This window comes from Anopheles cruzii, chromosome X, assembly GCF_943734635.1.
Source record: "Anopheles cruzii chromosome X, idAnoCruzAS_RS32_06, whole genome shotgun sequence".
NCBI classification, from domain to species: Eukaryota; Metazoa; Arthropoda; class Insecta; order Diptera; family Culicidae; genus Anopheles; species Anopheles cruzii.
Window position 1 is genome coordinate 358,075 of NC_069143.1, and position 68,409 is coordinate 426,483.

Below are 68,409 nucleotides of genomic sequence, written 5' to 3' on the forward strand. Positions count from 1 at the left end.
CTGAGAATAGGATAGAAACTGCTCCAAAAGAATTGGAAATAGATAGTACCAGTTCGTGTTTCTGCTTGGTGTGTGTTCCTCGCCGCCTACACATATGTTCCTTCCCTTTTAGGTATCATGATAGTCAGTTCTTGGTTTATGCATTAGGACACTCGCTGGGACACGGTTTCACTTCGCCAAAAGTTCTAAACAGGAACCCCGAGCCACCTTCATAGAATTCTTCTATAGATTCGTTATTGTACTTGACACACCATGCGCTTACAAAATCGAACAGCAATTACAGTAGACAGACAGGCGATGTAAAGAATATTCTATAAAGTTGAAACGATGACCTCACTACGATTTTTTGTTGACAGAGCCTTCTCACTTTTAGATTTGGCTCTGAACGTTCCCAAAAAACTTGCCTAAGGTGCACGTTAGACAAAGGCTTTGATTGAATGGTGTCCACGCATACCACTGATTGAGATATCCTAAGGGGGCGTCAGAGTTTAGGAAAAGGACGAGGCAGAAAATGGAGAAGAGGAGGTGTTGATTCGGTATGTATTAAAAATTCATGTTCAACTCATGTTTGTGGCATTCGAGCAGGATTCTTTTCAGGGACGATGATGCACCCTTTCGTCAATGGACTGTGGAACGAGCGATTTTCTTGCTTGCGAACTCGATAAAACTCGTCAAACATGTAGCTCTTTTCATGGGAAAAAGCTCCAAAAACCCATAAAGATATAACACGATCAAACAATTTCACAAACAGTATAAACATGACTATCTTTATAATAATTGTAATAGATATCAGCAAGCAAACAATGTAAAAGAGGAAATATCTTTCCGTATCGTCTTTGCTTTATGCTGCTTCGGGGCTTAAACACAATTTGCTTTGACTAGGAATATTTGAATTTGTTTTTAGAGAGTATTGCTTTGAAAACGTTACATATAGGGGCCGACAGTGAGAGAGAGAGAGAGATTTAAAAGAATAAAAAAAACATAACATGGTGTTTTTCATTTGTAAGAACGAGCAGTGCTCCCGTAAAATAAACACATAAAATCAATGTTACAGTATTAAAAAAATGCAATGATTATGCGCATCATTGCTCGGTATGAACATTTGAATAAATTGCGAACAAACGAAAGAGATCAAGTTATTGGTTTATTAGTTTAGTAGGGCCGGAGATTGTGGTTACTGGGTGGAGAGGGGAGGAAGGTACATGGGAGAGGATGAAGGTGATACGCTTTCGTTTAAGTTACTCAGAAGAAACCCTTATGGGTACAAATGAACGGTACATCATTTGTATGTTAGATCAAACCGTATTAAAATCGAGTTTTAATTTTTTCATATTTAGCAAATGCACAAAAGAGTCGCGAAAGCTTCAAACCTATCTACAAACAGAAGAAAGTAATTACACGGAGAGCATACATCACAAAAGCACTGCAACTTGCCTCTCCCTTTGACGTTTTACATTCAAAAAGCACTCGAGGGCGATCTAGGGATTCTGCCCAGCTCGCCATTTGTTCATTCTAGGAGTGAAATGAAATGATATTTCACATTCTGAAAATTAAAATTATTGCTTCACAGCTGGTAGACGCAGCGCCACGCGCGCTTATTTACCAGCAAGTGCAGCTAGTCCACGCAAGGCTACAAACGTTATAGATTAGTAGCAAGAAGAGGAAAAGAACATTTCTTCTAAGTATGGTGCAATAACAGGTTTCCCGATGTCGTCAACCAATCCAAGAAGCTCCAAATACGGAGTCCTTGAAAGTAGTGTTGGCATCGATCGTGTTGTTTTCGCAGGGTCACATGCTACGATGAACAGCTACATGGTGTTGTATGCATTGGCTGTCACATTTCCGGAAACGGGCGGGGCTGTGGCCTCGATTGAAGTACTACCCGTATCATTCCGTTGTTGGCCTTGTGCTCCGGCATCCTGTTGATGATGACGTGGCATCGTTTGCTGCTGCTGCTGCTGCTGCTGCTGCTGAAGGAAGCTGTGATGATACGGCTGGACGTGGTTATGCTTCGTGTTCGTTGGGTTGATTTTCGCCAGCGGATGCGTCCGCCCGTGCTGCTGTGTGCGTTTTCCCCCTCCTCCTCCGCCGCCGCCGGCGGTGTTGTTGTTATTGTTGTTCACGTAATTATTGCTACTCGCGGCGACAGACTGCTGGTAGCCGATGTGATTGTTGTTGTGATGTTGCACCAACGTGTTACCGGTGACCGAGGTAACGGTGGTCGTTGTGGTGGTGATGGCGGTGGTGATGGGTGGTAGAAGCAGTCCCCGAACGAGTGGGACGGACGGTGGGACGGGTGGACGGGAGAAATCTTCCGAGCGAATCAGTGTCGTCGAGTGCGAAAGCATAAGCGGTCCCACGGCGAAACCACTTTTACTACTTTCGGTTTGTGCGCTGCTTTTGAGTGGTTCGAACACGGATCGCGGCCGTTGGCGGGGCATGGTGGTGCGAAAGCGCGGAACGTGCACCTCGTAGCGATCCACCAGATCGCGCACCAGTCCGTCCTCCGACTGATGCTGCTGCCGGCGGCCGGCTGCTACCGCAGTCAACGTAGCGGCGGGCGCGGATGATGAGTTTAAAGCGAAGGGTCCGGTAGAAGAAGAGGACGATGATGATGAAGAAGAGGAGGAAGAAGCCGAGGATGGTTGGCGGAATAGGGACGGTTGTTGTGCACGAGAATTCGTTGATACGAACCCGACGGACGGGGTAGCCGCGAGTTGGGTGGTGGTGCCGGTGCCGGATGTTGGAAGCTTCGGTTGCCCAATGTCGACATGCACGGCGACTGGGGACGAGGGGAGTGAGCGGATCTTTTTCTGCTCGCCGCGCCGTCGGTCCTTTGACTTCGCCTCGAAGCTCATCTTCAAGTTGTGTACCTTGCCCACGGCGCTCCACGCCGCTTCATACGTTGCTTCTTCGATCTCCGACTCTTCGTCATTCTTCCTCTCCACATGCCCCCCTTTGGGCACGCCCAACTCGCCCTGGCTTGGTAGCCTGTTGCGGTCGTTAAGCGCGAGTGATCCCACTGCACCCGGCGTCACTTCTACACTGTCTCTGGTTCCCTTGGAATAAGACGGGCGAGGTGCGTACAGGTTGTAGGAGTCCGGCGCCGACGCAGAAAGACGTGCGTAGCTTGCGGAACCGAGTCGGTCGGGCGGACTTCGGGCACACTTCCTGTTGCTGCTGGACGCAGCCAGCCCCATCTCTTCAACGTTAGTGCCGGTGTAAGAGTCTGTTGGGATTTCGGTGTCCAGTTTGTGAGGGGCGAATGAGAGAGACGAGTGCGCCGGTTGAACCGTGGTGACGGCATCTCCTCCCGAGGTCAACGAACCTTTGGATAGGTTGATGGCGGATTGCAACCGTTCGCTGCAAACGCGCTTAATGGCGGCGGAAGAGGAAGACGCCGAAATGTTCGCTGCTTGGCCAGACCCAGAGCTCGACGCACCGGAGGAACGTTCCTCGATCTTCTCTTTCGTGCGCTTCACCGTTCCTGGATACCACGGAATCTCTCCGTCCTTATCGATTGCATGCGGGAGCCACTCGGTATCGGGCTCGCGCACCCCAGCCCTGTACCCAGGCCTGTCGGGTGCTTCGCCCATAGCTAGAGGTGGCGCGTCGCAAGGGCCCCAGGAACTGTTTCGTGTTAGGAGGGTACCGGGTACTCCTGCGTCATAGCTACTCCATGAACCCTGCCGCGCCACAGAGGGCACCGGTTGTGGTTCCTCCGAGGCTGGCAATGTGCAAGACTGTTGAATGATCTGGGTTGAGGAAGTCCAGCAGATGGTAGGCGGCGGCAGCAAACCCTCGCCCGGATCGTCCGCGAGAACCCATGCATCCGGACTGGTCCCTACGGCCGGCTGTTCTTTGGTTTTAGCACCGGCGGCAGCCGCTGCGGCTGCGACCGCTGCTGCTTCTGCCGCCATCGAACCAATCGGTATCGCCGAATTGCCTCCGCTGCCGGCGCCGCTACCTTCTGCTTGCCGTAGTGATGGCGGTGCAGTCGGAATACTGCCACTGGCGGTTGCGCTGGCTGGAAGAGTGGTAGCGGAATCGTCACTGTTCAGCTCCAGATCACTGACTATCGACCTGACGGAGGCCACGGGCTGCTCGTCTATATACGCCGCTGATGGCACTGTTGTGGATGACTCTGGCGATAACGTTAACGTTGCAGTTGCGTCGGAAGCTGTGTTGGACAAGGTGGTGGTGGAAGTGCAGACTGCCGGTGGTCGGTGGTCGTCAACGTTAGAAATGTAAGCAAACTCAGCGTCCAGTTGCAGCGGTTGCATGCCGTCGCTCGCCGAAGACGGTTCGAAGAGCCAGCGAAACGGACCGGCGCGATCCGCCTCGTTGCGCCGCCCGCCGATTGAAAGCTTATCCTGCAGGTGCACGATTTGGTTGGGCGAGACGCTATAGTTTTGGCCATTGCCACACGGCATCCGGATCGTTTTAGGTTCGGCGTTTTGGGTGGCCGACGCCATCGATCGCATCTCAGGGGCAGCGCCGTGCAGATGCTCGAGCGAGTAACTTTGTTGCTTCCGACGACCACCCGAACCAGTGCCGCTGTCGAGCACCGATCGACACCCGAGGGGTGTCGTGGCGCCGGTCTCGAAGACGGACTGCCAGCGAGGTTGGAGCGTGTCCGGGGAAAGGCTCTTGTGGCGCTTGGTGCCTGCCAGGCGCGGCGCCGTGGCTTTATTCAGCGTGGACGCCCCGGTTATGGTGGAACGCATGCAACATTGCTGTGGCGCACTGCCCGATGCATCTGCAAGTTGCAAAACGATCGCTTCCGGGTGATTACTTTGTTGCACGTTCCGAAAGCGGGACGTTCGATTGCGGCTCCGCTCCTGTGGCTCAATACCCTCTCTATGCCTCCGTTGTCCCCTAGTTCCAGAAAGCGTGGCCGCTGGTAACGAAGCTTGTGCGTCCCGCAGACAATCAGCTGCAACACTTTCGTCATGTGCGGCTCGTTCCGCCTTTGCCTCGCCGATAAGTTGTGGCTGAGAAACCACCGTCTGCTTTCGGGATCCAGTCCCACCGTTACCACCGTTCAGTGCTTGAATGAGGGGTGTCGGTTCACTGCCGGGCAACGAGCGACCCTCCTTGGCACCGGCTAGCTTGAGGTTCGTTTCGCTTTTGCTGCGTTGCAACTTCTCCTTATTTTTCATAGCGTCCAGCATGCCCTGGTATGTCTCAAGCTGGGCCATGAAGTTCTTGTTCGGCTTGATGCAGTTACGGCGGCCCTTCACGTGACGCAGCGCTCGCTCAAAGTCCCAACCGTTCGCCTTCATCGCATACGCGATTACGACCGATGCCGAGCGGCTGATACCCATCTTGCAATGCACGAGCACCTTCGAGCCCTCGATCTTGGCACGCGTGATGTACTTGAACGTATTGTCCCAGTGGCGCAGCAGGTCCGTCTTTTCATCATCGTACACCCGCACGTTGCAGTAGTTGAAGAGCCCTGGAAAGAAGTTGTCGATCTCGCGCGTCACGTTCAATATGTGGCGAACACTGCTCGAAAGAAAGTGAGAGCCCAATGAGATCGACATTCGATAACTATCCACATTTGCCCAGTTCACTTACCCGTTCCGCTGCAGCTCCTCCAAGTTACTGGCGTTCCACTCGGAGCCGAGGTACACGTGTTCGAAGATCTCGGTTGGGGCATCCATCTGGCCGAGAATGACGAGCATCTCGGCGTCAATGAATGGCTTGTACTCGCCCAGGTCCATATCGAGCAATTCCTCAAGCCGCCCGCGAATGAATTTGGACGTCACATCGTCCAAATCGACGGACATCATGACCTCCTTCAACTTCGACCTTATCACGCTCTCTGTCTCTTCGCGCTTCGTGGGTCTTCGATTCGAAAAGAGAGAGAGAGAGAGAGAGAGACAGAGAGAGAGAGAGAGAGAGAGAACGAGAGGAAAGGAGAGATGTAAATAGGAGATCGCAAGAAATGTTACTGCTGGCGGGGAGAAGGATCACTCGGTGACTCACTTGCTGCGGATCGAGTCGGGTGAAGGTGGCCGACGACTTTCGAGCGAATCCATAGCGTTCCATTCATTCAAGCACGAACGGTCCGAGTCGATGTGTTCCTCGTAGTGGGCTACCCAGTCGTGTGATGGGCCTCCCGCGAAAAAGTTGTGCTCCCGCGCCTTAGACGACACTTTGTGTAGCGACTGCAGCGCAGACCACATCGCCTGTACCGACACCGGTTTGAATATGTGCTGCTTGCCACAGGAGCTTACACTGAAACCGCTGAGGCGGCGAAGAGGGAGAGCGATCGAGATCGATTCATTTGAATGTAATGTAATTTAATATTTAGATGGACGAAGAGGCTTACCCGTCACCATCCAGTCGTATAGAGGTATCCGCGAGAACCTTCAACACTAACCCGACCGTTGTACGCTCGGTGCAGTCTATACCCAGCAAGCAGGACTCGACAGTGTCCTTGTTGGCTGGAGCGGAAGTGCCGGCGGGACTCGGATGTCCAGCGACTGGGGCACAGTTGCTGGATGCAGTGCCAGCAGGCATTGTGCTTGCAACGTTGGCAGACCGCGAGGCAGGGCTCATGTCGATGTAATCGCTGCTGGCGGCAGCGGACATCAGTGCTGGTAGTCCAACCGGAACCGGGGCTACCACCTCTACCGATGGCCCCGCCGCTATCGGGTTACTACTTAGGCTAGTACTAGTGTTATTATCACATTGAACGTTGCCGCACGAAGCTTCTCCGGCGGTCAGAGCTACACCGAAACCGGACAATGCCGAACTGGGGTGACTGGATAGATGCTGCGAAGGTGACGAAGGAGAAGTAGATTGCCATGCAGGTGGTACAGTACTAGAGGGAAAAACAGTAAAGGTTGCGGCTCCTCCCAAGCCCGTCAGCCGTTTGCTAGAAACCGTGCGTGAAACGACGACCAGATATCTCGTGCGTCCCGGTCGCAGAGACTCCAACTTCACAGCCTGGAAGAATCGATGTAGGAAAGGTAAGCTCCTCCGCCAAAAAGGCTTTGACTAGGCATACTTACCATCTTGAGCGTTTCCTCCTTCCGGAGCAGGTTAAACATTGACTGCAGGTGTTGCTGGATGTCGGAGGAGGAAGAGGACGAGCTGCTACAGGACGAGGCTGGGCGGCTAACAGAAGAGGAATCTTCGGCACCAGGACCGATTCCATCGTCAGCATCGATGGCCCCTTCTTCCAAGCTTTCTCCATGTTCTTGTAGCGAGGAAAGACCGCACTGGCTAGATTCGCGCGCCTGGAGGCTGATAATGCTATTGGCCCTGTTGCGGCTGCTGCTGCTGCTGCTGCCGGTGATACCGTCGACGACTGCTGTGATGCTGCTGAGCGGGTCCTCGGCCGCAGCACCAACACAATCGCTGGACGCTAGCATTAAGGCAGGCGAGCCACAGTCGACGGGTTGACATCCACTGCCACAAAATGTGCGGAAATAATAGGTTGTAGTTGTCGCTTTCCGCTTTGCATGTACGATTAGTAATATACTGCTTTCTTCTCACCTGTTATCCACATTTGCCACCGTAGTTTCATATTCAACGCTACTGCTCGGCTATGTTGCGAGTAACATGTAAAGAAAACCAGAAATCAGGGATGAATGGAAAGTAGCATAAGCGTAAAAATATCAACGAATTAGAATCGAGCCATTCAGCAGCTAGCCTGCTTTTAAAATATTATTCGTATAACTTTTTCGAAACCTTCTTCCGCAATCCGATATACGCATCTTAGCAATGCCTTGCTAGAGCCAGCGTTTAGTAAACCGACAGACGGCCACCTCTGGCCCATTGCCTTATATAGAAATTGATGGCGTGCAGGTGTGCATGTAACGACATGCTCGTCGAATGTCTCATTCTTTTCATTTCTCTTGATTTTCTTGATTTCGTCGATATTTTAATCAAATTTCTGGATCTTTGAAGATCTCTGGTTACGAAAATTTGGCAATGCAAAATGCAAAAATGTGTTTGAGAATGAAGTTTTGTGAAACTGAAACACTTGATTGTATTAAGAAATACACTGCTTTTCATAATGATAGGCTCACCAGTTTTGTAAGACTGAGGCTAAGATAAAACGCTGAACTTATTGCTCATAGGTGAGGAATCAATTAGTTTTGTAAAAGAAATAATATCCATTGTTTGGTTTTCCGAAAAAAAAAATTAATTATGGAGCCAAAAAACGATAAAACGGTGGTTTCAAAATGATAGCCTCATTATGTATTATTCAAGAAAATAGGGCCACCCAGTAAAAATGAATGAAAATTTTGATGTTTTAATAATCGGTGGCCTCTCCACTACGATTTATTACTTGAAATATACGTTTTGGCATACTTCCGGATAGGCTCTTTAGCACGTTCATCGACAGAGAACGCCAAGCATTTCTAATCACCACTTCAAGCGTCTGTATGTTTTCGTACTGCTTGCCATCCGCATAGATCTCTCGAACTAGAATTCCCCAAACATTCTCAATAGGGTTCAGATCTGGAGAAAAAGCCGGCCAGGTCATTAAATTTACTCCCAAATGTTCCAAGTAAGCTTTTGTTGCTCTCCTTGCATGGACAGTTGCATTATCCTGCTGGAAAATTAGCTGGTGGTAGTTGAAACGATGCAGGTATGGCATTAAATTAATCTCCAGAATGGCCATATACCCTTCACTGTTCATTCGTGAAGGAACTATTGCTAAATTACATTTAGCTTGGTTGCTAAACGCACCCCATACCATTGTGGAACCTCCGCCATAATTCCGTCGTCTAAAAAAACGAAGTTCCCGTCTCAAATCTCGCCAGTAGTGGCAAAAACCATCCGGCCCATCGAGATTTAATTTTTTTTTGTCACTCCAAATGACCTGAATTTAAAAAAAATTCAAATATTGGCAAACTCAATGTATCGATAGCTCACATAATTCAATCCATCTTTCCATGACATATTCCCATATTCCTTCCATGACGAGTCCCATATTCCGATGGATCTTTCAAGTAATTTTTGACAACCTTTGGAGATCGTTTCAGTAATGAGGCTATTTCATGATTTGACTTCCCAACACTATGATACGCTTCAATTTTCCCTTTTCGCCTTCTCCTTATTGAGTTCTACAACCCATTTTTGATCAAAACGGCCAATTGACTACAGGAAATGTGCGAGACTACTGAAATTTAAAAAAAACTCAGTTGCTTGATAATTCAACTACTGTTAGTAGGACTGGACTAGGACTAACTTTTACAATTGAGGCTATCATTTTGAAACCGCCGTTTTTTCGATTTTTGGCTCCCTAAGTCAAAATAATGTTTATTTCGGAAAACCAAACAATGGATATTATTTCTTTTGCAAAACTAATTGATTCCTTATCTACGAAAAATAGGGTCAGCGTTTTATCTTAGCCTCAGTCTTACAAAACTGGTGAGACTATCATTATGAAAAGCAGTGTAGTTAAACTTGGTGCTCGGATGATGCTTTTTCGGGCCATCTACTAGTAAACCAACGGTCAGGTTTTAGTTTATAGACTCCACTAGAGATGGTAATACCTAGAGACTGATTGACTGTCGCCTCATGTGAGGTTGAAAGAAATGGGATGCGTTCGAGGTTCGTCCGTAGATCATTTGGACCAACCAGCGAGGATGCCCAAAACATTAATTAGGTGGCCATACGTCATACCCGATGAATTTATAAGACAAAAAAATATAAATGATAAGAGTGTCGTGAAGCTTTAACTATGACTGCTTGTTTCAGCCAACACCCTCCAACAGCCTCCAGTGCGGAAGTAGAGACGAGACTGGACAGCATCAGGCTTACCTGGAGCATCCGAAAGTACCGCGAAGTTGGGCCCCCAAAAAGCGGCGGACGACTACTGCGTCGTTGTTCACTTTTTGGCACACTATGCGATCCGCGGAACATTATGCGATCAAAATACCGCGAAGTCGGGCCTCCAAAAAGCGGCGGACGACCACCGCGTTGTTGCCCACTTTTTTGGACACCGTGTGATCCGCGGAACATTATGCGATCAAGATATTCGTAGGTACCACACACAATCACACACGATCAGAGAACACACACGTAAGTTAGGCGCGATCCAAGTTTCAACCTATGATTTGCTTGTTAACTCTGGATGATGGATTCGACAACTGACTTTGATGCGTTCGTCACCGTATCACGCCGTGGTGCAACTGCAGTGAACTGCACAGGCACCCATGTTCTTAAAGTTTTCCCCAAAACACCTCCTCCTTCCCAGCCAGACCCAGTAGGGCGTTTCGAGCAACGGGTAGTAATATAGCAATGCACACAGGCGGCAAGCAAAAACAGCCGGCAATGTTTTCGTCAATCTAATGTTTTTCAATATTCTTTGACTTTGGCGGCAGCCGCCATTCGCACCCTGCTAGAGTCCCTTCACTGCAAACAGTTGTATGTTTAGCACAGGTTTTGTCCATCTCCCTACAGTCGCCGGGGTGTGGAGAGGGGCAGCAGATCGCCCAGCGAAATTGTTTGTCAAATTTTCTGAAACACAATCAAAACATATGCGCCCACAGCACGTGGCGTGGGTGCCTGCAAGACCGATTTTACAATACTTCATAGCACCTCGGTCGCAAAATAAGTGGGGGTATTAAAAACATGTGCACTCGAATATCAAAATAAAGCACCCTCAAAGGCACCGACATTTCCAGATGAATTTGGAAACAAAATACTACAAGACATTAAGTCGCAGAGCTATACGACTATTACTAAAACAATATTAGGACTTTGAATTCATACGGTTTTGATTCGACAATTGTGGCCTAACTACAACAACAAAACATATGACTACTTTAACGAAAGTATTATCCGTCGTTGGTCGTCGTTTTTCTCCCATCTTTCAGGTAATTCCCGGATTCCGTGCGAATTAATTCGAAGTTCTAATAAAACATGACTAAAATAAATAGTCATCAAAAACGCCGCGCAACAAGACGATCGCCTCAACCGTCATTTCGGTCAGTCCGGGGCGGCTCGCTGCGGTCAAAGAAATTTCCATCCTCCATACACCGAGACTGTGTAGCGCTAGTCAAGGGTTCAGGGGCAACCCCAGCAGGCAACGTTGAGAGGGTCAGGGGGCAGGGCTCAACATGTGCTGGCGCAGCCAACAAACACGCCGCCCAAACCGTATAGCATTTTCCCCATCGAGTCCGTTGAATTGAATCTTTTTCTAACACTTTGCAACAGGTCGCACAACCAACTAGAAAGCACCAACGCCCCAACAACTGATTTCTACTGTTCCTCGATATACTACTGTGGCCAAAAATAACGAGAATTGGCTTGTAAGTCAGAAACTTTTATTCTTCTAAATTAATTTCATTCCCCTCAATAAACTAGTGTTAACATTTGTCGCAGCTTTCAAAACATGCTGCAAAGTCCGCTTCCGCTACATTCTTAAATGCGTTCTTCGTTCGGTTTTCTATCGCCTCTATAGATTCAAAACGGTATCCACGGAGGGACCTGTTGAGTTACACGAATAGCCAGAAGTCCCTTGGTGCTAAATCAGATGACTATGGTGGTTGTAGAACGATATGGGTCGAGTTTGTGACAAAACGATCACGAATTGCGCCTCCAGTGTGAGACGGTGCATTATCGTGATGCAAAAACCTAGAATTGTCCATCCACAAATCTGGTCGTTTTTGGCGCACAGAATTACGCAAACGACGCATAACACCCTGTTGACAGTTTGGCCATTTGGAAGGAATTCATGATTCACCACACCACGATAGTCAAAGAAACCCGTTTCCCATTATTTTCTGGCCACAGTAGGATTACACATGCAGGATTGCACTTCCCGCTGTCATAGCGATGATCGGCACTATCATAAAAGTGGAATTGCAATCCCCATTGACGTTGACCCTGAGCGAGCGCAGGTTTTGATACCAAACAGTAAACTAAAAGTATAAAGTCCAACGCTGCAGCCGAAGACGAAGCACAGGCGAAGGAAATTTTTCTTGTAGGTTACTTGTGGCGGACGAGGGTGTGTTGCAATCTTCCGCTTTGGTTTGACGTTGGCTAGTGAGCGTGAAAACGAAACACGGATTTGAAACGTTTTTTGTCTAGTTTCCAAACCGAAATGGCCCATTGGCAAAGGTCAGGAACGCGCGTGTCCTTGACTAACTGCCGCGATGGGTCACTATATGTAAAGCGACTTATTTTTTTATCTGCTACCAACGATTCCAAAGCACAACCGAGTAAGCCCGGGATAAAGCTATACTGAAGTGAAAAAAATGCCACATAGTGATTAAGATAATCTTGTTAAGTTCTAACTTAATCTATCAAGTTAACTATTAAGTGAATTTAATAAATATGGTCTGGTTAGTTTTTCTGAGGATAACAAAATACGATTCCAAAGTTCAAAAAAAAAGACAGCTAGGAAACATATTTCAATTTTCGTGTAATGTAAAAATCCTTCTCCTCGTTTCATCGACGATGTTCGTTGTCAATGAATCGTAATTCTTTTCTCAACAATTTACTGAAGTTTTGAAATCGATGAGTAGAATGCTCAAGATGATTCATTCATTGCATTGTTTTTCCAATTTTCGCATCGTGTTTGTTGTTCGACCTTTGACTGTGGGTGAATCAATTAACTTTTTTATTGCACCTTCGTACCGACGCTTAACAGTTTCATCAGCTTCCAACAATTTGCCGGTGAGACAGACACATGAGCAAACACGAAGCGAAACCAAAGGAGAATGGCACGAAATGTGTGGCAATAAAAAGGTGGCCCGGACCCACAACGAGACTTGCGATGTTCAATGTCGCTTTCAATAAATGCCGGACGACGTGATTGGTCAGCCTGTTGCAGAGGCTTAGAGTTGTTAATGTAGAACCTACTGAAAACTCATTACTGCCAAACACTACAGCAACCGAGAGAGCTTGAATCACCACACACACACGATTAAAAAATATTGGTAATTAATGTTTTTCAAACAATAATATCTTTTAGACTACTATTGTAACCTGTGTCAAATTGTTGAGTGTAGCACAAGCGACCAAACACATGTGCAACTCAGTTAATTAAAAACACAATACTCAAAATGGAGTTCAAACGAAGCCGTGAGATTGCATTTGCTTAGGTTGAAAAATTACAACCGGCGACGATTGAATTAGTCACCTAAACACGTGTGGACCACTGGTGTGTCGTACCATAAAACACTATATTGATATTGGCAGTATCGCTAAACGCTTTGGAAGCGGACGAAACTAAAACTGCAATATCACGAGAAATGATTCGGAAAGTGAAACTGCGGTTCAAATGAAATCCTCGACATAGCGTAAATCAATTGCGCAACGAACTGCAAATCTCCAATTAAGCATTCGGCGCGTGCTGAAAAAGGAACTTAAGGTCAAGCTTACATGATTTTCAAAAGCATATAATCTACTCAACAGCAAAGAGTACGACTTGCAAAGTGTAAAGGAGTTGTTGCATTTGTATGAAAGTGCTCATTTTACACTGTGTACTCTGATGATAAATATTTCTCAGTTAAACAATTCATAAACTCACAAAATGATCATGATTGTTCGACCCACCGAAAATACGAAATTTTAGCTTTCGAATGAGCCAGTAACAATTTTTCATCACAGGATATTTTTCGATGGGGCTTTGAGTGGGACTTTTTCGGTGGACGCGCTACAATCGTTTTCATCGCGTCTGGCGTTTAAAAACAAAGCGATTCATCAGCGGGAAAATGCCTTGGAAGCTGTCTTGGAAACGTGTGCACGTAAATATTTCGCTACAAAAACTCAAGTGAAGCCAGAAATGCATAGAAAACCTTGTGCATCACTTCATTTCGACCATACAATTGATTTTCAATTCCTGAAATGGATTTTTCTATCAGACACATGGATTTTGCTATTAGATCCATTATTAAGATCAAAGTTGGGCCCCGAAAATAGCAGAACACTATGCGAGTATGGACGTGCTGAGAAAAGCAGTGCAACTTTCGGTATGTGCCGAAATTGCGAAAGATCACATTCGTCCAACTCGTGTTTTGATAGTTTGAAGGCCATATTTAAGGCAAAAGGTGGCTACATCGAACCACATTTTTTTTCCCTAGGTCTTGGATATTTCTTATAGTTATTTTTCATCAGAATCAATAAAAAATTATTGTAAACAAAAAAGCTTTGTTTTTGATGTCTCAAAGCTATTCTGACGAACCCTGTAGAGGCTGTAAATTGTGAATCATCAACGCGCCCACTCCGGATCCGGAGAGAGAAGTTACAGTCACAAATGGCATAATAGCCAACCAATAATTGATGAAAAACTGCTTATGTTATGTATCTACAAGGTATGTTGCTAAACAGTAAGACGTTAGCTAGAAGCTAAATCATGCTACTAATGTTAGCAACAACGCACAATGTTCTATCACAGCAATGTGATCATTGTGAACAATTGGCGCTTACTACCGCCTCTGCATTTTCCGTGTTTGCTTACTTCTCAAAAAACCATTAAGAATGATTTTTGAACACCTAACCTAATTGTTTCATTCATTGGTGTCAATCTATTCATGTTCGAAGGTCGTCCAGGCCACAAATGCATTGACGATCTCATGTCGCTTAGTGAAACTTTTGTGTCTTTATATTTAAATCGGACATTGAATTCACTGATTCGTGAGGTGGAACAGCTCGGTGTTCTAACCACGAAGCTTCTCCTGTTGCCTTAGGCAAATAACAGGGTGTGCTAGGGTGTGCAAAGTGTGGTGTGACAGGATAACTGAACATTGGGTAATGAAAGCAAGCATTTGATATGGCTTATGGACTTTATGGCTTGAGGCTTGAGGCAAAGTTTTATCCACTTGCATAGTGGCCAAGAAGGAAATATTTAGGTGTATCCACCAGAAGCCAACGGCCAGGAATGGTGGAGTTCTATTGGAATATGCGAATCTTACTCTAGATCGTGTTGTTTATGGGGAAGATAGTTCTAATATTAACTGCGCCATGAGTTCTAATTTTAGCTCCAAGGTGCACCATTTCAACCGGACTGCGATTGACGTTCTGGCCCTGACTGATTTTTCCTCAATATGCCAGAGTCCAAGCTTTTGGAGTGTGTTGCGCTGAGCTGGCGCATAGTAATGCTGCTCGGTAGGCTTGCCGCTCCTGGCACATATCAATTGTCCCCAGGCCGGCTGCCAATACCGGTGCCTCGGTTCCATCGATAGGGCACGGTTCTGGTCGCATGGTGCATTGGGTAGCATCCGTCCAAAGCACCCGAACGAAGCGTTTTTCTTCACCTGCCTCAACGTCGGGCCGCCGTTTACGGACGGCAAAGAAAACGCCGAACGCAGAAAACGAGATTAAAAAACCAGAAGAATGCCGCAAGAAGAAAGTGAACCGTGGGCCGTGCGGGTCAGCGTGATGTGTTCAACTTTCTCCTCGCGGCTCAGCGGGATAGGTCCGCCGTTTACCGTCACCCTGCCTTGTCAGTGACGGCCTGTGCGGCCCCGTTCCATGCTGTGGACTTACCGTGTTGGTCGGTTGCTGGATCGTCTCCAACGACATCCGACCTTTCGTTTGCGTTTCCAGCTGCTGCTGCTGCTGCTGCTGCTGCCGCTGCTGCTGCCGCCGCTGCCGCTGCCGCTGCTCCGGTGCAACCGGGGGCCGTGGCCCCCGTCTGCGATGCACAACTTTACAACTTTACCACCAAGTGAAGCTGTGAGGTATGCTCCTTCGAGGTTCGAGATGGCTCGCCGCCGCCGGTTGACGGCGCGTCAACTGTCAACAACAACCGTGTTGGGGACGACCCAAACGGAAAATCAGGACAGAGTGGGGCTGGGCGGGGAAATCGTTATGATTCAACCAGATTTGACGATGGCTAGTTTGGATAGTTAACCGTATCGTTCCAATTTTACTATATGTCCAGCCGAAGCTAGTACATTTGGATACTTTACATTACTAACTTTTGTCTCATTTCTTCGAACCTCGGAGTGTAACGTCGTACGATGGGTGAGAGGGCTGGGAGTTGGGGGAAAGGGGATGGCGGGGATGAGTTTTCCGTTACAATATGTTTGCTGTGCTTGTGACAAGGCTTGTTACACGCACAAATGGACCCAAAACACACACACGCACACACACACACACGCCCTGCCAATAGTAAATAGGGCAAGGGCGGGGAGGGAAGCACAAATGATTACGAAGCGTCGAGAAAATGGATAACGAATAGCTCCCTCTCTCTCTCTCTCTCCGGCCTCCCTGCCTCTCTGTCCCTCTTGTTCTTTCTTCGGTCGGCTTCGGTCGCGATATCTTTCCGTGTGACTTTCTCGTTCGCTCCACTTAGGGATCCTTTTTTCTCATTCGCAATAGTACTATCCCCACAATACTATACACTCGCGCGCACACACACACACACGGGGGGCAAGTTTCGGCGATTGTCGATCCTCGATGAAACGAAGAGCCCGCGCGGGCTAGCGGGAAGCAATGGGATGGCAGGCGAAGGACTCTACGGAAGCTTCTCCTCCTTCGCCTGATTACGAACTCGACGTACACACCGAACCACCGTCTCTCGGGGAGCGTGAGGCTAGTATTGGGGCGAGCGGTCTGGACGGTGGTTGCCTACAAGCATCGCGCACTGCTTCGCTTCTCCTGCGCCCTAGGGCGATGGCCAATGGAGTCTTCCCACTATCCTACCATCACCAACACAGCACAACAACGGACAACTTTGGCAAGGACGAAGCAGCTAGGGCAGCAGCGCCGTGACACATATTTTGCGTTTCACGTTTGTTTGCCTCTGCGTTTGCGCCCGGTCTTGCTGCTCTTCCCTCTCTACTCCATGCGGGCCCGTGTGGCGCGTGGAGTAGTGCTGGTAGGGCTGGTAGTGGTGAACTATGTTTTTGTTGTTTGCTGCGCTTTCTGCTGCAATTGATGCGTTGAGATTGATACTGAAGCTGATGGTGATGGTTGTGGCGTTGACGATGATATCGCTGTGTTTAGCTACTTGGCGGACCTCTGACATTGAACACGGTGCAGCTTCACGTTCACTATGCAAACATAAAGTTCGCTCACGACAATTCACTAACGAAGCGTTGGGGATCACGGATGCACAACACGGACCTCGTCACACACATAAGGCGAAGCCAGGGCGCCCAGAAACAGGACCAGTTGGAACGGGCCAGCGCGTCGTGGCGCTGTCCGGGAACAGGTTGGCGGCTGGCCGACTCGTAGGCTCCTCCGTACGGTCGGATGGTGGGGCAGCTTCTGCGCCGCAGCTCGGTTTCGCCTCTGCCCCGCTAACGGGTGCCACAGCTGCAGCTGGTCATTGGCAGGCCCCTTCTAACAAGCACTGGCCAAGCAGTCCTTCGGGGACCTCTTGGTTCACGTACGCAAACACAGGCACTAGGTAACAGAGCAATCGCAGGACCGCGCACCGTGTGAAACGACCGACCGACGGGTCGGTCGTTGCTCGGGAGGCCGTTCTGTGACAAATACGTGTATGCGACCAGGTTTATGTGTCAGGGTTTTTTTTATTTCGCTTCTGCGAGCGAGCGTTCCGTTGCTAGTAATTTCGTACGCTTTTTGTAGTCCGGTGTTGCCGTATTCTACCCCTTTGCCTTGTCTTGACGGATGCGGGGCTCGTGCTGGGCATCGGCGGGTACCGGGCAAACGGCACTGTAGAGAGTGGCAGCAGGTTTATGTTGCAGGAATCGTGCGTGCCGTGCCTTCACTTCCAAAGGGTTAACACTGGGCTTGCGACCTCTTTTCCGCGCTCCGTCGCCTGAGCACACACACAAACTGTTTGCAAGAATGCACTGTCAATGCCCAATTGGTGCTGCTGCTGCTGCTGCTGGCGACTTCGTCTGGCTCTCACTCTCAGCCTCGGGCCTCACAAAACGGGGCAATTGACAGCGGACGACAGCGAACGACAGTCCAGGGGCAGCCAGCATCTACTGCCAGGTAGACGGCCATTTTGACAGCTCGGTGCGTACACGGTTGCTTCAACCGCTCTCGCTCACGGTCACGCACTCGCTCGGTCGCTCACGCACTGTTCGCGTCTGTTGGCCACTCTCTGCATCTCGCGCTCTCACGGCGAGGCCATGGCCTGCTGGGATGAAGTTTGCTGTTGCTTCATCTGTCAACCCGTACAGCCACCTTGAGACGAGAAGAAAGAAACGCTATACCACCTGCTACCCACATCCCACCGGCAGGATCCATCCGCAGGCCGCAGCTCGATGCACACGCACGCACACTACTCACCCTCTGTAGAAAGGGTTTAAATGGAGAGAAAACACACACAAACACACAGGCATACATACATATTCAGTCATTAAAAGCGAACGATTCGCAGCTGTTGAAGACGCACGAACTATACGGACGGGTGCTTATTTTTATTTTATCCTTTACTTTTTCATTCGTTTGTGCATTGCTTGAGTGTATTTGTTCGTAACTCGCGTCTGGGAAAGGGTTCGAATATGCTGTGGAAGATTTGTTTTTGTTTCTTGGTTAACGACTTCCAACCACCGAAACTGACACTTCTCAATGCGATATTGTTCGAAACGATTCGAACAGTTAAGAGCTGCTCTTTGCAGTACTAGCATACCGTGTACGCATCTTTTCGGACTTCGACACGCATAAAACGCGCTCTGGCGTCGGCAGTTTTTCCGGCATATGATCAACCAAACAAATGTTGTGTGACGTGGTGAGAATGTACTACGAATGTACTACGAATCTCCGGATTTTGGGGCCCCAGTGCTGCTTGAACGAATACTCTATGTACGGGTTGAGTGTAGACAAGAGTTGCAACTGTCAATTCGCAGCAGCTTAAATCTTGCTCAATGTGGTGGCGCGCGCAGTGCGTTACATGTGCAGCTTTGTAGATGTTATCGCTGCTCGGAACCTTCAAACTCAAAACAAACCTCTCAAATCATAATAACAACAACATTCTTAAGCATTGTGTTTCCTTTACCGGCTACTTCTTTTCAAAGCGCAACAAGAGCGAAAAAAAACCACGTTGATTGCTATTAAACCATGACAAAAACATGTTAAATAATGATTATAAATAATGCTAGTAATAACAATTTTTATAAAGCGTAGGGTGGTAGGGTAATTTTGCTCACACCAGGTGGATTGGGCGGGTCTATACGGATCGAAAACCACTGTAGTCGGGTCGAAACTACTAAACAGTACTGTATGGTTAAGGTAGCAACTATGCAAACGTTTATTATCCATTATTCATCATCGAATTTGTTAGCGGGAATGTCGATAAAGCGTTTATTTCAAAATGCAGCAATGCATATTCGGTAAGCAAAATTTGTGTTTATAAGTACACAACGGGAGTTCTTAGAATGAGTTAGTTTTAGTGTAAGCATGACATCCGTTTTAGGGGCACCCACATTCTTCAACGATCATTTTAGTCAAATCTTGCTTGATGATGCGTCCGTCGGGGCCATAAAATATGAGGGACATCGGCGAGTACTTCACCGGTGCACAACACTGATGGATTCCCGCCAAGCCGAATCCACCGTCGCTACGTCGTCCACTACCTCCGCTACTTCCGACGCCACTGCCACCGATTGGTGCACCGATTCCGGCCATACCGTCACTGCCGGCAATGTTCCCCATGTGGTGGCCTTTACCTAGCCCCGAACTGCTGGCTCCATTGCTGCCCTGGCGCCGGTATTGATCAATGACGTAGTGGTACTCGGACGAAAACTTGTCAGCCAGATGGCAGCTACCTTTGCAGTAGTTCGCGTAGTACCCGTGCGGCCGTATAATCCAATCGTCCCACTTCAGAGCTTTGAAGTCGACGTAGAACTTTTGTTTGCAGCACTGCTCATTGGGAGCTCCTGTACAGTCCAGCGCCCGACGGCGTAACCGGCGCACCTGAGACGTGGCCAAGCTCACGAAAAGATGTGGCCGATTGTAGTCGTCATCTGCGACTTCGCCGTACGGTGATCCTTTCCGCTCCTGGTTTTTGCGATACTTAAGCGTATCGACAAGCGTAGCAACCGATCCTTCGGTAGCTGTCCCGTCTTTCATCAAGAATGTCTTTTTTCGGCTCCCGTGGTGGTGTGCCGCGTGTTCGAAGATATACAAGTGGATCCTGTTACCGCACCCGGAGCAGTCGACAAACAATTTTAGGCTGTTATTGCGCTTCTCACCGTGCCACTGACGTACGGCACCGGTCAGATCGATCTGCTGCCACCCAAGACCCGAATCCAACGGAATCGTGTGCTTGGCTATCATCTCGGTGTGTTTGGAAAATTCCTTTTCACGAAACCCGTGCAGCGAAATGAACGATAGGAGCATAGCCCGCACAAGCAATATTAACTTTTCGGTCTGAAATTTCAATGTCTCGAAAGTCTCTTCTATTCATACCTCCTCCTTGCTCATCGTTTCCGTTGGCTTCGAACTATTGATGATGCGAAACACCCATAGAATTAGCACCTTATTACCACCGTGAATGTTCCAGTGGCTGTCCGGGTTAGAGCTGGTGCTTCCCTTATTTGCCTTCGTTTTTGTTTTCTTCTTCAGCTCCAAGCGAATCCACAGCGTGGCATTGTACACACGCATTGTACTGTCCATCGACGACGGAATCGAGTTCAACGAAGGAAATGTAAAAAACTGATGCCCGAAAACCATTCCGCCTAGATTGCCGATACATTACCATTAAGGGATCATTAAGGGGGAATACAAAATCATAAGGTACAGGTAGTCAATTGGGTTGCAAACCAAAATGGTTATAGATTGCCAGACAGACATATCACATCACGGAGCATTTGAATACCATTTCCACGCTTTTCGCTAAGTATCACTACATAGGATTAATATATGTAATATGAAAGCTGGGCCATGGGCTATTCATGGTAAAAGTAATTATATTAGAATGACAATATTCAGATGAATTTGGTTAATATAATACTTGCTCATATGAAAGAACGAACGACGCCCATCTCTAAATAAAAAAAGCAACGGTTTAAATCGAACTTGTACCATCAACACTTCCGGAATCGTTTTGCGAGTGTTGGTTCGCTGGCCCTAGATATCGTTAGAGATAAGTAACTGGCTAGTTTGAAAGATAAGACAAACAAACCCTACTTGCTTGCGGTACGTAGCGAGTCACTCGGCGAGTCATACCGTGCAGCCACAGCAGAGCATCGTCATGTTGACCACCTTCGCCGGAACATTGTCCAGTCCGGTCAACGTTGGCAACATTTTCCATATTTGTGTCAAATCGCTCGACGATGCGGAAAGGTAAAGGGCTTACACTTACTTTTTTCGTTTTGATTGGTGAACGAAGGCATTTCGCCTTTCAGGGTCGACATCAATTTTCAAGCTGAAAAATCGATTGACGGTGACATACCGCTGCAACTATCATTGCGCTTCGAGGAGAAGCGCATGGTTTGGAAGGCAAAAATCGCTGGCCGCTGGGTGCAAGATGCTGAACAGACGAACACTGAAGAGTCGCGCACAGCACTGCAGTCGTTGAATTCCGGTAAGCACGAACCAGCTGTCTGCGACATGCAATTTTAGTGAATGTTAGAGCTTGAAAATATCCATTTCTGGTTTGCATAGGCCACACATTTTCGATCTTTGTGCTGGTTGGCGACGAGAAGCACCATATTGCATTAGCCAACACACACATTGGTTCTTTCGCAATAAAGGGAAAACTGAGCGATATCAAAGTCGTGACGATAACACAGGACGTACATCAAGTGTTGGCCGTGGACCACCGTCAATCGTTTCCGTTTCCCTTTCCGGCAATTCAGGTGTCCGACGATACGACCTATTTCTCCAACGACGTTCCTAAGCCCTTTTTACCAGGTAAAACTCAAAAACAAAATTAGTATTGTGTTGATTGGATCGGATTGTAACGTTGCCTACAACTCGTATACCTCTCACCAGGACATGTTACCATACTGACGGCGGTCCCGTATGGCAACCCGCGCGGGGGATTTATCATTAAGTTCCACGAAAATGGAAGCAAAAAGCAGGCATTGCACTTCAATCCCCGCTTCGATCCTCATTATGTTGTTGTTCGAAATTCACACGCCACCGAGGCGCTAGAGTAAGTACGGCGTAGTAATTTTCGCAACCCCTAGTTGGATCCAACACCGCTTGGGCTGACTTTTGGATTTTTGTGTCTCTTTTGACCTTCCTTCCACCTAGTTTCCGCCAAGAAGAACGTTCCGGGGGCTTCCCATTTATTATCGACCAGCAGTTCAAGCTTGCCATCGGTTTCACGGAGCAGGAGTTCAAATTCGCCATCAACGGTAGTCACTTCGAAGCGTACACGTACAAGACTCCACGTCAGCTAGACGTGCTCAACGGGTTTCGTATACAGTGCACCAACGGGTTGCAGTTAGAGGTGACCGCCGTGGACCATCACTATAGTGGCACATCGGACTGTACTGGCTACGAGCAGTTCTCCGATCCATACGCCGACGTGTTCGAATAACTGGTGGACCATCCGTCTGGCGAAGTTCACTGGAAAATGTGTGTCACCCGTCTGCATTCGTTAGACGGGTGCCGAGAGCATGCGCAGTAACATTTAAATATTTTAGCGGTGCACATTCACAAGGACCTTATTTTACAGAGACATCACGGGAGCCGTGCCTTTCTACCGAGCCGCCCAAATTTGCAAAGGTTGATTACATTGAGTTGGTGAAGATAATAGGCTGTTTGGTTGATGTGTTACAAACAATTATTAGTGCAATAATTTAAATGTGTTATAAATGTTACATGCATTTATGACCGTATTCATGTTTTTCTATTTCGAAATAGTAAATTCTAAAATTTATTTAAAAATAAATTGCTGAAATAAAATGTTCATAAATTGTATTATTATTTTTTGGACAACGATGGAGGATGTGGACCTATCATGTGTGGTATTTTAGGTAGATAGCCTTAGGTCCATTTAAAAAACGATGATGAGTCGAATTGTTATTGGAATATTGAAGCTCTGCGTCTACTAATCATTAGATTTAGAATATATCGCAAATACCTATAGCCCTACCACAAATACGTATCGTTTTAGATTAAAGAACTTCTAGATGTTCGTCGAAATTTATTCCATGAGCAAATAGATGATAATATGTCCCGAAAACACGATGAGTAAAACCTACCAATGAAATGAATCACATACATGGACACCACCTGCCTATCGATAAGCATGCGATAAGTGAAGCAAGATAAGCAATCTTCGTACCGAACTGTCCCTCACAGGCAAGGCAACGAGGCTCCGTAGCGAAGGTACCAACAGTAACCAAACAGAATGCAAGAGATCATTTCGTGGGTTTTCAATATCTTGTAAAGTATTGTGTGAAACTAACAAAATGGCCATAAGTAAATGGGGAACACATCCCTACGTATTCACTCTGTGGCAGGTTGTAATAGTTGTCGTACTATCGGGAGAAATTTTTGCACAAATTAGTCATCCTGCGTTTGAAGATAGTAGCAACATATGCGACAAATGCAGCTGTATAAAGGCTAACAAAACGTCGAACGTACTGAGCTACGATTTGCTCGACTGTGCGCGTCGCAACCTTCAGAACATGTTAGCCGAGTGGCCGGAGCTTTTCGACACAGCCGATCCGGAGCGTGAAATTGTGTTCTCCCTATCCGGCAACGGAATCGTGCGGTTGGAACAACTACCGGGTACAAAAAGTGCGGTGGTTTTCAGCTGCCGCCATTGCCTACTAGAAGTACTGGCTGCTGGCCTGTTTCTCGAAACTCCCAATATATTGCGCGTCGATCTTAGCTGGAACCGGCTCAACGGTGATTCACTGCACGCGGATGTTTTCCGTGGGCAATTTGACGGTGAATCCATCACGCCGCTACCACTGGACGAGCTGGATTTGGGACACAACAACATAACGAGCTTGGCAAGGGATACATTCAAACATATCACTGGTTTGCGACAGTTGACGCTTTCCCACAATCCAATTAATGAGTTGTCCGGTGTAACGGGACAGGCCATAGCGATGCTGGTGCATCTAGAGATGCTGGATTTGTCCTATCAAAGGCTGACGGCAGTTGACGATCACGTATTCGCCGAAATGAATACACTACATGAGCTAAAGTTGCAGGGAAATCAGTTTCTCCGAATACCAGAGGCTGTCTTCCGAACAATATCGCTAGTATCGCTGCAGATCGGTGAAAATCCTTTTGTTGAATTTAGCATTGAGAAACGTAAGTAGCATACTCCTTTCGATATCGTTGATTGATAACTTATTGGTCAAAATATTTGGAACAGCTTTGCCCCATCTTCGACATCTCAATGTCAGCAGCATGCCGTGGTTGGGAAGCATCGACGTGGACTCGTTTAAAAATGCGAACAACCTAAGAACCCTTATTTGCCGCAACACTACAGCCTTAGACAAATTTGATATGCAAATTTTTCAACATGTTTCTGAACTGCAAGAAGTAATGACACTTACGATAGTGAAATGTAGCAAAAAGCTCGAATTCAGAAAACTTCTTGATTCCATCATTGCAGCTGGATTTATCGAATTCGAATTTAAAGCACTTGATACTACCACCGGATGCCGTTGATCGTACAGGAACCGGCCGTTATGCGAAGAATCTGGAAAAGTTGCTCTTACAAGGCAATACCTGGCACTGTGATTGCGATCTCCAGGGTGTGCTCAATTTGTTCGCCTACGACCAGCTTTCGGACACGGACGAAGATGCGCGCTGCGAGATGCCCTACCTGCTGACATCGTTACACATATCGGAGCTGTCGTACCTCGATGTGTGCGATGTGCCTCTCAACGAATACCAGAAAGGTTTCACTTACGAGAAGCCGGCGTTCCTGAGACCGAGAGCTATATTTTTATCCTTATTATCGGTGGGCATTGTGTTAGGATTGGGAGTTATCATAGGACTGCTAGTTGTGTGTTTGAAACGTAGGCTGAGCAACAATGGACTTGGATTTACATCTCCTGTACGGTATACATCAGTTCGCGACAGTACATTATCTACAGCTTACAAGGTTTAAATAAAAGAGTTTGGAATTTTCGAGCCATAGGTGCTAGATAATCATATTGAAAGAATTACTGTAAAAAACTAATCATTTACGCATTCGTCCTACATTGGCTAAACACCCAAACTCGCTGCAGGCTTACATCCTGTCTCGAAAGTAGATTATTTAAAAAATAAACGAAACATCAATTATATCGCAACAAGTTCATGGCAGGTTTATGTGAATGTTTCCTTTTTATTTTTTTAAATCATCAGCTATAACGTGCTGCAAGCTATTTCAAAAAAAAGTTGACAGCAGTTGATTCCCGTTGCGAACATGTGTGAGTGTCGCCTCAGCGCATCTCGTGTGCAGGGTTCTCTACAGGCGGTGCGACCCGATGGTTAAACCTTACGGCTACATACACCAGTAATGAGATAGTTTGCTTTTTTACCCCCGCAGTGGTAGCCATTATCTGTTGCTGTGAAGTGCTCGTTTCTCGTTGCTTTCGTAATTAATAATTGCCTAATGATAATCACGCAGGTCTGGCGCATAGTGATCGTGCAGTGATATACGGACCCCAAACAGTTTGCGATCGACAGTGAAGCTTAACGGGTGTCCTATTTTCTTTCAACATCAGAAAGAAGCTAACAGTAACAAAAGCCTATCTTTCGCTGTTGCTTATCTTTTATGTACCAAACAAAATAAACATCCGCATCGATAAACAAAACAATACATTCAAACAAATTCATAAATCACCAATCTATTAGTGATCTGCGCCAGCCACTTAAATCGCCAACTTAGGAACGATACAGTTTTCCAGTGCAAATCAAAGAATAACTCTTTAAAAATCCGCTTGATAAGATGATATCTGCCCGAGCGCTGCATTATGTGTTTAAGATCGGAAATCGTGCCAAAAACATTCAGTTTTTCCGGGAAGTGCTTGGCATGCAGGTTAGCAAAAATTAGACGGAGTCAGTGTGAGGCATATAATTATATATTGTTTGCTTCTGGGTTTCATAGGTTTTGCGACATGAGGAATTTACGAAAGGTTGCGACGCCGCCTGTAACGGGTACGTGTAAAAGTAAAGGAATGTCTGTTTGAATCTATTCTCACCTGCTCTACCTGCCACCTTCTGCTTTCCTTAGGCCGTACGACAATCGTTGGAGCAAAACTATGGTTGGCTATGGACCGGAAGCGTCGCACTTCGTGATCGAGCTGACGTACAACTACGGAGTAATGGAGTACACCCTGGGAAATGACTTTGCTGGCATCACGATCAAGTCGGCGGATATACTGGGACGTGCGCGGGCCAAGGGTTACCCAGTTCGAGAAGAAAACGGTCGATCAGTGCTCACCTCTCCGGATGGCTACCAGTTCTTTGTCGTGCCCGAGATACCAGCAACGGACACTGATCCGGTGCAACGCGTTGCCTTGAACGTCATCGACATTGATCGCTCGTTGCGATACTGGGTAGATTTGTTGGGAATGGAGCATCTCGGGGCACGCGACAGTGAACGGGCTCAACTATCATACGACAAGGGAAAGTTCGTTCTGGAACTGCTGCGGATTACGGAGCCGCTGAAACGGGCTGAGGCGTATGGCCGTATCGCTTTTGCTGTGTTGTACGATGCGCAGCCAAAGATCGAAGAGCTGATCCGGGGTGCAAACGGAACTATCCTAACGCCACTAATCACGCTCGACACGCCGGGCAAAGCATCCGTGCGGGTCGTCATTCTCGCCGATCCGGATGGGCACGAGATCTGCTTCGTCGACGAGGAAGGTTTCACCGCCCTTTCTGCTGTTGATCCGGCCAGCGATGCCGCTATCAACCGCTACATCCAGAAAGATCCATTCCAAGAAAAAAAGTGAACATCAATGTGCTTAATATTATGTTGTAGTCAATCGGTGAGTATATTATCCCATGTTAAATTTCGTGAATACATTGTCATTTTATCGGTCGTAGACATTTCAATGTAGCCTGGGACTACGGAGTGAAAAACAAAACACTAACACAGCAACGAATACTTAATCTGATAATTAAATGACCCGTTAGTGACCGCTGGTGTAACAGAGACAAAGTTAATCACAGGTGCTTACTAACGTAACGTTGTGATTTTACGGCTGGGCTTGTTGGTCCCGCACCAACCCTCCGCCTTTCTGACAACGACGACCACTCTATTTTCGGGCCAAACCAACAGTTTAAAGATCATAATATTAATATTCCATTATCATTTTCTATAAATGTTGTTTTTATAATTGTCATTTAATGGCTTCTAAGCTGGTAAGACAGAAAAAAATCATAACACATACAATGGTCATCAAAGTCGTCTTGTTAATCGTAGGCAATGACAATGTCATTTTATTGGTCGTGGTCTTTTCAATGTAGGGCTAAGGGCTTGAGGCTAACGGTCCAGTCCATATTACAAATGACGAATACTTCATCTAATAATTAAATGGTCAGATAATGGCCTTTGCAATGACCTTTGCAGCAAACAGTATAATGAGCATAGCACAGTAGAATTCTGAAGTGTAGTATTCTATCAGTAAATCGTTGTCATTGGCTGACGTCTTAGTAGGTAGATGCAAGCGGTTCAAAAAAACCATAAAGATATTCATTGACCACTGCAGCACTAATTAAATCATAGTGCTGCGATTACCGAGCCCATTAGTCAGCTGCGATTGTCTAGCAATGTGAGGTGCAGGTTTTTTTTGCTGCACTCTGAAAACACTTTGCGCGTTTGCCTTCGGCAACGCACTGTTGAGCGATCGTCAGTTGATCTCTGGCGCCCTTTGGTGTCTTTTTTTATCTTTTTGTTTGATTCTTTAAAAAAGTCTGCCGATCCGAAATCCGACGAGCCAGTTTTAAGCCGTCCACCGAAGCAGCGTAGGGAATGCACATTGTGTTGCACTGGTATTGCATTGCGTGCACTTAGTCCGTGCCGTGCGTTTGTTTCTGTCTGTTGCAGACGACCTTTTATCGGTTACTTAACTTTCTGCAGTCTACGCAGTCTGGGTTGTGTGTCGGTTTCGTCTGCTTCGAACTCGGGAAGAAACGTTGCCGTGCTGAGTTTTCTGGCAATTTGCAGGGTTAAGCTTGTGAATAGAAAAAGGAGAACGAAAGAAAGGTTGCCTTCAGATATTAGGCGCCCTGTCCTAGTGTCCTGTGTGCCTTGACCATCCTTCGTCAATCAAATACCATTCAAGATGCCATGTAGAACATGCGGTAAAGGTGAGAATTGATGCAGTTCTATCATTTGAATTTGTGGTAGCAAATTGGCCATCACTGTTTTCCTGTATCTTTCTCATCTTATGAATCTACAACTCCCTGTTCTGCCCTTCAACTCAAACAATCCTTCAGACTGCCCGTGTTTGCGCATGATGAGCAAACGCAGCTGTGGCTGCCGTCCATGCGATTCTGGTTGCACTTGCAGTTGCAACACCAGCTCGAGCAATCGGAATATAACATCAGTAACAGAGGGAGCCAGGGTTGGCGCTTTACAAGAGTCGACGATAGGAGAGACCGGGTGCGGCTGCGGTGATAGTGCGGTTGGGAAAGGACATGAATCAGCCCCAGTTAGTAGCGAATCTTCAGGATGTTTTTGAACGTTTTCTGTGAAATCAACAAGAGTAATTCAAAAAAGTAAAGGTAGAAGGAGTAGTGGAGGTAAAAAATATTAAGGTAAAAAAGGCAGAGTGAATGCGACAGTAACAGAGGTCGAGATTAGCAATGGGGTTAGATAACCGTGCTCCTAGTGCGATTCAATTTAACAAATAAATCTATTCAACATTGCAAAAAATTTTTTGAAAGAAATATTTCGTTATTATCAAATGTGAAACGGCTTTATACTGGATACGATATGTTGGTAAGCTTGGTGTCAAAAGGAAGGAATAAATTGAAACGTTTGTTAACACTCAAGCGGGGTATGGTACGCGGTTGGGTGCTTTACTTGATTACGGCTCACAACCCCGTTACTCTGTGACTCCAAGGTAGGCGCTTCTAGTGTGCCTTGCGTCTGTATTATCCGTGGGGGCATAGACTTATAGAGCCTCAGCCATGGTTGATTTGGCTCGACCAAGGTGAGACCAAGGGGCTCGAAGGTTATCAACTTAACCATGCAACCCTCTAAAACCGGGATGAGCGATTGAACCGGGACCCCGCGATTAAAGTAGATTGACCAGGTTCAGGGACGTCGCGTTCCCAACAATATTAGTCAACTGACGATTAATAGCTAAATGTTGTTGCACAAGTATGTATACGTATAGGTGTTTCGCACCTTTTGGGCGAGCAATCGCTTATTCTCTGCTGTTCATCACTTTACGTATGAAGAGGAGAAAGAAGCGCCTCAAAGTAGATGCTGAAAATCTCTCTAACGATAATAACAACAACAACAGTGTATACACTCAGCACAACTTATCTATAAGTCAACAGAAAAAACGGAGCAAATAAACTTAAGTACGCACGCCGAACTATCAATCGACTGGAAAAAGGGATTCCTTATCGCTTAAAATGCTGCTCGATGTCAATATCGTGGCGCGAGTATTGGTATGGACAGCACCAGCACAGAAAAAACAGTTTACCAGTGTGGAAATGATAAAGACTGAACCCGTTGGTATTGACGGTTACCGGCTTCAGGTTTCGGCAATCACGCGTTTTATCGCCATCACCGGGTGAGGTGATCCAGTACTCCGTTGGTAACCTTACGTGTTGCTTGTGTGATTCTGTGCCGATAGTGGTGGTTGCTCATTGTACCGGCGAATCCGCCACAACGCGGTGCGGTGTGAAAATGCGTCCTCGGTACAAGCTGATGCTCGCGGGTGCAGTGTTTGTTGTAGTTTTCTATTTTGTGATCTACCAAAAATGTTTCAAAACGGCGTTAAGCAGCTACAAAGTGCTGGACGATCACAATTTGGCGAGGGCTCAGTTTCTCGAGGAAAATAAGGCGCTGATCGAGCGGCCACGCTACATTTTGCTCTACACGAATTTCTTCAAAGAATCCTATTGGGGCCTACCGGCAGAAACGCTCGGTCCGGACTACTTTCGAACGAAACACTGCCCTGTGACGAACTGTGTGTTGACGTCCTATCATCAACTGATTACGCCTATCACTGAGTACGACGCGCTGGTGTTTCACGTCGCTACACCTTGGGATGGTCCTCTGCCGGATATACGTGGTACACGACAGGTGTATGTGGCCGCGATCATGGAGTCACCGGCTCACACGAAACATATGCTTGCGTTGGACGATAACTTTTTCAATTGGACCATGACGTATAGGCTGGACTCAGATGTGTTGTTTAATTACCAGAACATAATCGATTTAGAGAGTGGCGAGGTAGTGAGTCCGGCGCTGCAGCCGATCTGGCGTTACGGTTTCGAGACGTATGCTAACGATACCTTGCTAGATATGGTTTCTAAGAAGCGAAAGATGGCCGCCCAATTTGTATCGCACTGTGGGGCGCTCTCCAGACGCGATGAATTGGTACGAAAGCTGCAATCAACCGGACTGGATGTCGATGTGTACGGGAGCTGCGGTACTAAGAAGTTGGTATTTGCTTGTTTCTGGAGTCTTCGCTTTTCTAATGAGTAACACTTCTTGTCGTAGATGTATCCGTGGTAACCCGGAGTGCAACCAGATGCTGGATAGTGTGTACTGGTTTTACCTGTCGTTTGAAAACTCACTTTGTGTCGATTACGTCACCGAGAAGTTGTACAATGCTTTAGAACACTATGTTGTGCCGATAGTGTACGGAGGAGCTGATTATAGGCGATTCGTACCTCCAGGATCATACATCGATGCTCAAAATTACACGTCCGTCGAAGAACTAGTGGACTATCTACTCTTCCTGATGGATAATCCGCATGAGTATGTCAAATACTTCTGGTGGAAAGACCAATACGCAGTCGACGGTTCCAACGCCGCTTTTTGTGAGTTGTGTAGCAGATTACACAGTGTTAGCACGCGTCAAAAGGTGCAATACTATCGTGACATTAAATCTTGGTGGTACGATGATGTCTGCTCAGCAGAGCCGAGGATACGCTTCTAAGTATTCAGATGCACGTTCGATGGTTACGATGAGCTAAACCGATTTCGATCGTGACACATAATTCTATTTAATTAATCTATTAAATTCTAATTTAATTTATAATTCTTTAAAATTATTCATTTATCGAGGGATGCGTGCCCGCCACTGAACTAGGTGCAAATGAAAACCATAGTGGTTTTGTGGAATAGTATGGAATAGTGGAACATTTTACGAGTAAGGTAGCGCAATAAGGTGCAAGTGCATTTACGTCACTCTCCTTACGACATTTTATTATGCGGTTTTTGCATAAGATTAACATAAAAAATACGTGAACAGGGAATAAGATACGTTAAATTAATTGGAACGTATTAAGATACGTAGGTAGATCGTAGATCAACTTGAGCTTGAACAAACTAATACACTTGAATCAAACACCAATCGTAATGAACCGTTCGGCTGAACTGCACAAATAAAAGTAAACCGGTTGTAGCCAGATAAGAAGAAGAAGAAGAAGAAGAAGAAAAAGAAGAAGAAGAAGGGAAGAATAGCCTACAGTATCATTCTATAGGAGCCGGCTACCTACCCATTGCAGAGCTAAATAGTAATTAAGAATGTGAACTGCCTTCGCCATCACGAATATAACGCCACGGTGATGGATGTTAGTCATCAACTCTATTTATGTCTCAGACTTTCTGTACACAAGGTGCGGCGATACTAGGGAGCAACTAACTTTAGTTTGATTAGAATAAATAAAATTATCAAAGTTGAATAATTAATATGGTTCTGATTTCATATGTGATCTATGATGGAATAATGCAAATGGCAACGTGCCAAGAACACTGTTGTTGAATGTAACTCGCGTTCCAACAACAGCTTCAAAAGAATTAAATAAAAATGCCAATTAAATCACCATTTCTTTAACTAATACGATGTTCGTGAGATAAAATTACAAATATTCCAGTATTTTGAGAGGTATGCTTTCTCTTCAAAATCGTTTTTGCTATCATCAAATAGGCACATTTTACTCAGTGGTCAAAGTGTACCTCGTTGCGAGAACCCGCGACAGCAAGGTAGTCGCATGCGCGCACCTGCTTCGTAATCGTATCAGAAGGGTTGCACAGACGGTTTACAAGCGGATTGAGGTCTGCGGTTGCTAGTTATGCAACTGCTGGTTATTTTCGGTCGATTCCAGAGCGTAAACATCAACTGCCACCCCAAAGGTTTAACGCTGCGCAGGCGTCAAAAACATGGCTTCCAGGGGCATTTTTTTCGCTCGAATCGATATGAATACTCGATAGACGATGCGAACGAAGGTTCACCGGAGCTGCTGGCTTACATTATATCGACTTCCCTGTCGGGGAATTCTTCGACTCCCCGACATTATAAAAGAAGATACTTTCCAGCATGTTCCGGGCACGCAGCATCCTTGTCTGGCTGGTAATACTGGAAGCATGCCAGCCTGTGTAACGACAAGCATGTGTTCGGACAATGCTTGCAAGTTGGCGAATTGCGTGTGATGGGAACGTCTCGCTCGACGTCATCGTTGTCGGCACATGAGCGCGATTCTGCGCGGCGAAACAGTCCAGTGGTTCCTGATTGCCGAACACACGACACAGCAATGGGGACCGTTTCGAGGCTGGCTTCGTGCTCGTCACTGCTCAATCGCTCAGTTCTTGCTTGATGCGCTTTTGCGACGGGAAGCCAGCGATTTGTGCTAACTGTGTAACGTTAACCGGAAGCATTCACCAGATTCGGGAATGAAACGAGTTTCCCACAACTGGTTGGGGCTTCCGAAATTGATTTCTTAGAAGGATGTGCTATTTTCCGGGGGTGAACACGTGAGAGCGGGCATCAAATCGGAGCCATCACAGTAGCGGCGATCCAGATCGCTTACGAGCGCCAGCCATCGCCTTATCAATCCTCCTTCAATCCACACGAAAATATCTCGAATATCAATTGTGATCGACCGAAAAAGTGAATATCAACCGACGCTTTGAACTACGCGTGCACCTGGAGAGAGAGAGAGAGAGAGAAAGAGTGAGAGAAAGTGTGTGGATGAGAAAACAATGACCAAGTGAGGTAATGCATAAGCATCCCCTAGCCTAACGTGTAAAGGGCTTTCCGACGAAGACCGGGGCTAGCAAAAGTGTTATCTTCGTAGTCAGAGCTTTCGCAATCTGCACCGAGAGTGGAAAACCGTTTTCATGCTCTACTGTTCTAGAGGAGACGTAAGTAAGACAAATTGATACCTATTTGAAAGACGACTTACGACTGAGCTGGAAGAAAACGCTACCTAAGAGAAAAAGCAAGAAGATAGAAGGATAGAGAAACTTTTGGAAAAAAATCAGCCAACAGTAAGAAAATGTGCTACTTAGAATTGTGTGCGGGTTGTGTATGCCCTGCGCCAGCAAGAGAATCTGGTGCTGTGTCGTGCACATAAGAAACTAGAGCGGTTGCAATAAAACGACTTATACTTATTAAAACGGGGAGGTGGCGAAGGAAAGAAAGGTATACGTAAATTCCGCACTACCGCCTCCAATTATTTTACGTTTAGCACAGTTAGTTAGGGGGAAAAGAATCGCAAAATTTGGTCACTGTGAAGGGATATTCTTGAACAGGATACTTATTTGCATCTGAACAATGAAGCTCCGTTGCTCCGTGTTCGTGACAGTTAGACATCGCATATCTTCTTGAAACGGGCTCTTCGGTTTTTTTCATTACTCTAGTAATTATGTCCTTTTTGTTCAACTATAGAAACGGTAGTATAGTTGGCATCTATTCTCACTTCATGGACATGGACAAGGTATAATGTGAAAAGTGGTTGTTGAAGTGTTATGCTGAAAATCGATACGTCGTCACTGCTTCCTTCTCTGTTCTCTGAGTTGGGCAATGAAACCGCTTCGTGCATTTTTGTACAATTGGCGAGGAGTATAGGGAACACTTTTCAAAAATTATTTTGTTTGTTCGAATGGACAAAGCCGTCCCAATTTCAGTTTTTGCACTTAAGTTGATGGTCCGTTAGATTTCATACTGATGTCTTTCGTATAGCAACCAATTAGTTGGTGCAGCGTGGACGAATTATGTATGGACACATTCTTCTGCTCTGTAATTTTTTTCATTCAAGAGAAGAAAAGTCGATTGGAAAAGTGTTCTATTGGAAATAATGTATTTCTCTTAGAAGAAAAAGAAGCTGGAAAGCGTTCGACTGACTTTGTAGATGGGGCGAAATAAGCTGGGGCCGAGCGATAACACTCGTACCGACAAAATGAACACTAGGTCACTCGATAGTTCGCAACATTACAGAAAGCATAATCACCCCAAATTATTAGCTGACCGTAAATGATGTTGCTTGGGCGCAAGGTTCATGCCAGTTACTACTCGGATTCAGTTTCACCGCACGCAGATAAAAAAAGCTTATATATAAAAGTGCATATTAGTGTTTATACGTCTGGTACAGGACATCGACACCCGAGGATTTGCGGTAGAGAAAAGAGGACAATCGTACGCGTGCGCCTCACTCCCATAAAACGATTTTGTGTGTGTGTATGTGTGTGTTAAAATCTCCTTCGCTAGGATTATAGTCACTTCGATAGTTGCCAGTGCTTGGCGTGATTTTTGTGACGGCATGTGTAAAGATGTAATGGTGTGGGCACCGCGTAAGGTGTTTTGTTCGTAGTGGTGAAGTTGTACGTTGTTTCGTGTGTTCGTCCTGAATCATTGTTAGAGATTATTTGAATAAAAAATTCACGTGCTCCTTTTGCACGTTATAGGGTTGACAGTCCAGGTCAGAGCCACCGTCTAAGATAACCTTGCCATTCGTTAAAAAAGTAGAAGATACCGTTGGTTACGGCGGAACGCGTGGTGCTGAAAAATCCGCTCCATCCCATACGTACAATATCTTCTAGAATGACCTTGGACTATCCAGCAGCTCCCAGAGTGGATCGTTCTGGCATCTTGGAGACTTTTTCGATAGCTTATGTAACGGCATGTCGTTGAGAACGAATTCACGATAGGCTCACAGGGCGAGTCGCTTTCCTGGGGGATGCACAACAACCCATTTCTCTGCTCATGGTTCATAATCTTTTGAGTGAATTAGTATGGAGAGCATCGAAAGTCACCAACAACACCGGACTGGTAACAAGGCGCTTTTATGATCCTTTCTTTTTTTTCTATTATCTCGCCTGACATGTACCGCACCCATCTTTTCTCCGTCCATCAGACACTTCGATGTCTCGGTAGTTTAGATAATGCTTAAGCTACCCAAAGGACTGAAGAAGAAAAAGAAAGGCAAAAAGTCGAAGAAAGACCAAGAGCTATTCACCGAGGAGGAGCTAGAGCAGTACCGTCGGGAGCACCAGAACCAATCGGCACTCAACTCGGCAGCCCCATCGGACAGCGAGGACGCACCGGTGGCTGGTGAGAACGACGAGGAATGGTCGAAATTCACCGCCCTCACCAGCGGTGTTGACTCGGTGCTCAAGAAAACTCAGGGTGACCTAGATCGAATCAAGAGTACCTCGTTCTTCCAGAAAGTTCCGACCAAGCTAGAGCAGGAAACGAAAGAGCGCGAGGAGCGCGAACGCCGCGAGCAGCAACATCGGGAGCAGGAAGCCGCAGCAGCTAAGGACGACGAGCACAAGCGTGTCGCCCAGGAGCTGATCAACGCGGTAGTCGAGCTTTCGGAATCGGAACCCAACTCGGAGGCGGAGGAGGACATCTTCGATACCGGCTACATCGATGCCATAGCCAGCGGGGAGCTACCGATAGCGTACATTCCCGAGTCACCGGTTCTAGAGTCGTTCGAAGGGCCGGACCCGTTCGACACTTCCTACGCGGAGAAGGTCATCAAGGGACCGGAGGTTTCGAAGCGGGGCAAAAAGCTGGTTAGTATCGGGTCGGCCGTCCAGGTACTTACCGGGCGTGTCGAGAGTGTCGGCACCGGCTCCATCAAGAGCCGTCGACAGCGGCGGGGACCGCAGAACCTGCTGCTGGAAAGCTTCGACGAGGGTGAACAACAGCAGCAGAACGACGATCTAGTGGACGGCAAGGAGGCGCCCCAGGCTGAAGAGAAGCCACAAAACCTTACTTTGCTAGACGACTCGGCTGATCTGCCAGTTGACGTTTCTATTGACCTGAGCGTTTCGCTTCATCTGAGTCTTCGGAAGCAACAGCAAGAAGCAGCAGCAGCGGAAGAGCAGCCGTCGGCAGCGACCACTGATGCCGAAGAGTTTAACTTAGACGAGTTTGACGATCTTAAACTACGACAACCAGTACTTGCGCAAGGCGACGACTTCGAGCTACTAACAGAGAAGCCTGAAGGTAAGTGGCTGTTCGATTAGCTCGACTGTGTTGAGTCGCCTTTTCATATGCATCAGTATGCAAGACCAATGCAAGACCTTACACATTTGCATTTCGTTCCCTCTGTCCCCCTACAGCACCAAAGAAACCGTCGAGACCACCGCCACCAAATCTTCCGGTCGCGGATCTTCAGCAGTTTGACGAGCCAGAGGTAGACGACCCGTTCGATACCGGCTTCGTCGAGAAGCTACTGCCAGCGACTGCGGTTGAGGACGACGAGTTCGATCCACGGGCGGAAGAGGAGGGCGCCGAACCCGGCGACAGTGAGTTTGATCCACGAGCCGACGAAAGCGGCAAAACAGCGGACCTTTTCTTGGCAGAGGACGAGGGTGCAACGCTCCGGGTGTGCCAGGTTCCGGAGACCCTTTCGAAGGATCTCCTGTCCGGCAGCACCTCGGATCTAGCGGGTCTCGGCCACACGCCCCTCGAGTGTGTTTCGAGTGCGCGGCCGGCGGTGGTGACCGACGGGGGTCCGACGGTGAGCTCGTTCGATCCGTTCGACACGTCGGCGGTTGACTTTATCGTTGCACCGGGCAAGACTGAGCTGAAGTTCCTCGAGGAGGAGCTGCTCACGGCGGACCGTGGCCTCAGCCACTCGCTCAGCGACCCGGACTTTGATCCACGCGCCGACAGCGAACAGGCGGCGGCAGCGGTGCAGGAGGACGCGCGATTGGAGGAAGACTTCCAGTCACTGGCCCAGCGCAAGTCCTCGCTAAGCCTGCACATCAACGGTGCGGCTGCGAATCGCAGCAAGTCGGTGGTGTTTGCTGTGGTGACACCCGATCTGCTGAAGATCGACGGCGAGCACGCGATCGCCAAGAAACCCTTGACACCGTACTACAACCGAGAGTCTTCGGTGCCGGACGTCGAAGCCGACCCGTTCGACACTTCGTTCGTCCCGCCGGTCGAGCCGACGAAGCTCGAGCTCACGCTACTCGAGCAGGAGCTGACCAAGCCCGAGCTGCGCCACAGCCTTTCCGATCCGGAGTTCGATCCCCGTGCGTGTTCGGACGGTTCGGAGCCAGCACTCGCCAGCTCCGACTTGCTTGGCGTCAGTGAGCAGCACGACCAGAAGGTGCTGACACCGGCGCGAACCGACCACGGTGCCGTTGCCATATCGGCGTCCACTGCAGCAGCAGCAGCGGCAGTTGAAATCGATCCGTTCGATACTTCGATCGCGGTGAACCTGCAGCCCGGTCGGGCGGAGCTGAAGCTGCTGGAGGACGAACTGATTCCAGCCACAGCCCGAGACGAGGGTCTGCTGTCGGACTTTCTCTCTGGCGGCGCGCAGGAGGCCAGCGCGGTATTTGTGAAGGTGCTCACGCCTCAGCCCAGCGGCGGCTCCATTGACCTCTCCGGCGACCAGCCCGAGGTCGATCCGTTCGATACTTCCTTCGCGGAGAATTTGGGCCCGGGCAAGACCGAGATAAAGCTCCTCGAAGACGAGCTCATCGACAACTAAGTCGAAGTCGAGCCAGAACAACAACCAACTCACACACACACACAGGCAGCCATGGCAAACCCTTTCTTGATGGACGATGAGCCGATGGCGGGGCGCGACCCGACGCCGAATCCGTTTCTGTTCGGTGACGACGGTGACGAGGCGGACGAGCCGGAAAATCCGTTTCTGGCGCCAGTCAAGAACCCGTTCTCGGACTTTGGCGAGCCGGACGAAGACGTCCCGATGCAGCTGCCGGCGGAAGCGGCCGGCGGAGTGGCGGCAGACCTGTTCGGCGGCGGACCGGTGTCCACCACCACCACCACCACCGGCGTGGAGCTGTTCCTGGACGAGCACGTCATCACGACCGCTCCCAGTGCGGTGCCCAACGTCGTGCCGTCCGCCTCGGGAGCGGCCGGCAACTCCAACTTCTTCCACACGACCATCAACGAGGAGGACGACTTGATAATCCCGAAGCCGACGCACCTGCACCTCGGCACCATGACCACCGCCGCCCTGATGGACGATATGCTCGGGGGGCTCTACTCCAGCGAGGACGAGCTGCGGGGCGTGGGCAAACCGCACAAACCGGCCCCACCGCGCCCCATTCCGCCGTCGCACGCCACCCAGCAGCTGATCAGTTCGATCGCGGACCAGCTGGACCAGACGAGCACAAACTTGCTGCAGAAGATCCCCGTCACCCGCACCCCGAGCCCGGTGTCGATGCGGGATCTGCACTCGCCCAGCCCGACGCCCGACTTTGGCGACTTCCTGACGACCGACGGGCCGGGCGCTTCGGCGTCGGAGGCGGCGTCGCACGATGACCCGATGCTGGCGGCTGACAATCCGTTCGCCAGCGTCGACGATCAACCCCCAGCAACGGTGGCCGTGGGCGGCCGCCCCTCCGATGTACCGAAGCCCCCGCGACCCAGACCACCGCCACCGCGGCCGGCGCCGCCTGCCAGAAGTTCGCTCGCCTCCTCCCCGATCAATCCGCCAGTCGGGCCGGGCGCCCTCAGCCAACCAGCACCACCACCACCGCAACAGGACGCCGACCTGTTCGATCTGTTCGGTCCTGGGCCGGGGCCCGCGAAACCGGCTGCCCCACCGAAGCCACCGGCACCCAAGACCAAGGAGGACATCCTGTCACTGTTCTCGATGCCCGCCCAGCCGACGGCGGCCGCTGCGCCGGTCCTTGTGCCTCAGCCGAAGCAACCGGACCTGATGAGTGACGACCTCGACGACCTGCTCGGAGGCGGCGGCGGCGGCGGAGGCGGTGGCGGGATGGCTGGGCCGGCCGCGGCTCCCGAGGCGGCCTTCATACCGAACCTAACGGAGAACTTGGCCACGGCCGCGGTTCAGGCGGCGCCCGTGAGTGTGCTAGCGACGGTGGCTGACCCGAAACCCCAAACGATGCTGGACGACGTCGAGGAACCGGAGGTGGAGCCCTTGGAGGCGTTCGTGGAGCCGTCACCGGAGATCGTGCTGGACGTGGCCCCGGCCTCGGACCCCAGCGACGCCATGCGCTCCGAGGTGTCGTCCGAGTACAGTCCCACTGGGTCCAACCTAACGTCGGGCAACATCCCGAGCTCGGTCTCGGGCAGCATCGTCAACATTCCGACCCTGGACCGGACGCTCGAGCACGGCGAGGCCGAAGGCGTAGGAGCGATGGAGCTCGGCACGGAGCGCGTTCCGGAATCGCTGGACTACGGCGGCAATCAGCTGGACTATGGCGGCGTTCCCGCCGCAGTTTCCGGCAGGCCGACGGCCGACGCGTACCAGGTAGTGGCGCCGGGCGTCGAACCAGATCCGCTGCTCGGTGGCGGAATGCAGGCCAATCCATTTTCGATGGACCCGGACACGGACATGGCGCCGGTCGGCGGGCTGACGTACGCCAGCGAGCTGTTCGGTGCCGCGACGAACGCGGCCAACAACAACACGATGACGGTGGAGCCCGGCGACTGCTACCCAGCGAGTGTCGCTCCCCACAGCCCGGAGCCGGATGCGTTCGACTCGTTTGCGGCCAAGTTCGAGCAGCACAGCCGTGGTGCGGTCGGACCGGGGAATGGGTCCGCCGGAAGCGCTGTCACCGCCAACACCGCCGGCAACATCTTCCTCGACGACGAGCTGGTGGGCAAGGTGAACGAGGACGCGTTCGGGGGCGATGCGTGGGGCGCTGCTGGCGATGCGGGTGGGGCGGTGTTCGGCGATGCCAGCGCAGGCGACGGGTTTGGCAACGACGACGGGTTTGACGATCCGTTCCTATCGATGCAAGCTCCACCGGTGCCGGAGGTGAGTCTAGTGGCGGTTGATGTGGTTGCCAAGAGTTGCCATTTCGTGCTTTCGAAATCACAGGGCACTTACCAATTCTCGAATTGTACCTGTCCATCCATGTGTCAAACTTTCAGTTTAATGTCTACCCTTGAAGAAACAGATTCGCTTAAAGGCCTTTTTCAATTTTTAAAACATGTTCAATCGAGTCTAAAGAGGCCGTAGGACTCTACATCCATTTTTTTATGGGCCTGCAATTGAAGATACGGACTGTAGGGGTGGAAGATAAAGAACTACGACGTAACCTTTTCGTTCTCGGATCTCAGGGAACACCGTTCGGGAGGGCGCAGTCGCGTGACTCCGACGAGGACCGCGAGTTTTCGGTGGTCATACGACCGAAGGAAGGCCTGGACGTGGGCTACACGGCCCCGGCGCTTGCCCCACCACCCAAGAGCCCGCAAACCGCTTCGATCTACTCGGGTGATTCGTCGCCCCGTGTCAATCCCTTCGATCGGAGCGACGACGGAGCGAACCAGATCCCTGTCAGCGTTCAGGACAGTGAATACAGTAGGTTTGCCAATGTAACCCGGATCCGTACGCGACGCGATAACGCACGTCTCTGTCTTCCAGAGCCCCAACTAGAGCGGACCGATTCGCAGGAGACGCCTCCCACGCCGCTGTTTGACGAGGATGTGTCGCAGCCGCTGGAGGACTTCCCGCGCGTCATCCACCATGGCGACGGGTGGGAGATGCAGTTGCGCCAGCCGAACAAGAAGAAAATCACCGGCCAGCGGTTCTGGAAGAAGATCTTCATCCGGCTGGTGTGCCAGGGCGACAGCCCGGTGCTGCAGCTGTACAACGCGGCGAACGACAAGGAACCGTTCCAGGAGCTGCCGCTGCAGGCGTGCTACTCGGTGTCGGAGATCGGCGCCCAGCAGTACGACAACTTTGGCAAAATCTTCACCGTCAAGCTGCAGTACGTGTTCTACAAGGAGCGGCCGGGCGTGCGGCCGGGCCAGGTGACGAAGGCGGAGCGGCTCACGAACAAGCTGAGCCAGTTCGCGGCCTACGCCATCCAGGGCGACTACCAGGGCGTGAAGGAGCTGGGGAGTGATCTGAAAAAGCTCGGGCTCCCGGTGGAGCACGCCCCGCAGATATCGCAGCTGTTCAAGCTCGGCTCGATGAACTACGAGGACATGAAGCAGTTCTCCGTGTGCATAGAGGAGGCGCTGTTCAAGATGAACGTTCACCGCGACCGGGCTCTCACGTACAAGACTGAGGAGGTACAGGTGACGGCGGTGGACGAGCTGTACGTCGAGCAGGACGCCGAGGGGCACGTGATGAAGCAGATCGCCCGCGTCCGCCTGTTCTTCTTGGCGTTCCTCACGGGTAAGTGACAGTGGGCAGTCAACGGGCCGGGAAGGGCTGTAAGGGTAGTAACTGTGCGGTGCCTACTCGTATTTGGCAGGCATGCCGGACATCGAGCTCGGCGTCAACGACCTGTGGCGCCAGGGGAAGGAGGTGGTCGGTCGCCACGACATCATTCCGGTGGTGACGGAGGAGTGGATCCGGTTGGAGGGCGTCGAGTTTCACACCTGCGTACAGCAGGACGAGTACGAACGGAGCCGCACGATCAAGTTCAAGCCACCGGACGCGTGCTACATCGAGCTGATGCGGTTCCGCATCCGGCCACCGAAGAACCGCGAGCTTCCGCTGCAGCTGAAGGCCACCTGGTGCGTGACGGGCAATAAGGTCGAGCTGCGCGCGGACGTCCTGGTGCCCGGGTTCGCCTCCCGCAAGCTGGGCCAGATCCCGTGCGAGGACGTTTCGATACGGTTTCCGATACCGGAGTGCTGGATCTATCTGTTCCGCGTGGAGAAACACTTCCGGTAAGGCAGAAGGAGGCGGTGGAGGAGCGAGCGCGTAGAGGAGGCTAATGCCGGTACGGTTTCCTGCAGGTACGGGTCGGTCAAGTCAGCCCACCGGCGAACGGGCAAGATCAAGGGCATCGAGCGCATCCTGGGCGCGGTCGACACGCTGCAGGAGTCCCTGATCGAGGTTACGTCCGGGCAGGCCAAGTACGAACACCATCACCGGGCGATCGTCTGGCGCTGCCCGCGACTGCCGAAGGAGGGCCAGGGTGCGTACACCACGCACCAGCTCGTCTGTCGGATGGCGCTCACCAGCTTCGACCAGATCCCGGAGCAGTTGGCCCCGTACGCCTACGTGGAGTTCACCATGCCGGCGACGCAGGCTTCGCACACCACCGTGCGCTCGGTGAGCGTGCAGGACTCGGAGAGCGATGAGCCACCGGAGAAGTACGTTCGCTACCTGGCACGGCACGAGTATCGGTGAGTATCGATTGGAGTTCTGTTGAACGGTACATTGTGAACACGGAACCGATACATGCGTCCGTCCCTTTGGCAGCGTTGGCATCGAGCACACGACCGGGGAGTCGATGAACCCGTATTTAGCAGCCACCACCGTCAGCAAGCAACCGCCGACAATCCCCGAGCAACAACCGATGGCCACCACCCCGATTGCACCGAGCGATTCCGACTCCGATTCGAACTAAGGAGCCCAACGATGGTTGGAGCAGCGATGCGGTTCTCTAGACCAATATTTCCCGCTCTACCCGCCTGCTTTACCGTTGCGCCCCGAGGAGCCCAGCTGTTAAGCAGGCGGTGGAGGGATGTGATGGACACGCAGTACTTATAACTATAACTCATTACCAGAGGCCCAAATCTCCACTCCTGCAATGAAGAACCCTAGCCAATACATGCTGCACGTGTATGTACTTATAGTTGTTACTTGAATTACGTTAGTTCGACAATAAAAGAGAAGCCCATTATAGCAGCTGTGCAGCCCGACTCGCCGTAGCTGTTACTGGTCATCCGAAGGCAACCAAGAAACCCCACCCGGGGGGAGTCTTCAGTAGCAGCAACAGTTGCGGGGAGGCTAGGCTGAGGACAAAACGGTGCAGATAGCAGTAACAGAAGCAGCATTTAGTATGTAGTGATTAACCGAGCTCAAGTTTGCTTAATTAATTCCGTTACTTAGCTATTAACCTCCCGTATGTGAGTGTGTGCGTGTGTATAACAGAGATAGTGGAGGATAGTAGTGAGCGGAAGACGCTACTAGGACGCTACGTTAGCTTCGTTCGCACTTTGTACCGTGTCTGAGTTTAGGAGTGTGTTTCTCATACTATTCTTAAGCATTCTGTATGCCATCAGCTCGTTTCGAGACGGAGCCGTGTCGGTCCGGTTTGAGCTGGCGATTCGCATGTCGGAATCACCGGGTTCCCAATCTTAAGCGTCTACGGTAAAGTAATATGCTTTTTGTACATACACGCATAAATCGGCGTTCAACAATTCAGTAGTGCAGTGCAACCTTAAGCAGATCGGACCTAACTATAACAAAACCGAAACGAGAACAATATCTGATCCTGAAACGGGTAGCCGAAGCCTCAGCTGTGCCTCACGCCACTTCATGAGGTGGCTTGGTGCGAGTTGGGGCGTAACGCTGGTGTGGACTACTTCTTAATAGAAGCACCGGACCGATATTTGTTTGACTCGTTTGTTATAGTAGGTTGATCGCAAATTATGTATCGTTCTCGAATCGCTGTCTTTGAATGCCTTGAAGCAGCGTCGATCGTTACGGTTTTGCTTTAATGTAATCCTTCGGTCTAGCACAAGGACTTATGGCGCGTACCTTATATTGGCTGTTGTCCCTAGCGAGTAAGTCCTTCCGTTGTGTGAGCCAACAGTGGCCAAATTGGTCGAATTGGGTGGCCGCCACATTCTGTTGGTACTCCCCGTTCCCAGGCGTTAGTAGGCGCGTTGCTGTTTACTATTGTGTTTCTTCTGCTTTGTTGAAGACATATCACTAAATGTTTAACATTATTCATTGCCCTTCTTCGGTGATATTGCTAACAAGATGGGAGTTGAATAACATGTATTACGGAGAAGTAGAAAAGCTATAGCATAGTATATTCTTCCCAGTAGCCGTCACGAAAGTCTGCTGAGTTCCCAGGCACCATGCGTTGAACAGTCCGGTTAGCTTGTTAATGGTTTGAACGAACGAAGCGGTGCGAAATAATACTACCATGATTGTTGCTGCTGCTAATTAAACCATAGATCCGTTTCCTATCGTTTGCTAAAAGGAAGACCCAAGTACTTGAACAGCAAGATGTGAACCGCTAATCAGTAAACTCTAAAAAGTCCGTATAATCACCCAACTAGCAACAGTGCGAAATATGCCTGACGATACCAAACCATTAACGTAAGTGTATTGATATATACCTAATTTAATTGCTGAATGGCGAATACAATACCAAAAATATATGAAAAACGAATGAAAACATGAGCACATTCCTGAAACCCTGAACCCCGAAACGAAACTCAACAGTAAGCGTACGAATGAGCGAGTGTTGTGGACGGTGACAGTGAAGACACCGATTACCACCTCCTCCAAATATACTTGTATGTAGGAGAGATAATGAACGTAAATGCCGGTGCAACACAGATAGCTGGGCGGCGAGAGTAAAGGTAAAGCCACACTACTACTACCATAGATATTATACATGTATGAGGTAAACACAAAACAACAAACTGGTTATTATATTTAGATATATAGTACTCCGTATGCGACACTCGATGCGGAAGATGTGTTTTGACAGTTGAATGAGTGTTTAAATGTTTTGAGATTAAATGGATTGGCCGGAATCCATCTGGCCATTGCAGAGCTTATATGGCATGGCGAGAATTATCAGCCCGTATTCGCTTACCCGGCCCTGGGGCAGGACCATTGCTGTGGGGAGACGAGACGGAGAGAACAAATGTTTGTTTAACCATTCGGAAGGACGATTGCTTCAACTGGAAGATTTTGCATCCTTAGTAACACAAATAGACGCACGAACGTTTACTCCATATACAATAGTGCAACGCATTTAACGCAGTGTCAAACACTTTTGTTACCGCTTTTAGTTTACATAAAACGGTAAGTCAAGTGCAGTTCTCCGGGGTTAGTTTCAGTAATCAATTTTTTTCTATTTCGGTTCGTTAAACACAACAACGCATGAACAGTTTAATTTTTGCCAGCATTTGTCCCTTTTTGCCATGCACAGAGATGTGTTCTCTCAATGACATTTGATTTGATATATTATGTATACATACCGTATATACCGCAAACTATACATGCATACACGTATATTAGAAATTGAAGATAGTAGGCGTAGAACATACTTAATAAAGATTGACAGCTTATAGTAAACCTACATGGTTCGAAAGAGATATAGAGAGATACGGGGAGTGCGAAAGGAAGAACTGAAGTAGATTACAAAAGAATCGAAGAACGGGAGATGGCGTGAGCCTTACTGTACGTTGATAGTGAATTAGGTAGCTATGGGATAAACGGTGCAGAATCAACTAAACATTGACCTACAGTATTCCTTGGCGCAGTGTGCCCGTTCCTTTCCTGCGAACACAGCACCACGAGACGCATCCATTAAAAATATTTAAAAGGGCGCCCTAGGTTTGCGGGATAAGCGGCCAGAATCAAATATTCATATACATATTAAGCGAAACGGCATACGCAACTGAGCACATACAAAATCATGGCGTTAAACATCTGAATCTCGACCGATTGGGCATAGACATACTCAGTATAAATATAAACAAGCAAACCACTGTTGGACAACATCAAATTTAAGTAAGATAAACAAAATGAAATCCGCAAACTACAGAAACCTAAACCCAAGTAAAACCGCATTGTGAGACGCAAGTCGAAACCGGAAAAAGAAAACCAATAAATAGGAATAAAGCAAAAATGTTTCAAACAAACTAATGGACGTTTCAGTTGGCACCTAGCTGCAGCATCATTGATTGTGAAGTCCGAAAAAACCGAATTGTGACAAGCATATAGAAGGCTTTAGCTGGTAATCGTTCTTTTTTTTTTTTTGGTTTTTTCCTATCATAAGCAAGAATTATTGCATGTCTTAGATGATCGTTATGGGAATTTCGTGAATAACGTTAATTGTTTTACGAAAGAGAAATGAATTTGTTGATGCGTAAGTTAGTTAATTATTAAACAAGTGGGGCACAGTGCTCGAATTAGTACTCTAGGGGACACGCTGTAACGTAGCCTGTCCTAAAACGAAGAAATGGTTGAACTATGTTCGATTAAAGAATGACTGTTGGGTGTAATGGATGTTTGCTTTCATTTTCCGAAAAAACAGCTTTGGGCGAAATGACGTTCACCGGGTCGGCTAGTATTATCTATAATCCCACCCGCGTATGTTATTGTCCAAAACTTTTCATCCTACCCACGTATTTTCCTGCTGCTTTCCTGAGCTTTTTCTATTTCCTTACGCTGTCTAGCGCCCTTTCATTCCATCTATCAATATCATGCCCATCTATCATTGTTTTATATACGCTATGTTTTACTGTTCCGTCACATCTTTAAACTCAACTCAAATGCGAACCCAATCTGGCTGGTTTGCCGAAGTTGAAGCGGTCTTTCTACGACCACACCCACACCCGAGACTTCTAGGACACAGTTCCTAATACATGTTTTGAGAGCGCTCCACTCATAGTTATCTCATCGTTTAATGGTTACAGCGACTTTCTGATGTCCTGTTTGTACAACCCTTGTTTCGGGGAGTCCGTATTGAAGCGACGCTGCGCATTCCCGTTCGTTGTACTTGGGCGAGGTATTCAATGCCGATAGAATTTTACACACTTTCAAGATTCGTTATTGAGGCAGAAAAGAAACGCAAGTGGCTTCTGTTGCAATTCCTATTTCTAATAAAGTTTTCATTCTTTGACGTACACAGCCTGTTAATTTATGTGGAACAAAACAAACACAATCTGTTTTTTTTTCTTAAAAAATCACGTGAAATTTTCCAAATAGTTTCCAATCTTCCTGGTGCCAACTCCCAACTAGATACAGCTACAGTCCCAGAAGGAAGAACACGCGTATCCGCTTGGTTGAGCGCACTTTTGCTTTCCTTGGGGTAGGCCTGGTTCTGAACACAGAGGAGCTGCAAGCGGCGGAACCAGCCCTAGATCGTGGACAAACTCCCACACTCGCGGACGCCAATAGCTCGGGAATAAATCAAGAACAATCATCAATCAACAAATCATCAAGAGCAAGCGGATTCCATTGTCGGGCGTCCCGCTGGCGTTCGCTTTGAACGGCAAGCTTTTAAGCGTTGTCTGTGGCGTTGTTTGTTGTTTACGTAGGTTGCCCGAGCGTCGAGAGAAACGGTTCCGACGAATTACGCGAGTTATGCGTCCGTGTCCGTGGAGTAGGGGACCTCGGGACCCAATCGGTCGGGTGGGCAGTGCAGTGGCCAGTGGATAGTAGCGACCAAGAGGGAAATGTTTATCGCATCCGGTCAGAAAATCCGGTCGAATGAATAAATTACGAGAAAGTTAAACAAATATTACCGAAGCAACAAATCAAATTCAATTCCATTCATTCGCCCGTCCACCGGCTAACCGCTCCGTTTCGATGTCCGCCACAACGTCTGATATCCCTTGAGTCTCCTTCCCTTCCCTCTGCTCTCCCTTGGCTCGCAATCGCACGGAGGAAAGGCTCACAAGATGGTGGAACCGGCTGCCGTGGAGGAGATTTATCTTAGCGAAAGTTATGAATACCTTCTGGCAGTGATTAAGGCACCCTCCAGGAGGGTCCGTGGTCGTCGTTGGAGTTTGGTTGGAGTTGGCTGTGCAGAAAAACAGTTGCTTCGGGATAACGTGAGCTGGATGAAAATGGATCAGATTCCTCTGCCCGTCGGGACCGCTTTGACGAGGCACGGGCGGCTTCGGCCATTGTGAACAGCATTCGATTCGATTCGATTCGCCATTCGTCCTGCGTTCGCGTGGAAAACGGTAGTCTGGGTTGGCTGGGGCGGTGTTTGGCGGTACGGGATCTTGTTGTTGAAGATTCTGGACGACAGCACGAAACGTGGAGGGATTGCATCGCTCATCGTCGTACTTTCCCGGGGACACCCTGGAGAATCGGCATTGTAAAACTGGTTACTGGTAGGATATTCTGGTTGCTCCACCGTTAAGGGTGCACGAGCACCACCGTTGTTATGTGTGTGTGCTTTGTGCATATTTTTGTTCAATTGCTTGACGGTGGCATCGCAACCAGGGGGTCAAGGTGGTCGGTTTGAAACGTTGAAATCTTTTTGTACCGATTCAATTATGTATATGCGTGACTGTATTAACCCCCAACCCGTCTTTCAGGAGAAAATCACCCTGTGCTTAGTTACGCTTGGATGGAAGTACTGGGGGCGTAAGTTTGTCCGAAGGACGTAACAAACGGTTGGATGGGATTGTGTTGGGCATACTCAGAGTCACCCAGCAGCAAGGTAAAACGCACTGGTCACAATCTATGGACTTGTGTGTCCTGTCAAATGATGTCTATGTCACGAAAAGCCGGGAGCCATTCCGTGTCCTTTCCCACGACATATCTACAGTTACATACATCTGCTGGGTGGCGAGTCTAGGGCATCTAATCTCGCATTCAAATTAAAATTCCACCAACATCAGGGTATAGCCCCCTCGCAGTATTGATGTCCCGGATCTCTCGGAACGCTAGTCATACCAAGAAAAGGCTTCCTAATCCGTCCGCCAACTGCTATCCAATCCAACCGTTTGCCTTAGCCATTTGCCCTCCCACAAACCAAGGTCACACACAAACACACACACACACATCAATCGGTACAGTAAAAGCTAAAATCCAGATCCAAAGCACGAGTTCTTTTACATAGAAATTAAATCGATGGAACGTGACTTCTTAAATAAAAATCCGAACAGTTTTGTGGGAATTTCCACGAGTCCTCATTTCCGTCGCACACACACACAATGAAAGAGATTGTGCAACGTCGTTTCTCGTCTCCGGGTTGTTGTTGCCGGGCTCAACTCCGGAAGTTCACAGTACCCGGGTTTTGGGACTTGTGTTCCCTGACCGGCGCAAAGCGGATGCGGGACCAGACAGACTCGACATCCAGATGGCAACACGTGCATAACAAAGCTCGTTAAAAAAAACGGACCACACAACGGAGCACAAACTTTTCTCAACCATTCTACCTCAGCCACCGGCGCGGCGGCGCGCATAGGTCCCTGGGACATGGTTTCCCACACGCGTCGCGAAGCCCGATGTGTCCATCAGCAATCGCCAGCAATCTATCACGGACCTGTTGTAACAAGAGCGCTCTCCTTGGTGCAGGGATACCACTCAATACCCTGCGTGGACGGGGTCCGCGGCAGCCGGACCAATCAAAGTTACGGGATAAGGTCCCCTGTCTCTCCCCTTCGGATGATCCAGCGGAAAGGAAATGAAAACCGAACGACAGGACACACGGAAAAGGGGTAAAACAACAACAGCAACGTACAGCAACAACAACAACAACCAAATCAAGGTTCAGGTGTCCGGGAGTCCGGGACCGGCTACTAAGTCCTCCGGTGATGGGTTGCAGGGCGGAACACGTACCTAAACTTCGAACAAATGGACTCGGTGGACCTGGCGGGTGGAGCATTAGCGGGTAAGCATCGGGGCCGGTGGTGGTCATGTTCTCTGGTCTGGTCCGGTCCGGGATAACAGGCGGACGTGCAGCAAACGTACACTATAACAACCAAACTTTTAATCAATTTTATAATTAATGCATACGAGTGCTTCGATGCGAAACTTTTTACCGAAAAACAAGAGCCAAACCGTGCAACGTATACATAACTACGTGTATGTGTGTCGGTGCGTGATTGGGTGTTCCATCGGTTCGCAATGTCTGCTCGCCAGTACTCGCCCAAAAGTTTGCCCGCTAATGCTGGCGTCGGTAGTGGATGGCGGAACGCTTAGAAAAAAACTCGACACCCATCGCGTTACACTCGCTCGCCTCCTTATGCCGTAGCGGCCACGACGTCCTAGTCTCGGCCAGCGTAGCCCACGGAGCTTGTAGTGCTCATCAATTTGAAAGCACCGCCCAGGGCGCAGTCTATGTCTCCGGGCTGCCGGCATTCATTTGTCGGTCCATTCGTCTTCATTCCCCGGCTTGTGGTGACCTGGAAGAGTCCACGATTTGGCCCGGTCCAGTCGGACGATGTGAGGCTTCACCGGCGGTGATTGGTCCTCGAATCGACAAATCGATTTTTTTCGAAGGTTTATTAATTTATGTGCATGGAGTGCCGCAATGCTCCCTGACGGATGCCTGCTCCCTCCAATGCGATGGGTTAGAGCTGTCCCGCACCACGGTAGCTCTCAAGCGCAACAAAGCTTTCCAATAATTAGCTGTCATTTACTGCACACACACATGCAGACTGCGGTAATCAAATTTCGTTACTCTGAAACTATCAACGTGAGTGGCGAAGTGATTGTTATTTATTCGCTCTTGTACGTGGAAGAAGTTGGCGCGGAACGGCGTCTTTAGGTGCCTGGTTTTGGGCCATGGGACACTGGAGTTGGGCGACAGCTGTCAAAACTTCCAAAGTGGAAATGTGTTGTCTTCTTTGGCCAAATCGAATCTATTAACCTGGGTCTGGCCTTGGCGTGGAGTTGGGCGGCGCCCTTACCGGGTCCCTACTGTCACGTCAGCTACGCACGGACCTGACCTGCAGCTCCCCGGACGTCGATGGAGCACACTCCTGGGAGGAAGATCATTGTCTGCTTGAGATGTCCGAAGAGGATGCGCTTGGTGTCTGGTGGAAGATTTATTTCCGATAGTTTTGCTGGCCACTAATCGTGGCCCAGGTCCACGGTGACCGGGCCACGGTGGGTTGATAATTACGTCACCTGCCGACCGCCCGCACCCCACATGCCTATCTCCCTCGCCCTCGCAGTGGTTAGTAAGTGCGGGACGTTGGGACGTAGTATGTTGCAACACACTCGACATCGCGTCTTGAGCTTACTTTTCTAGGGGCATTCAATCGTCGTCGTGCACAAGGATCAATTCAACCTCCCAGCCAACCAGTCTCTCCCGTGCCACCCACAGCTCATCCCACCCATTGTGGGTGCTTGAAGCAATATTTATGGCTCCCGGTGCGCTCCATTCCTGAAGCCCCGGTCACCTGTGTGCGTGTGTGTGTGTGTGTGTGTGTGTGTGTGTGTGCGACTGTATGTGCCCACCCGCTATGATTCGTGCTCCTTTATGTTGCCGCAGCTGAAGCTGTGTATTTCATCGAGAGGTGAACTCGGGTCGGGTCGGGCGAAGTAATTGGAACGCTACGGACGGCAGTCCCGGCTCAGGGGATGCCAACTGTGAACCGTGTGCGCATCCGAGGCAATCCGAGGCCAGGACTTCCGGCCAAACCCACCCCACGGCCAACCGGCCCACTCCCTGTCGCTTCGCCCTTTCGTTTCGGAAACAATATTAAAATAGCGCTGCACTGAGCCGTCATCGTTCATTCATTGCGCGGCCGGCCTTCAGTGGTTGGCCTTCCACTGAAGTCCCCGGGTGGCGCCGTGCTCCGCTTGCTACTCTCCACTCTCCAAAAGGTTTCCAAAGGGGGTCCGTCCGCCGGTGCTTGACGGCGGCTCGGCCGAAAAACTGGCCGCCGTGGCGCTCAGCGGCGATCTACGGGTCGGGTTCGGGGAGAAGACGTTTCTCTATTTCCGGCTGCCGACCGACTGGTCCCTCAGGTTCCCCTAGCCCCACCACACATGCCCACCGGGCTCACGACCTATCCCAAGTATGCGTGTGGCCGTTCGCGGAGACACAACTGGTGTTCTCTACGTAAATAATTGCTTCACTCTATATATATATATTTAAAAAATTAATTACATATGTATATATGTATGTATGTTTGTGTGTACATGCGTGTGTGTGTGTGTGTGTGCAGTCTAATACTCACACATCGCGCTGTTCCTTTGGTCCCACCTCAAACTTCAACAACTTCTTCTTCCGGGATCCGCCAGGGACCCGGCCACAGTGGACCCCTTGTCAATGTGTGTGTGTTCCGGAGTCCTTCCGATTGTAGGTGTACAGATTTTTGCCTGCCCGTGTTCCGCACCCGTGCGGTAGAACAGGGAAGCCTGGGAAGCAGCATCCGAGAGCAGCATAATGTTGCAACATGCCGGAGCCAGCAGTCAGCGAAGCCGGCAGGGCCTCCACCGTGGCCGTGGTCTGGAGTGAGTGGTCTGAAGTTCAGTGAAGACGGTGCGGGCCGGGGCGTATGGCTAAGGGTGTGTGTGCCGGCATGTGAGCGGAGTCGTTGTTGCACTGCAGAAACCCGTCACGTTATGTAGAATTCAATATCACTCAAAATTGATTAAGCGCTTGTGGAGCGCACTACCCGATGGGTGAATGGGTGAAGAGGGGTGTGACTGGGGTTACGGTGCGGAAGCGGATGACTGTGGGCTGGTCCCTAGGAGGTGGTCGCGTCGGGGCGTTCGCAAAAAGACAAGCACGACACAATCGCTGCAGCTGCATCGCTCGGTTGTTGAGGTCCCTTGGTCCCTCACCGTGACGTACCTCGGACGTCACGCTCTCTGGCCTTCTGGCTGGAGCAAGTGGTGGAAGTGGCAGTGGTAAGAATGTGGGCTGGCGACTGGTCCCACTCAAGGAAAGTGGGGACGAGACCGCTCAAGAAATCGGCAAAGTGGGTGCGTGGGTTCCTTATTATCTCCCTCTCTCCCTCTGGAGTGAGCTCATGTTTGCTCGCTCGCTGGCTCTCTCTCTCTTTCTCTCTCTCTCTCTCTCTCTCTCTCTCTCTCTCTCTCTCTCAGCGCTGACCTGTTGGAAGGCTTTGGGCCCCATTTTCCGGTGAACCGTTTTTAGCGTGAAGTTTGATTCCTTTTTATGCGCGGCTTATGCTCTCCACGTCGCTCTGGGCAGGACATTTCTGGTTGCCGACGAGGCGCATGCAGCGCTGTTTAATCTTTTATTACCGCCATAATTAGAGCCAGCTCATCACCTCGTTCGTGGTAATGATGGTGTCCGTACACCTTCACATCGATCGACAGCATAAAAGCGCGCTTTATATGTGCATATTAGAGCATATCCTGCCAACTGCCTAGGGCCGTTACTCCTGTAAGGTTTCGGCTTTCCTCTACCCATCGGGCAAGGTCGGAGTGCTAGTATATGCTCCTGGTGCACACGCTGGGTCGTTCGCTCTGCCCAATTTGGATCTAGTATTACTTTCTACGTACTGTTGTGTCTCAGCGATGGTCGGCGGTTTGGATCGTTGTTGATGCTGGATAATGCTGCTCGGTTAGCTTGTATTTATTTCTGCTAATTGCATTGCACTCATAAATGATGTTTAGACTTTCGTAATTTTGTTCGGGACCGACGAAGAGTGAGAAGAAAGACAGCGAAGAGAAAGAAGTACCTTCCAGTAGTGATTCTTCCGGAAGTTACCATAACCGTCAACATGAACAGGTATTGATTTAAAGTGTATATGAGGTAGAATCAACATGATCAGGTGAATCGTCCCAGAGTGTCAGTCTGTGAGTGGGCCCTAAAATTCAGTCCGTGCCAGCCAACGAGTGAGAACTCTCCAATTAGGAACGATGGTCTGGGTCTGATTATTCATGGATTTTGCACACTTTCTGAAAAAAGGAAGACCCCAGCTAGGCTCTCCATTGCAAGCGCGTGTCCTTTATTTCATCTAAGAACAGAAACAGGGCTGCCAGGTCTGAAGGCGACTAGAAGTGCGTGGGCCCGTCACATCCTGTACCGCCCAGTTTGTAGCCTACGCATCACACGGTCTACGATTCAACAAACGCTTTTGTTTTTGCTTTCGAGTATAGAACTGGCCAGCTGGAGATCGGCGCCCTCGTGTGCGTGATCGAGAAAATTGGGCTATTCTCTGGTGGAGCCTTATCGTGGTCCTGGCTGTTGCAAAACAATAAAACCAGAAAAACGGTACAAAGAGAACAAAGAGCACAAAGAGACGGCACGAAATGAACGCAAATCGGAATACGGAGCTCGTATTCTTGATATTCCCTTCTGCCACTGAGCCCACCGGATGACGCGGTAAAGAGGAGGGGAACGTGAGGGGGGGGGGGGGGGTCTGGACGGCGCCGCCCAGGGACCGGAAGCCGGAAGTTTGCCCGAGGAAAAAGCACATTTTTCACATTTCATATCGGGGGGCCAGGCCAGGAAAAAACGTAACCATAAAAATGAATTAAAAGCAATTTTACCGCGACCAAAGGTGTGTGTGTTTTGGAACGAACGCGCCTCGGTCCTGCGAGCCTCCCTTCCCTGACCCCGCCCCGGCCTGGGCCGGCCCGTCCCGCCAACCCTTGTCAACCACTTACTGGAGGCATCAATTGGCGATGGCGGCTGGCGGGACACGCACCGCCGTGCCCGTGCTCTCTTATTTATTGTTCTGCGATGGGCAAAGCGTATAAATTTTGTTATTTCATTACGGTTATCCCTGCTCTCTGTGAGTGTGAGAGGTCTTTCTCGGGTTTCTGGAGCCCGGGTGGGGGGCGATATCTTGCATCCTCCATCCTCCCCTCGACGGGGCTGCCAGGGTTTTGTTTTTCTCACCCATTCGGTGTACCGAGAGTTTTAATGTCGGAAAACACTTTCATGATTTATGCTGGGGCTAAGGCTGGGGCGAATGGTGGAACGGGGCCGAGCAGGACGAACGAATGTTCCGCCGGTGTCGACAGACGGGGTGGCGGGTGGCAGATTAGTGATTGAAGATTGATGAACGCGGAAATAGAGCCATTTGCAATTTGGGCCATAAAAAGGTAGCATAAAATCGAGGCAAGCGCCCGGAAGAGGTTACTGCGGCGAAATGGCACGGCACTTATTACTTACACGTTCACGTTCGTCCTGCGAAATGTGCGAATTTAAAACACCAGCGAAGTGTGTTGGGTGCCACAGCCCACACAATTGAGCATAGTTCGCGGTTTAGGTTCGACAGGACAAAGCACCCGCGATTGTCGGGCAATCATCGGGTCGAGAGATCTGTTCTGGGCTCATGGAAGGCTGCCGGGAAGGGATGCGAATACACTGGATACCTTAACAGACCTGCGCCTGGTCACTCATTATCCTGGTTTTTTTTCGTTTTGTAGCCATGAACGGGGATATTCCACCAGAAGCATCGGGACCAATCAAAAGAGCGGACCCCGAAACCCGCAAACCGTGTGTAGTGTGTGTCCCGGCATTGAACCGGCATCGAATCGATGAGGCGAATTTCGGTACTCAATTGAACTTCGAGCAAACAAACCTTACCCACACATACACAGACCCCCCCAGGGTCCCGGGTTGATGTACTTTCAAAGGACGAATCAGGCGGTAGGCCCGTGTGAAGTGTGAAACTGTTTTCGGTGTGGGCAAACATGACTGTAAACACCGTAATGCCAACACACCGTGAACCGTGGAAACGGTCCAAAGTGCACTGTGCTGGTGCTTCCTAGAATTCCCGCTTTTTTGCGGTCCGTCCGGTTTTTCGAGTGCCCCCCGTTCGGTTCCTTTTTTCCGTTGGCCTTTTTTGGGGGGGTTCTCCCTTTTTCGCAAGATCCACCCTCTCGACATGGACTCGATCTAACTACGGTGACGGGGCATCGATGGGATGGGGTGGTGCGAGGTGGGATGGGCCCGCATCTTTGGCACATCTTCGGTTTCGACCAAACAACCGTCAAAGAGTACGCCTGAAGCGGGCGCCCGAACAAGCAAACGATGCACACCCACACCCAAGAGAGAGAGAGATAGAGATAGAAAGAGAGATACAGAGAGAGAGAGAGATACAGAGAGAAAAATACAAACACACACAGAGGGCACAGACTAAGGGATGAAAATATTGAACAGGAGAAATCAGCAAAAAAAGGCGTGGGCTCCGACGGGCCCGACAATGGTCTGACGGCGGAAAAGCTAAAGAAGCAGACGACGAAAAACTAGAGGAGGAAGGGCGCAAACTAATGCGAACCACGAGCCGAGCCGTCCCGGCTATAATTAATGAAACAACAAAGCAACAATAGTGCGGCCAAGGTGCCAACAACGGGACGAGTGGCAGAAATGTGAAAAAATTATGAGCGATTTCTTGTTTTGCTTTCTTCCCCTGGGCATGCCCGAATGGAAACCGAACGAATGATTGTGATTCCATGGATTAATGCCCTTTGAAAGCCGGCAAACGACGGCTGCAGGCTTGCCTAAGCAGGAGAAGTCGGCGCCTCCTCATGCACTATGCAAATCGCATTCGGGCACTGCCATTCCGTTTCGGTTTCGTACCTTAGTAAGCACCGCGTTTCACTCGAGCGGATGAAAAGCCCTGTCAGTGGGAAGTGGTATGGAAAAGTCAGCCGGCACCGGCACAAAAAGGAGCAGCATCAAACAAAACACACGCAAAAGAAAGCGCACGAGACGTCTCGGTCTGCGCGGGATACGAGTACGATTGCTGCTACTCCTTCCGCGTCCTTTTCCTTTTTTCTTCTCTCCGGCCACCTCATTCCCGGGCATCTCGGGCCCGTCGGGCCTGTCGGTGCATGCCAACCCCACTGGACTAAGGGGGCGCACACGCCCACCCCTTGGGGGGGTTGTTTGCGTTCGTGCATATGATGTTTCCGTTTCGGTATTTCGGGGTTTTGAGCTGCCCATTTTGTGCTGTAAATGGCAACTGACGCGGGAAAAGCGCCGGTCACGGGATTTTCACGCCAGATCCCCGGCGAAAGGATTACCCGGGTCGGAGCGATTTCTTTAATGCGAAGGCAAATTTTACCGCACTCCGCTCCGCACGGATGTCGATTTTCGATGGCTTTGTCGAATGGAATGGGATATATTTTGTTTCTGAGATTTGATTATTTTTGTGTCTGTGAACTGCAAATTCCCCGTAGTCTGACCTTCAAGTGCCGAGTGTTCCGGGTCCATCGTGCTGGATCGTGTTCCAACGGGTTGTTGGAACGCCAGTGTGTGATTTCTTCACTCGCTCCAACAAGTTTATCGGGCGACAGTGTCGTAAACCTTACGGTCTTATCTTGGCGTTCGCCATTTCAAGCGCTTCACACATGCGCCAGCTCTTGCGGGTCGAGGGAAGATGTTCGGGGGGGTCGAGTGCAATTCCCGGAAGGGCACACTTAATGCCCCACCCAGCCCATGGGGACCCGGCTGGCAACCTCCCCCGCAATTGGCGCCTCGCTCCGGGTGGTGCTGAGTGGTTGTGTCTTATTTTAATTGCTTTCGCTACATTGCTTCGGCCGAAAATGGGTGTCTGCTCGGCGCAACCAAGCGCACCGCAAACAGTAGTTTTCGTAAACCATAAACCATGACGATAAATAAAGCGCGGTGCGCGCGGCACGGCAACGGAAGTGGAAGTGGTCGTGGCTGGACGTGGAGGGGAATATTCACACCCGGTGGAAGGCGCAAAAAAAGCAACAGAAAAAACCGAGAGGAATCTCGAGGAACCGGTTTTCCACATTTTGCCGTCTTCCACATCAGCACCAGAAGCGCCAGTTCCGGAAGCAGCGTGCCAAGGACCCTGGCGGTGCTCGTGGTGATGACGGTGGTGACTGCTTAGTTGCTGCACTGGGGTAGAAGCGGGTTCCTTTAACGCTGTTTATGTTGCCATCCTTTATGTTTAACTGTATGTTTCGAGCACTCGCCACGAAATGGCCGGCTGACTGGTTGGCTGGCTGGCTGACTGTAAACTTTGTGCTCTCGTCACCATGTGAACCGTGTTTGCCGAATCCCGGCGGACGGGGAGAGGGCAGGACCCCCAGAGGGCAGCATAGAGACGACCGGGCCGTGGGTGGGGGGGGCCTCTGTGTGGCCGAGAGTGGACCCATTTTACACTCGCGGTTATGTAAAGTGGAAGATCAACAAAACACAGTTTTCGAAACTCCTCCGAAATTGCTTCCTCCGTAGTTTTTCCGTTCCGCCTCCGGTGGCGGTGGCGGCGGCGGCTGGGTGCGGGGTGCTTGGGGTGGAGTCGAGCGGCTTATGCAAACGAAATAATATGACGCGATTCTTACACACCCATTTCCGGTCCCGGGCCCGGGCCCGGAATCGCCCGGGGAAGCAAATTGTCGGGCAAATGCCGATTTGGACGCCTTTCACCCACCGACTTCTGTAGGGTTGTGGATGTGTGTGTGTGTGTGTGTGTGTGTGTGCGTTTTCGTTTTAATTTTTCTGTTGACTCAGACGCGCTAACCCACAGTTCCTGGTGCCCGTTTGCCGTTGCCTTAGCTCTGGCGATGCCGCGAGTCGGTATGTAAATTCATTAGTGACTTTGTCCTGTTTGCTTTGGTACACTTCGCCGGAATCCTTTTGGCTTTAGTTTGTTATCCCCCTGACTGCCTGGCTGCCCGAGGCCGCGGGGAGACGGGAGAAGAAGGGCGTTAAGCATCGAACATCGGCATGGTGTCAATCATCCGGATGTGCAGCCCTTTTTTCGCAGCCCCCGTCCTCTCGGGGCACGGTTGGCGTTTGGGAACTTTTTGTGGGCCTCACTCTAGATCGATACGGACCGCCAGGATCGAGCGCGCCTCTGGGAGCGGTCCCTGTGAAACGCCTGAGTGGCGTTCAGCCGGTGAGCTTCCCGGTGATTTAGGTTGCAGGGCCCTTCACCAAAGGCAAATGGCGTCGTTGAGCGATGTTATTGAAATAAAACGGGAATAGAACAGGGAAGCAGCATCCTTAGCCCGCAGTTGTTTCAGCCGTTCAACGAGAGAGAGAGAGAGAGAGAAAATCGTTACCAGGTCAGCACAGCAACAACATGCTTATGCAGACGGCTGCTACATGATATGTTGTTTGCAAGGGACTCCGGTTCCGGGTCTTGCCATCTGTTACGATTGAAACATTTCAGCCTCTCCGTCAGACCGCCTCCGTCAGAGCGCATCTGGCACGTCCACGGGCGGGCCCCACGCTAAGCTCCTTCCAAGAAGCATCCTGACAGCAGGCCGGTGCTGCCGGGTAAGCAAATCCTCCCCCGCCCACTACAAATCGAACGGTTCCGATTAGCATCATCATAAGTGTGTTGCAGCTGACGTGCAGCGCCAGCACCGAGACGCTGAACATTGCACACTCGGGCTCGGGAGGCTTCGGGATATTCGTGACGGGATCGAATAGGGTACCGGCGTTTCACCAGCTGGATCTCTGATTCGCTTCCACCCGAATGGCCCAGCATTCTTCGCCTTAAAGCCCCGTTTTCTCTCCAACTAGCACGTCAAATCGCTTCGACTGGCCGCGAACCGAATATGGGAACCGGTACTGAAGGCCACCGGGCCCAAGACGGTCCCACGTGCAACTTCTAGGCGGCGTTTGCGCTGTCCGGCTGTCGCTAATCAAAACCAAAACAATCCTCCAGATCGGAGAGCACCGGTGGGGCTTCCTTTTGGCCGGTTTCATTTCACCGATATTTGGACAACCCTTAAAGGAGTTTGTACCGGAAGTGTATGTCCCTGCAGGTTGGGGAGATATTCGTGAGAGGTCGCAAATAACACGAGAAACACACCGAGCGCCGATCCTAAAAACCGGAAGCTTTCATGGGCTAATCCAACATCCTCCGGAACGCCACTCTTGGCACGGTGCCTTCCGGGTATCTCTGGAGAGCGTGCCTAATGAATTCCTTGGTGGCGGTTGAAGGTAAAACACGCCGACCCCGGCAGTGGGCCCTGGGGGGGGTCACACGTCAAGGACACACGTCTGTTTCTTTTTTGCGGCTTTCGGGCGTGTTGCTATAGAAACACTCCAGTTCCCCATGGAGTGTGAAGTAGTACCTGTGAATGCGATTACCAGGGACAGGGCCAGGGCCGATCTACGTCCTAGGAGACCGCCCCCCCCCACTGTCGATGGAGCCGTTCCATTGTGCCGGATGAGAGTCATTCAATCTTCCCCCCCATGTTTGACCAGCGCTGGCGCTTGGGGCATCCTTGGGTGGGGCTTCTTTACAATATCCTACCGGTGCCTAGTAACTGCGAATCCTACGGGAGTGGTTCTCTCCTCTCCGCAGGATTCGCGAAAAGGGCAATAGCTGAGGCATACAGCGGGCGGCACACATCGAACCGAGCTCAGGTCGAATCGATCGAATTCGGCGCACCATGGTGAGGTGAGGAACTTCTTAGCGCCTAACCGTTGCCCATCGAACCCATCGAACTCCTCGCAAAATAGGCGTTGCGTTCTTGAGAGCCCCAGGTGTTCGTGCCCCAGCGAACCTCCGAAGGAACCGAGCAGAGAATTTAACAATTATTTTGTGGAAAGGAACTCTAAGCCGGCCTTGCAGGCTGGTGCACGACTTGACAATGTAAGCTCACGCCCACACGCGCGCCCAGGTAGGGCGCGAACAATCGATACACGTCCTTCGCTGGAGAGAGTGTGTGTGCTGGCTCTCTGGTTAACTACATTCAATTCCCGGCGATTCCGATTGAATTTGGATCTTACGCCAGAGCCGTGCTTTATTCTTCCGCTGCTGCTGCGCCGGATTTTCCCGGTAGACACGGACACGGGTACGGAGCCGGATGGAGCAGAGCACTTGGGCAGGCTCGGTTCACGGAAATCGCGGCCGATCGGAGGGCCCAATTATGGTGGGGGCAGTGTTTATGCTTGCCTTTGTCGTCCCGTTACCCCTGCGGAAAAGCGGCCCGAACTACCACGTCCACGTGGTGAAGCGCAAAGGACGTCCTGGTGCGGGACGTCCTGAATCGGTGGGGCTGTGCTCCTGTGAAGGATGGTTGCTGTTTTATTTTTCGTCACATTTCGTTCCGTGTTTTCTCACTCACTTCCCACGCTGCGCCCTTGGCGGGTTGTTGTGCACTGATTGATAGATTGTTCCATTTTTTTGCGTCTGCCTGTGTGTGTGTGTGTGTGTGTGTCTATTTATCTGGCTGCTCGGTGCGGTGCTGTCGTCACTGGGCTTCGTTTTTCGCCCGATTCGTTCGACGAACCGTTGGCGAAGAGAACGGACGTGGGCGCTTTGATGGGGCGGGGGTGGGCATAAAAGGTGCCATCAAAATTGAAACCTTACTCAAACCTGGGGTTACCCCCAAACCACCCCCACACCACCCTTCCTCCAGACCGGCTCTCCTCATCGCGCGTCTTCATAATGAGTCCGGCGGGAGTAACGGCGGTAATTCCTTTTTTCAGCTCCACAGTCCAACATTAAAAGATCGTTGACTCCTCGTTTGGGCGGGATCCATTATGCTTTCGGCCCTTTGGAATTTTTTTTCTTTCTATTTGCCTTAATTTTGCCCACTAATCGGTCGTCATTTTCCTTTTATTGTTTGCTCCTGTCCGGGGCCTTCGGGGCACTGAAGTGACGATTCGTCTGTCCAGTCTATTATGGTGTGTGTCTGTGTGTGTGCGCGTGCGAAGTGTGGTGTCGTGAGGTGACCGGCACCCTCATACAGGCCCCCTTCAATGTCCCGGAGCTAATGTTTATGGCTTTGGCCTTCTTCCGTTTGTGCGCTTTCTTTTGAAAATAATTTTCTGTTTCAATAATCGTCCGAAGGCGAAGCGGTGGCCGTGATGGCCTCTTCCGGTGGCGCCTTCCGGTCAGGCAACATGGCGACCGCTGGGACAGCAATTTCTCATCTCCGCCCCCTTCGCGGTTTGATGGTGCTTTTTTTCGTCGCCCCTTGGGACACTTTCTAATGGCAATGGCGGGCAATGTTCCCGAAGGGCCTTCTGATTCGAGGTTTTGTGTTCCACGCGCCGTCTTACTGCTCGGGCGGTTAAAGTGCTTCAAAACAACATGAAGCAGAGAGGTCGGACCTTCGTGGTGGAGAAAGACGGTGCGAAAGGAGTGCGAAAAAACGTGAAACTAATAAAAACAATGGACGATGGATGTTTTTTTTTTTCGCAGTTTTTTTTCTAATTAAAACGTTTTCGCAGCGGCACCGGCGCTCCTACTGTGGTCTACTTCTTTTCGTCGACTTCTTGCTCTACTTTCGCACGTTTTCCTTCTTAGACGAAGCACAAAGACGCACCCTTGGTAGAGAGACAACCACCGTCAGAGTAGGCCCACAGGAGCATTGTTGCGATGGCGAATGATGCCCGTTTGTTTGTGGTTTACACTTGCAAGGTTGTCGGTAACTGTTGACCATCGGTAAGGGCCGCGTGATCTGGTACGTGACAATGTTTCAATCGGCGAACGAGCCGGTCCGTGGTGAGGTTAGTAAGAAACGACGAATAATTGATAACCTGTCAGTTGGGGAGGATTACCAATGGGACCGGAGATGAGATGAGGTACTACTGTAGTAAAACAGTGCAGCTCGATCCGTGTAACGAGCGCATGGCTGATATGGACTCAGCGTATTAATTGGACGAGCACATTATCCGCATTAGCAGCACATTAGTAGTGTGCGATTGGATCCAGGCTGGCACAAGGAACAGGCCGATCGCAATGTCCTGTGATCGTAAGTTGCCAAGCGGTAACTGCGCCATCGATCCTGTGCCATACTCCTTAACTCGGAGGGGAGAATATTGGTTGAACGTGGTTTTGCTGGACCATGAAGAAGGAGCGTACTGTGCAACTCCCGGCGGAACGCACCCGATGACGGGAAGACGGGAGCCAGGAGTAAAGCGAGAGGACGGCGCATCAAAGAGTATAGATACAAGTGCGATCCATTTGAGTGGGGAGTTCCGAAGAGTTCGGAAAGGAGTTCACAGTAGAGTTCACAAGGAAGTTCGCAGAGGAGTGTTGAGTCTTAGTTGGTGGTCCGGGCAGTCTTGAGAAAGAGCCCACCGTTGAGTCGTAAGCTCGTTAGTCGATTACATAATAGGTTGTAAGTGGTTTGTTGGTCGGTCAATGGCGGTAATTCGAGGTTGTAAAATATAGAAGTTTTACGCGGAAGCGGTATTCGAGTCGAAGTGGTTCGGTGCTTTTAATTTGTACCACTTATCGGCCAGCGTTCAGCCGTTCCAGTGGAAAACTCCAAGTAGAGCTCCAGAAGTCTCGAGCTCGAGTGAGAGTGCTCGTCCGAGATATCGCATTCGGTGACAGCAATAGTGGAACCATAATCTTGTCCTGTCTTCCGAGAATAGAAATCAGCGCGGTAAATGGTCGCCGTGCTTCTCACATGGCCATCTCAACCCGGAGGCTTTGGTCCAATTTGGGGCCACCTTTTGAAGCATCCCCACAATACAGCCCATCGCTGAAGTTTCGTTCGTCATAGTGTTTTGAACAATTCCCCAGAAGCTGGCGGCTGCGGCTCGTCTTCGGGTCGCTCCTTTCGCGCCGGGTGCCGGGTGTTTTGTTTTTTTTGTGCCCGGTCTCTTCTCGAGGCATCCGCACAAGCCTGCGTGGGCCGTGATAATGGTGATTCCACGTATTAACATGCCGTATTTTCGACACACCAGTAACGTAGCGAAACCGGCGCTCTGCTGGTTGAGGGTCCACAAACTTATCTTAATGACCGATGTCGATCGGTCGAACTGATACATTAATTTCCGGCGGTGCGGTGAATATTTTACCGCAAGTGTCTGGGCTCCCTGGAAGTGTCAATTCCTAATTGCCTTTAAACATTATCATCACTCTTGGCCAATAACTTATAGCGCGCGTGACGGTGTCTGGTGCAGGCGGGTGGGGCTGCCGTTGACATGGGTGGTAGGTGGCGCGTCCCCACTCGCTGGACGTTCGAAGGCCATAATTTGTTTGGCGGCTTTTAGTAAGCACCACCCAGGCCAGAGATAATGTAAGGGTGTGCTTAAACTTCCTGACGAGGGTTGCTTATGTTTGGTGGTGTATCCTTTCTGTTTTTTCTATTTCCTGTTTTCCAAAGAGCGCGCTGTTAAAACTCTCTGCCCATATTACCTCATCTCGAAATCCAGTAACCATTTTAGCAGAATAAACACACATACCGCCGACCCGAGTGTGAGTTCGTGTGGGGTGCCAATTGGAAGCAAGGCGCGAGTTAAGTCCGCTGAAAACCATGAAAAGAACTCCAAACTCATGGCCCCAAACCCTTACTGGTGACTGGTGGTGGTAGCTGGTGGTGGATCTCAACAATTTATAGGCTTGAAGCCCGCTTGAAGAGAATTTATGTTACTCGAAGCTCGTTGAGGGTCGTATCGATCGCTCCTCCTGGTGCGCTCCTCGCAGGACGAAGGAGGCTCTATATTAATTGCAAGCCTCGCATGTCTCGCGTCAAGACCAATTGAGGAGAGACCCCCACTTGGTGAAGAAAGATAAAAATGGAGCCGCACGAGATGAGAGGGCCGATAGATGAGGGCGTGCATTGCGTGGGAGAGGGGGCGAAGTGGGTGGCTGAACGAGTGTCCCTGGGAGTCCCGCATACGTCGGTGCTGCCTCCCTTCTATCGCATGTGAGACGAACCACGCTCCGAAGGCCATCGGCACACGTTTTTCCCACCGTTCCAGGCAGCGGACGGGGATGCCGGGGAGGTGGGTAACCAGAATCTTCTCTCACCCCCTCAACCACTCCCTCTCAACGCTTCCCCCCTTCCTCAATACATTAATTTAAATTGCCTCCATATTTTAAGTTTAATTGAAAGATTTAAGGCAACTTAAGTAGCTGAGCCTCCTCTGGTGGTGCCTTAGTAAGTGGCAACGAGTGTGAAGAGGTTCAGCGGGGGGAAGGATAGGAGTTGGGAAGTAACACTTTGTGGACGACTCGTAATACACACACACACACACACACACACACACACACACATATCGAGCATCAACTTTGACTTCATCACACGAGCGAGCGAGCTCATGGAACTTTGATATTTTGTAGCTGTGGGTTGCGGCGAAGAAAGTATGATGGCGGGGAGGGGCTTTTCCGCTCCCGGGGGTGCCATGGTACGTCACGTGAAATATCGAATCAATTAGCTTCACACACACACACACACACACACGGAGAGCGTCCCAGGGACGCCGTTGACATCCGATAAGAAGAGTGCATTTTTGCGCACCCCGTTTATGGAGTGTTGATCGCGAGGCGCGTTGAGGAGGCCGGCAAGCAATCGGTTGCGGGGGCAGGAAGGGTAGTTACCGAAATTTCCGAACCAGCAATTTGACGTCTTAACCGTATATCGCGCGCGCGAGCATGATTTATGCGCCCACTTTCCTGCAGCTTTCCCGGAGATATCGTTTCGCCAGGAAGCGCTCCCTCGGCGCCGATGACGACAAATTGGAAAATGGAAATGAGGTGGAAAGCTTTGGCGAACGAGCGAGCAAGAAACGTACGTAGGAGGTAGACGGAAAGTGAGCGGGGGTTGGTATTGGGGTGGGTGCGGAGGGCGAATCAAAATTGAAAAATTAGATTCTAGCCCTACAGGACTGCTGACTGGTGCTCGAGTTGCGCCCTCCGGGCTACGTGGCAGAAGGGGGCGCCAGAACGGTGAGTCCTGGATGGCTTGGAGTTTGGGCGGAGCGAAGCGTGGTTGTAAAATAATCTCGGAACACTGCCTAGCGGCCAGCCACGACGTCACAACGACACGTCTCCGGGGCCGGGTTAACCTTTTTAATGGGCGCTGCGATCTGGTTTTGCGCCACGCAAGGATGCAACAGGACACGATGGCGATGGCACGATCTTTGCCTGCGGTGCGGTGCGGATTGGCGGCAATGGTGACGGCGTTGCGTGGCCACAGCCGTATTGTGTTGGGCAGCGACTTCAACGGGCACAACGAAGAGAGGGGCAGCGCAAAACCTGATACGCGTGGTCGTGAACTGATGGCGACAGCGAAGGACCTCGGCCTCGTCCTGCTTAACCAACGCGGCCAGGATGGGCAATTTGCGCACACCTTCTTGGGCAGCGGTGCAGCGGCCACGTCGTGTGTCTACGTCACGTTCGTCTCCAGCAACGTAGCTGCTTTTCGGGATTGACAGGTCCTGGAGGAATACGCCAGGAACGCCAGCGCAGTAGGAGGCAGTGCGAAGCCGAGCTGACACAACAGGTTGAGGGCAACCTTTTCGGAAGGCCGTATCAAATTCTGATGCAAGCCGTGCAGCGGGCACCAGAAATGGATTCAGAGGTACTAGACTACCATGTCGGCGAGCTGTTCCCACAGCACCCACCCGCGGAGTGGCCAGACGCACCTTTGGAGGACCACGGCGACGGGGAGACAGTACGACCGATTACGCGCGCGGAAATTCTCGCCATCGCTACTGCTACGGAGCGGACCTAACGCTCGAAGGAGCTTGATCCGAAATGATCTCGCGTTCACCTACCAGTTCTGATCTTTTTGTCAACGCCTTAACACCGTTCGTTAATCGACTCTTTTGGCCTGCGACGGACAGGGTAGATGGGTGCTACTAACTGACAGTGGAGGTCTCGAGAAAAGATTGGTTTCCGACTGTTCCTAGTTCCGACGGAGTGGTGCAAACGATTGTATGCAGCCAACATCCGGAGGGATCTCACTAGCGGGATCAAACGGTCCAAGAGTAAAAGACTTTATTCCAGAGCGTTGTTTGTTTGGGATTCTTAAGACCCTTCGGTCGATCGTGTTCTATGGCTTGGGCTTAACGTTTTTAGAATTCGTAGCTTATCTTTATTGCTTGGGACGCTAGGTTGGAAATCGTCGCGTTTTCAACAGCTACTCAACTGGGCCCCAAGAAGGCGCCTGGGCCGGGTTGGATACCTAACGGAGCCATCGCCGTGGCGATCAAGGAGGCATTCCGCCGGCTGTACCAGAAGTACCTGGATGAGAGGCGCTTCCCGGAGCAGTGGAAGGTCCAGTGGCTAGTTTTACTGTAGAAGCCAGACAAGCCCCGTGGCAAAGTCTCGTCCAACAGGCCACTATGCATGCTGAACACTCTCGGCAAAGTGTTCGAAACGAATACCTGGAGGATGACCCGGAGGGTCTGCACCTCTCCCCAAACCAGTATGGGTTCCGCCGAGGGAGTTCACCTGTGGACGCGATCGGGCGGACACTGTTAGCTTAGCGTACCTCACAGGCCCTCCGGGTGATCCTGGAGAATTACCTTAGTGACCGCACGCTGCTCTATCAAGCCAGCGCGGGGCTAAAAAGTTGGGCCATAATAGCTGGGGTTCCACAGGGTCGACGCTGTGGAACGCTATGTATGACGGGGTATTCTTGGTGGATCTTCCGCTGGGCGCTCGCATCGTAGGATACGCTGATGACATAGCGCTACTGGTTCCGGCAACTTCCCCACGACACGCAGCCGCGAGAGCGGAGAGTGCGTGTCAGCCACGACGGTGCGACAGCAGTAGCAGATTAATAACAGTGCGATTAGATTAGATTCAATTCATAATGGTGTGAGTGCACACGAGTGAACGATACCCGTTCCTCCCTCCCGATTAGCCTCGCGACATAAGTACAGGAGAGGGGACATTGTGGGCTGGGTGGGACGTGATGTTTTATTCTTCTAGTAATTAATTTATGAATAAAATTGAACATCTATTTAACAAGAAAATGGCTCGATCGATTGGCACGGGGCACATCACCTTGCCGGTTCGCAGTACGGTTTAAAGCTCGCCAGTCAAGGGTATTTTCGGCCAAGAAGTCGCAGATGCATGCAAAGCAATGCGCTTCCGTATCCGGATCGGTCGGTGGAGGTGGTGGTGTTGGTGAAGTGGGTTTACAAAACGAACCGCACCCCGAGGGTTCTCGGGCAACCAACACACTGATTGCCCTTTGCTGTTTTCCGCGACAACATCGTGTCCCCGACTCGGAACCGCCCTGCAGACGCGCGAGAGTCTGGCGCTAACGGGGTGGCTCAATGGCTCTGGAGCGGGGCGGGCGGGACGGTAGGTAGGGTGCGGGTGCGCGAAGGAGGGAGAGGGTAATAAATGTAACACAATCAATTTCGTGTTACCGATCCATCTTAACACGCGGACACGGCCGCGCAGTGCTTCTTGCACTTCTGCTGCCGCAACCGGTCAGCTCGGTCGATTCCGGTTTAAGTCCCAATCCACCGTCACAGCTAAAGCAACGGCCAGGCCAGCCAGCCAGCATTCGAGGAAGACGGTGCAGTGCATGGCGCAGTGTAAAGAAAGTTAACACTTAAGAGGCCATCCTTTTTTCCACCCGGGAGACATAGGTAACTAGGCGTCACGGGTCGGTCGATCCGTCGGAAGTCCGCTTTTGGCTGCAGTCCGAAGCGGCGGTCGGCGAAGGTTACGAAACGCGCATTGGCCTTGCCCGGGTGCTCTTATTGACAGTTGGTCCGGGTGGCAAATTTATCGGCGTAAGCTAATTACAGCCAGCATTATCATCAATTTCCCGACGCGCGTGCCGCGTCCGATTCATTTCCGCACACGGCGATTCACGGCGGCTGAACTTCGGCCGAGGGCAAGGACAATTTATTTCCATACTACCGCCGAACGATCTGGCGGCTGGCAGCGGGACTAAGGAATTTATGGTCGCACACTGCCACCGCCAGACACAGTGTCTGAGCGCTGGTCTTGGCCGGGAAAAACCCGGGCTCAAGGACAGTGTAGGTCTTGAGGAGTCTTGATTGCTGCGCGCCACGGTGCGACTGGAGCGCAACGACGGGGCTCGATTTGGCTCGTTTTATTGCATTTGCACTCGCTACCTGGGCGGTCCGTTTCAGCTTAAGCTGTGCTCGTA

At 50.1% G+C, this 68,409-nt stretch overlaps 8 protein-coding genes across 13 annotated transcripts; 6 read left to right on the top strand and 2 right to left on the bottom strand.

Moving 5' to 3' along the window:
- Positions 1-1,808: 1,808 nt before the first annotated feature.
- On the bottom strand, positions 1,809-7,385 carry LOC128272275 (serine-rich adhesin for platelets). Its single transcript, XM_053010089.1, has 5 exons — positions 7,023-7,385; positions 6,338-6,957; positions 5,992-6,252; positions 5,581-5,850; positions 1,809-5,508 (listed from the first exon to the last, which is right to left on the bottom strand). The coding sequence occupies exons 1-5, from the start codon at positions 7,383-7,385 to the stop codon at positions 1,809-1,811; spliced, it is 5,214 nt and encodes a 1,737-aa protein (XP_052866049.1).
- Positions 7,386-19,139: 11,754 nt separating this feature from the next.
- Positions 19,140-22,509, bottom strand: LOC128271411 (inhibin beta chain). 4 transcript variants are annotated; one of them, XM_053008968.1, is made up of 3 exons: positions 22,232-22,509; positions 20,311-20,579; positions 19,140-20,199 (listed from the first exon to the last, which is right to left on the bottom strand). In XM_053008968.1, exons 2-3 carry the CDS (start codon positions 20,572-20,574, stop codon positions 19,312-19,314), a joined length of 1,152 nt encoding a protein of 383 aa, XP_052864928.1. In that variant the 5' UTR covers positions 20,575-20,579; positions 22,232-22,509; the 3' UTR covers positions 19,140-19,311. The 4 variants fall into 4 exon arrangements, with proteins under 4 accessions (XP_052864928.1, XP_052864920.1, XP_052864912.1 ...); XM_053008960.1 differs by having other exon boundaries at positions 20,311-20,746; XM_053008952.1 differs by having other exon boundaries at positions 20,311-20,789.
- LOC128271440 (32 kDa beta-galactoside-binding lectin lec-3-like) lies at positions 21,046-22,744 on the top strand. Its single transcript, XM_053008979.1, has 5 exons — positions 21,046-21,186; positions 21,249-21,427; positions 21,508-21,756; positions 21,838-22,000; positions 22,102-22,744. Exons 1-5 carry the CDS (start codon positions 21,095-21,097, stop codon positions 22,388-22,390), a joined length of 972 nt encoding a protein of 323 aa, XP_052864939.1. The 5' UTR covers positions 21,046-21,094; the 3' UTR covers positions 22,391-22,744.
- Positions 22,745-23,206: 462 nt separating this feature from the next.
- Positions 23,207-24,940, top strand: LOC128271410 (insulin-like growth factor-binding protein complex acid labile subunit). Its single transcript, XM_053008930.1, has 3 exons — positions 23,207-24,123; positions 24,188-24,357; positions 24,431-24,940. Exons 1-3 carry the CDS (start codon positions 23,268-23,270, stop codon positions 24,929-24,931), a joined length of 1,527 nt encoding a protein of 508 aa, XP_052864890.1. The 5' UTR covers positions 23,207-23,267; the 3' UTR covers positions 24,932-24,940.
- Positions 24,941-25,366: 426 nt separating this feature from the next.
- LOC128271249 (glyoxalase domain-containing protein 4) lies at positions 25,367-28,802 on the top strand. 3 transcript variants are annotated; one of them, XR_008269213.1, is made up of 5 exons: positions 25,367-25,846; positions 25,916-25,965; positions 26,042-26,801; positions 26,860-28,125; positions 28,255-28,802. XR_008269213.1 is itself a non-coding variant. In XM_053008705.1 (3 exons), the coding sequence occupies exons 1-3, from the start codon at positions 25,757-25,759 to the stop codon at positions 26,763-26,765; spliced, it is 864 nt and encodes a 287-aa protein (XP_052864665.1). In that variant the 5' UTR covers positions 25,367-25,756; the 3' UTR covers positions 26,766-28,802. The 3 variants fall into 3 exon arrangements, 1 of the variants encoding a protein (XP_052864665.1); XR_008269212.1 differs by having other exon boundaries at positions 26,042-28,125; XM_053008705.1 differs by having other exon boundaries at positions 26,042-28,802.
- Positions 28,803-29,680: 878 nt separating this feature from the next.
- Positions 29,681-31,632, top strand: LOC128272696 (alpha-(1,3)-fucosyltransferase C). The gene is made up of 2 exons (XM_053010598.1): positions 29,681-30,438; positions 30,500-31,632. Exons 1-2 carry the CDS (start codon positions 29,681-29,683, stop codon positions 30,939-30,941), a joined length of 1,200 nt encoding a protein of 399 aa, XP_052866558.1. The 3' UTR covers positions 30,942-31,632.
- Positions 31,633-35,167: 3,535 nt separating this feature from the next.
- On the top strand, positions 35,168-37,740 carry LOC128270591 (protein stoned-A). The gene is made up of 2 exons (XM_053008005.1): positions 35,168-36,239; positions 36,356-37,740. Exons 1-2 carry the CDS (start codon positions 35,168-35,170, stop codon positions 37,738-37,740), a joined length of 2,457 nt encoding a protein of 818 aa, XP_052863965.1.
- A 51-nt stretch (positions 37,741-37,791) lies between these two features.
- Positions 37,792-45,786, top strand: LOC128274790 (protein stoned-B). The gene is made up of 6 exons (XM_053013101.1): positions 37,792-40,008; positions 40,338-40,545; positions 40,618-41,376; positions 41,456-41,876; positions 41,946-42,338; positions 42,415-45,786. The coding sequence occupies exons 1-6, from the start codon at positions 37,792-37,794 to the stop codon at positions 42,560-42,562; spliced, it is 4,146 nt and encodes a 1,381-aa protein (XP_052869061.1). The 3' UTR covers positions 42,563-45,786.
- Positions 45,787-68,409: the final 22,623 nt, after the last annotated feature.

Coding starts and splice junctions, on each gene's coding strand:
- LOC128272275 (XM_053010089.1), bottom strand. CDS start 7,385: ATGCTAGCGTCCAGCGATTGTGTTGGTGCTGCGGCCGAGGACCCGCTC. Junction 5,851..5,991: donor CCCGACTCGATCCGCAGCAA/GTGAGTCACCGA, acceptor TTCGAATCGAAG/ACCCACGAAGCGCGAAGAGA. Junction 5,509..5,580: donor GAGGAGCTGCAGCGGAACGG/GTAAGTGAACTG, acceptor TCTTTCGAGCAG/TGTTCGCCACATATTGAACG.
- LOC128271411 (XM_053008968.1), bottom strand. CDS start 20,574: ATGGTTTTCGGGCATCAGTTTTTTACATTTCCTTCGTTGAACTCGATT. Junction 20,200..20,310: donor AAACGATGAGCAAGGAGGAG/GTATGAATAGAA, acceptor TTTCGTGAAAAG/GAATTTTCCAAACACACCGA.
- LOC128271440 (XM_053008979.1), top strand. CDS start 21,095: ATGTTGACCACCTTCGCCGGAACATTGTCCAGTCCGGTCAACGTTGGC. Junction 21,187..21,248: donor TCGCTCGACGATGCGGAAAG/GTAAAGGGCTTA, acceptor TTCGCCTTTCAG/GGTCGACATCAATTTTCAAG. Junction 21,428..21,507: donor ACTGCAGTCGTTGAATTCCG/GTAAGCACGAAC, acceptor TGGTTTGCATAG/GCCACACATTTTCGATCTTT.
- LOC128271410 (XM_053008930.1), top strand. CDS start 23,268: ATGGCCATAAGTAAATGGGGAACACATCCCTACGTATTCACTCTGTGG. Junction 24,124..24,187: donor TGAATTTAGCATTGAGAAAC/GTAAGTAGCATA, acceptor TATTTGGAACAG/CTTTGCCCCATCTTCGACAT. Junction 24,358..24,430: donor ATGTTTCTGAACTGCAAGAA/GTAATGACACTT, acceptor CCATCATTGCAG/CTGGATTTATCGAATTCGAA.
- LOC128271249 (XM_053008705.1), top strand. CDS start 25,757: ATGATATCTGCCCGAGCGCTGCATTATGTGTTTAAGATCGGAAATCGT. Junction 25,847..25,915: donor GGGAAGTGCTTGGCATGCAG/GTTAGCAAAAAT, acceptor TGGGTTTCATAG/GTTTTGCGACATGAGGAATT. Junction 25,966..26,041: donor TGCGACGCCGCCTGTAACGG/GTACGTGTAAAA, acceptor TGCTTTCCTTAG/GCCGTACGACAATCGTTGGA.
- LOC128272696 (XM_053010598.1), top strand. CDS start 29,681: ATGCGTCCTCGGTACAAGCTGATGCTCGCGGGTGCAGTGTTTGTTGTA. Junction 30,439..30,499: donor GGGAGCTGCGGTACTAAGAA/GTTGGTATTTGC, acceptor TTCTTGTCGTAG/ATGTATCCGTGGTAACCCGG.
- LOC128270591 (XM_053008005.1), top strand. CDS start 35,168: ATGCTTAAGCTACCCAAAGGACTGAAGAAGAAAAAGAAAGGCAAAAAG. Junction 36,240..36,355: donor ACTAACAGAGAAGCCTGAAG/GTAAGTGGCTGT, acceptor GTCCCCCTACAG/CACCAAAGAAACCGTCGAGA.
- LOC128274790 (XM_053013101.1), top strand. CDS start 37,792: ATGGCAAACCCTTTCTTGATGGACGATGAGCCGATGGCGGGGCGCGAC. Junction 41,877..41,945: donor CGCGTGGAGAAACACTTCCG/GTAAGGCAGAAG, acceptor GGTTTCCTGCAG/GTACGGGTCGGTCAAGTCAG. Junction 42,339..42,414: donor CTGGCACGGCACGAGTATCG/GTGAGTATCGAT, acceptor TCCCTTTGGCAG/CGTTGGCATCGAGCACACGA.